Raw genomic sequence first — 70,663 nt, forward strand, 5'->3', positions numbered from 1 at the left:
CACTGTTCACGCGGCTACTGTTCACTAAGGCATTTTTAAGAGAAAGGGTCTCAAATTTTAGTTTAGGGTTTTATCATGTTTTGGGGAGGGCATTTAAAGGATGTAACCAGCCATTTCAAGGCGGACATTTTATTTCAAATTTTAATTGTGAGTGAGTTTTCTCCTCTTGTTCTTAATTGAACTCTTAAACTTATCAAAGGTAAATCACAACCTTTGTGGCGTTCCTCCTTGTAATCTGGGTTCTTGAGATGGGTTCTTCAACGGGTCTAGATTTTAATATAATTTAGGTTCTTGAAACGAGATCTCATCGAGTCTAAATTCCTCCATCCATAAACTTGAATCTGGCTTTCTTGGATTTGTTTTCCAATATTGTTGTTGGGTCTCAAAGCGAGTCGATTAGGGTTCACATCATTTGGTATTTAGAGTAAGGTTTCCAATCAGGTCTAATTCTATCTTTTATTTATCGCATCTTTAAATTCTAGTGCTTCATTGTTCTAGGGTTACTGAAAGGAAAATTAAAAAAAAAAAAAAAAAGAGCAAAAATTCGTTTTTCCTAGGGCTGCCAAATTATTCTATCATTTGAATTTCATGTTCATCATCATAGGGTGACTAAATTCCTTGTTTGGGGGCTGCCTAAATTTGCACAATCTAGGCTTTGAAATTTCTAGGGTTTCATTGATTCCTTTTTATTTTCCTTGTCAATTTTTTATGTGATTGAATTCAATTATTTGATTATCACAATTGAATATTTCTGTTTGTGGTTGAATTGCTGAGAAAAGAAAAGAAAAGAAAAGAACGGAAAAGAAAAAAAAAATCGTCCAAAACAAGAAAAGAAGAAGTGCAGAAAAATCCAAAATAATTTTCTTGAGCCTTTCATCATAGGGGTTGTGCATCCTTCGTTATAGTTGGTATCTTGTGTTATAGTCCCTCTTCCATTCGTATAATTTCTATGATTCTCGTGTCGTTTCTTTCCTTCCATGTTTCTCTTGTTCTTGTTTCTTGGATCTAATTGCTAGTTGGGATTAAACAAGATTGTTTTGTCTTGATTGAGTTCAATTAGTTCTTAAAGAACTTGAGTGGGAAAACTCGAGGTAAAAGGCAAGAGAGTGTGAGATTATTATCGAAAAAAAAAAAAAAAACCAATTCAAAGTGAAACACGAGTGGAGTGCCATCATATGAGTATAAACACATAAGGGAGCGTGTGAGGTCCTTTCTTTTTCTGCTAAGATTTTCTTTTTGCTGCACATTACAATGTGTCACCGCAATGGCTCATCACCCAAGGGGATAGCAGATAACTCATTTGTGTTGCAAGCCATGCAACAACAGTTTAAGCGGATGAACATGCTATTGGGACAAATGGAGGATAGGATGAATCAACAACAAGCAGAGATTAGAAATTTGCAAGATGGGAGAAATCGGAGGCGACGTGAGCCTAGGGTTGAAAATGCATATGAGAATGAAGGAGATGATGAGGATTAGGAAGACCTAACATTTGAAATGGGGTTGGGTAGACATAGAGGAGTTAGGCGTGAAAGAGAATTTAAGGGGAACCTAGGGGGTCGGGATGGTGTCGATAGAGACTTGGGGAGCATCAAAATGACAATACTATCTTTCCAAGGTAGAATTGACCCAGAGGTTTATCTAGAGTGGGAGAAAAAAATAGATTTGGTATTTAATTGTCATAATTACTCTGAGGAGAAGAAAGTAAAGTTGGCAGCAATTGAATTCACTGATTATGCTATTATTTGGTGGGATCAATTAGTGACCACTAGGAGGAGGAATCATGAGAGGCCTGTAGAGACATGGGGAGAGTTGAAAGCTCTCATGAGGCGGAGATTTATACCTTGTCACTACTATAGGGACCTTTATCAAAAGCTCCAAAATCTTACACAGGGATCTAGGAGTGTAGAGGATTACCATAAGGAGATGGAGGTGGCTATGATTCGAACTAATGTAGAGGAGGACCGGGAGGCCACCATGGGTAGAATTTTGAGTGGTTTGAATAGAGATATAGCCAATGTGGTTGAATTGCAACATTATGTAGAGATAGAGGATATGGTGCACATGGCTATGAAGGTGGAGAGGCAATTAAAGAGAAAAGGGACAGCAAGGTACACTTCGGTTTCTAGCACTACTTGGAAATCAAAGTGGGATAGGAATGATCCTACTGAAGCAAAGAGAAAGATCGAACCACCTAAGGGCAAAGATGAGGGACCTAGCAGCAAAGCAAAGATAGAATCTCAATCTTCAAGGAATAGAGATATTAAATGCTTTAAGTGTTTGGGTTCAGGGCACATTGCTTCTCAATGTCCAAATAGGCGAGTGATGATTATGCGTGATAATGGGAAGGTGATGACTGAGAGTGAGGATGATCGTGATGGAGTGCCCGAGTTGGTTGATGCTAGAATGACGAAGGAGTGATATACGCTGTGAGTGGTCTCTTGTTGCTAAGCGTGCTCTCAACACACACATTAAGGTGGATGATGTCGAGCAACAGAGAGAGAACATTTTTCATACTAGATGCCACGTCAACAGCAAAGTATGTAGTATGATCATTGATGGAGACAGTTGTACTAATGTGGCTAGCACTACTTTGGTTGAGAAATTGAATTTACCAACCTTAAAACACTCTAGACCATACAAATTGCAATGGTTGAATGATTGTGGGGAAGTTAAGGTGGATAGACAAGTGTTAGTTCCTTTTTCAATTGGGAGGTATCAGGATGAGGTGTTTTGTGATGTTGTGTCTATGCATGCTGGCCATATTTTGTTGGGGAGACCGCGGCAATATGATAGGAGGGTGACACATGACGGGTTCAAAAACATGTACAGCTTTGTAAAGGAGGGCAAAACAATCAAGCTTGCTCCTTTAACTCTAAGCCAGGTCTATGAAGACCAATTGAAACTGAAAAGTGAGGTTGCTCAGAAAAGAAAGAGTGAAAATGAGAGTGATCAAAAAAGAAAGAGTGAAAATGAGAGTGATAAAAAAAGAATGAGTAAAAAAGAGATTGGGCATAAAAGAAAGAGTGATAGTGAAAATGAGCACAACAAAGTGAGTGAAAATGAAAGTAGAGATGTGGCTAAGAGTAGAGAAAAAAGAGTAGAGCCACGAGAGAAAAAAGAAAGGGAGTCTGCAGAAAGGAAATGAAAGACAAAAGTGAGTTTCTATGCCAGAGAGAGTGAGGTTAAGAGGGCTTTCTTAACGACGAAGGAGTGATATACGCTGTGAGTGGTCTCTTGTTGCTAAGCGTGCTCTCAACACACACATTAAGGTGGATGATGTCGAGCAACAGAGAGAGAACATTTTTCATACTAGATGCCACGTCAACAGCAAAGTATGTAGTATGATCATTGATGGAGGGAGTTGTACTAATGTGGCTAGCACTACTTTGGTTGAGAAATTGAATTTACCAACCTTAAAACACTCTAGACCATACAAATTGCAATGGTTGAATGATTGTGGGGAAGTTAGGGTGGATAGACAAGTGTTAGTTCCTTTTTCAATTGGGAGGTATCAGGATGAGGTGCTTTGTGATGTTGTGTCTATGCATGCTGGCCATATTTTGTTGGGGAGACCGTGGCAATATGATAGGAGGGTGACACATGATGGGTTCAAAAACATGTACAGCTTTGTAAAGGAGGGCAAAACAATCAAGCTTGCTCCTTTAACTCCAAGCCAGGTCTATGAAGACCAACTGAAACTGAAAAGTGAGGTTGCTCAGAAAAGAAAGAGTGAAAATGAGAGTGATCAAAAAAGAAAGAGTGATAGTGAAAATGAGCACAACAAAGTGAGTGAAAATGAAAGTAGAGATGTGGCTGAGAGTAGAGAAAAAAGAGTAGAGCCACGAGAGAAAAAAGAAAGGGAGTCTGCAGAAAGGAAAGGAAAGACAAAAGTGAGTTTCTATGCCAGAGAGAGTGAGGTTAAGAGGGCTTTCTTCGCAGATCGCCCTATGATTTTTTTTGTCTATAAAGAGTCTTATCTTACTCTTGATGACACTCACCAGTCTCTTCCTAGTTTGGCTATTTCCTTGTTGCAGGAGTTTGATGATGTATTCCCAGAGGAGCTGCCTAATGAGTTGCCACCCATTAGAGGCATTGAGCATCAGATTGATTTTGTACCTGGAGCTGCTATTCCAAACCGACCAGCCTATAGGAGTAATCCAGAGGAGACAAAGGAGCTTCAGAGGCAAGTTGAGGACTTGATGAGTAAGGAGTACGTGAGGGAGAGCATGAGCCCATGTGTAGTACTAATGCTATTAGTGCCAAAGAAGGATGGGACGTGGAGAATGTGTGTTGATTGCAGGGTGGTCAACAATATTAAGGTAAAGTATCGGCATCTCATTTCTAGATTAGATGATATGCTTGATGAATTGCATGGCTCATGTATTTTTAGTAAAATTGATCTTAAAAGTGGGTACCATCAAATTCGAATGAAAGAGGGTGATGAATAGAAAACTGCTTTTAAGACTAAGTATGGCCTTTATGAATGGTTGGTTATGCCATTTGGACTTACAAATGCTCCCAGTATTTTCGTGAGATTGATGAACCATGTCCTACGTGCATTCATTGGCAAGTTTGCGGTTGTGTATTTTGATGATATCCTAGTGTACAACAAGGACTTAAATGAGCATATTGAGCATTTGAGATATGTGCTTGATATGTTGAGATGTGAAAAGTTGTATGCTAATTTTAAGAAATGTACCTTTTGCATGGAAAGAGTTGTTTTTCTTGGATATGTTGTTAGTACAAAGCGTATTGAGGTGGATGAAGAGAAAGTCAAGGCCATCAAGGAGTAGCCAACGCCGAAGAGCATCACTGAGGTAAGAAGCTTTCATGGCTTAGCTAGCTTTTATCGGCGTTTTGTTAAAGACTTTAGCACCATTGCTGTACCACTCACTGAAGTCATTAAAAAGAATGTTGGGTTTCATTGGGGGGCTACTTAAGAGAATGCTTTTGCCACCATTAAAGAATAGTTGTGCTCTGCACCTGTGCTAGCATTACCTGATTTTAACAAAGATTTTGAGATTGAATGTGATGCCTCAGGTATAGGGATTGGAGTTGTTTTGATGCAGGATAGGTGGCCCATAGCCTTCTTCAGTGAAAAGTTAAGTGGGGCCTCACTCAAGTACCCTACTTATGACAAAGAGTTTTATGCTCTTGTTCGTGCATTGGAGACTTGGCAGCACTACCTATGGCCTAGGGAATTTGTGATCCACACCGATCATGAATCATTGAAGCATCTCAAGGGTCAAGGTAAGTTGAATAAAAGGCATGCTCGTTGGATGGAATACATTGAGACATTTCCAAATGTCATCCATTACAAGCAAGGTAAGGAGCACATTGTTGCTGATGCTTTATCTCGAAGGAGTCGCTTGGATGGACAAAAGAAAGCGGAGTTGGTGAAATCACTTCATGAGAGGGTACGGCTTCAAATTACCCAAAAGAATGAAAGGGTTGCTTCCCAAGCCAATAAAGGGCGAACGCGGAGATTGGGTTTGGGTTCACATGCGCAAAGAAAGATTCTCAGTCCATCGGAGAACTAAGTTGCATCCTCGAGGAGATGGACCTTTCCAAATCCTTGAGAAAATTAATGGCAATGCCTATAAAGGGGATCTCCTAGGTGAGTATAATGTGTCTGCTACCTTCAATGTTTCTGATCTTTCTCCTTTTAATGTAGGTGAAGATTCGAGGTCGAATCCTTTTGAGGAGAGGGGGAATGATGGGAACCAAGGCTGGCCTACTCTTAAAGATCCTTTGCAAGTTCCATATGGGCCAATTACAAGATCGAGAGCCAAGAAGATCAAGGAAGCAATGCAAGGATTAGTACAAACCACTTGGGAAGAAGCTAGCAAGAGCCCAACACTCAAGATGGGCTTGAAAGAAAAAAATCCGTCTTTGATCCACTTGATCCAAGCTATGGAAGACTTGACTTAGACATATGGCCTTTAGATATTAAGGCTTTAAATTTGTTTAAAGGATTTTTATTATTAGTTATGAATAAGTGGGGTTGAGGATGCTTAACTCATATATGTCTTATTTATTTGAATTAGGGTTTAGAAGTACTGTAGCATGACACTGTTCACGCTACAGTACCGCGGCTACTGTTCACTAAGGGTATTTTTGAGAGAAAGGGTCTCAAATTTTAGTCTAGAGTTTTATCATGTTTTGGGGAGGGCATTTAAAGGATGTAACTAGCCATTTCAAGGCGGACATTTTATTTCAAATTTTAATTATGAGTGAGTTTTCTCCTCTTGTTCTTAATTGAACTCTTGAACTTATCAGAGGTAAATCACAACCTTTGTGGCGTTCCTCCTCATAATTTGGGTTCTTGAAACGGGATTTCAACGGGTCTAGATTTTGATATAATCTAGGTTCTTGAAACGAGTTCTCAACGGGTCTAAATTCTTCATCCATAGACTTGAGTTTGGCGTTCTTGGGTGAGTTTTCAAATTGATTGTGGGTTCAATGGATTCTCTTCCCATGGGTTCATATCAAGTTGGATTGAAAAAGTCAAAAGTATTGGATCCGGTTGATTGAATACCAAAGCTTTACTTACCTCTTTATCCGTGCCCTAATCTCATTTTAATTATGTGCTTATCCTAGAATTAAATTTGAAAAAGTAGATGAACATAACATCACATCTTCCAATTAGAAATTTGGTGCTACAATTCTTAACAATGTATATAGTTGGATTGAAAAAGTCAGAGTATGGGATCTGGTTGGTTAAAGCCTGAAACTTTGCTTACCTCTTTATCTGTACCCTAATCTCATTTTAATTATGTGCTGTAGGTAGAATTTTCAAATTCTTGTCATATTGTTATTTAATCTTTTTTCTTAAACTTACATCTCATAGAATTTCTTCTGACTCCCTGTGGTTCAACATCCTGAGGGCTTGAACTATACTATAACATCGCGTAATAATTTGGGTGTAATCAAGCCCTTAGAGATCCTTTGCACCCAAGAGGATTTGAATCTTAAATCTGGAAGGAACATACCTCCAAGCACAAGGCTTTTACCACTTGAGCTAACCCCTAAGGGTTATGATACATTATTTGAGGTTTCCATTTTTTAAGGTAGGATTGGGCCAGCCATATGACTTTTAAATGAAGTTCAAATGAAATTATTGAACAACATACCAAAGTTTTGAATACCGTTCAAGTAATCGTTTCGGTCAAAGCACTAGAACGAAATATTTCGATACTGGTGCCGTTTCGAGATAGTCTATATATGAATAAATTAATTATATATATATATATAAACCATATATATAATTAATCTATAGACAAATTATTGAAGTGTTTCAAACATATCCTGATCAATCTACAGTTAGTGATTGCTTCAATATATTTACAACACTGCATAAATATTTACAACAAAAATAAACATTATCATCAAGATAACTAAACAACAAAAATATTTACCTACGGTTCACATGAAGAAGTATACACCCTTTCCCATAAAAATAAAAATAAAAAATAAAAAACAAAGGAAATACTAATTGAGTTAAAGACAGTAAGAGGATAGGTTTGGATAGTGAGATAAGAATTTTTTGTTTTAGATAATAGTTTAAATATTATTTTTGTTTTGAAATTTGAAAAAATTGAATTGAGATTTGAAAAGGTTGAATTGTTTATTATATTTTGTGTGAAATTTTAAAAAAGTTGTAATTATGATATAAAAATTTTGTGTCTCATCCCCACCCGCCAAGATAATAATTGAGTGTGAAATGCAACCATGAGGGACAACGCTAGTCAACTTTATCTTCTTTCTTTCATTTTTTACCTCGAAACCATCGTTTTTCATTCTGGACTAATTTTTGTATATAGGGCAAAATATCGAAACTTGGCTGGTATTGATCGAAACATATCAAAATGACCAAAATTTGATCTAGTATAAAACACCCATATCTATCGTGCCAGGCACTGTTCCGGCACCATAAATTTGGCCGTACCAGCTGATACAAAACGGTATTAAAACTTTGCAAGAGACCCATTTTATCGGTTATCTCAAAAACTATTATGAGAGGAATATTGATTTTATTGTGCCCAATAAGTTGGTTAAAAGCTCACTAATTTTATTGGGCAAATGAACACGAGAAAACCCTGACTCATGGGTCAAGCCCATAAAATGCACCCAACCGATTAGACCCAAGATCCAACCCATGTATATAAACTAAACCCGATATGCGGAACAATACCATCAGTCTTCAACCTAGAAATTGGGTTGATGCTGTTCTCTAGCACTCCTCCACACATCAATAATTGATTTTGATGTTTGTTGAGATATAAAGATTGTCAATCCTCAAGATTATTAGAATATTTTTGCATTTTAAACGATGTTTTGTAAAATGATATTACTTTTACAAGTTATCTTAAAATGCCTCCCATTTAAAAGTGTAGAGGGTGTAAAACAAATTCAACCCTTAAAGCAATAATTACCACCTGCAAGAAGCCATCGCATAAATTATCATCCAGAATTGTGCTCTATATATATTTTTCGTTAACAAGTTGGTAAGCTACATGGAAAAAAATCTACATTGACCACATTCATGTATGCAAGGATAAATAACTTAGTTGTTCTGACCAGTTGAAATATTAAGAATCGATGCGAAGAAAGACAAAGCGTGCAGCCCCAAAACCCCTTTGCCATCTTTCATCATGAACAACATTAGAGGTTCCAATTCCAATTTCAACCAGAAACAATGCTCTTTTTGCTTTTAATTCTCTACCCATTTTCACCCCTGGGAGATGGGCAATGATGTCAAGTACTTCACTAAACGTCACCGACCTTGCAGTTTATACACTCAAGAAAAAATACGGGTCTATTTACTTCAGAGTGCAACCTGCTTCACTACCTCTTCCCACCTCCAACTTTAATCACTAGCAGTATTGCTTTTTGTCATTGTATCTCCTCATAAACGTCTTCATGTTGATTTAGCAATGACGAGTTCCTCAAAGGTGGAGAGCTTAGTTGTCCCGTTCCATCAGCCAGTTTTGACCGAACAATCTGCAAATGCATTACCAATATCATTACCTAGTCTTTGCAAATAACAGCACATGAGATTCTGATAATGAGGCAAAATGGAAATAGCAAGTTCTCATTATATCATCAAGTGGGTCTCTATCCTTTTCCTCTCTGGGAGAGATGCATGCACATAGACGTTTGTTAATTATAACATCACCCTGCTATTATGGACCATCAAATTTCTTTACTCATCAAAAAACAGATTATAGGTCTTTTAACTATTAATACGCTATGTTCATTTTGATTCTTTCTGTAGAATATTATGGTAGACTGGTAGACATAGGTATATAACTTTATCAATTAAATACGAAAGAGTCCAAGCCACCGAATACAAATTTCACTGTAGCTGTTGGTGAAAGCACCAGGTGCACCAAAGCGCAAATCATGCCCAGAGTCTGATTGAAGCAAAAGTGCATATCTATAAACAATAACGTATAATGCCAAAATATTAAGAGAATACACACAAGGTTTAAAGAAAGCAGGACAGTAATAAATTTAGCCTTGTAATTCGAGCTGTTAGAATATCATGCAACAATCAAGTGATCATTAATTAATAAAATTTAAAAATATCATTTAGATAAATATCGTGCTTTACAAAGTATATACAACCATGGTATTTGATAGCTATAATCAAAATAAAGTTCATAGTTGAATCAATACATCCCAGGGGCCAATGACCAAAAAAGTTACTATGATAGGTTTTTTTTTTGGTATATATATATATAGGAAAAAGTTACTATGATAGATGGCAAACGCATTTTCAAAAATGGAAATTTATAATGGTGGGAGAATACTCCCTCCTATTTTCTGTTAATTTAATATATCTTCTACTTATTGTCATACACAAGCCCTTGGAATGCAATTTAGTATACTTTTAATTTTATTATGCTTGATTTTCTTATTTGTTTATTTTAATTGAAACAATATCGTAGCTCAGCCACTTATGGAATCCTTTTATTTTTCATTTTAAATAACCAATGAAATTTAATTGAATGCGCAGAGGGGATCAACCTTAGTAGAAGTATATAAGAGATTACACCCATCTATCTGCAAGCAAACAAAAAAAAAGAGCAAAATTCTTTGAAATCTAGAAAGCTAGAGAACTTGGAACTATTGTCGGTAGCCATCCAATCATAAAGAGTCAAACAATGTGGCTTTTATTTCTATCGTTTTCCTCTCGCGGTCTTCAAAAGTTCAGGCATTACATTCTTGCTAGATGCACCACATTAAGCACAGAAGGACATCTTCCAAACTTCTATATTTCTATGGGTTCCACAAGGACTCCTCCAGCATGCCAACATCCCCATCCCTCATTGCGGCTTGACCCACTCAATCCTTAGAAGTGTCAAATATTGCTACACATAATTCACCAGCCACCCCGCAATGTAACAAGAGGTGATACTTTTCCAGTTATGCTTGCAAAGAGAGCAGCAATCCATTATAAATATGTGCATTTTTTCTCAAGTTGTCTGTTGTGAGGATATATAGACTGCATGTGATCCAATGTATTTTATCCTCACCTCCGCTTCACCAAAAAGACTGCTACTTGTCAACAAACAAAGAGAATAACTCCATCTCCTAATTGTGGGCTGATATTATAAAGTTAACATTCCAGTGAAGTATATATTATCAGAAATCTGCATGTGTTCTGCAATGAAAGCTTCCTTGCATTGGTATAGATGGAAAAGTTCCAAGAAATAGTCTTCGAAGGTTGTTCCCAACACCACACATCGTGCAAAAGCCTGATTTTAGACTCATCATCCACCTCATAGCTAATGAAACGAGAGAAGTTGCATACCCTCTCCTGATGTTTTTCCACACACCAACCCATAAGATCCACCTATCTCATGTGAACACCATCCACCACACATGCCACCACATTTTGTATCCACCACCAAGCACCATAAAGCAACCCTCACTATCGCATAACAGCATATTGAATAAAAGCAAACTTCTAATCTCCGAACAGCCAAATGAGGTTTGGGCAAAAAAAATTGTCCACTTGATTGGATGAAGCTTGAATTCATTGCCAATTATTTTGTAGCTTTTTAAGACACTGACCTACACAACCAATGATGGGAACCTACACAACCAAGGCGTACCTACTCTTAAAAATCCTTTGCAAATTCCAAATGCGCAAATTACAAGATCAAGAGCCAAGAAGATCAAAGAAGCAATGCAAGGATTAGTACAAGCCACTTGGAAAGAAGCTAGCAAGAGCCCAACACTCAAGATGGGCTTGAAAGAAGAAGAACCAGCTTTGATCCACTTGATCCAAGCTGTGGAAGACCTGACTTAGAAATTCAGTCTTTAGATATTAAGACTTTCAATTTGTTTAAAGGATTTTTATTATTAGTTATGAATAAGTGGGCTTGGGGATGCTTAGCCCACATATTTCTTGTTTATTTGAACTAGGGTTTAGAAGTATTGTAGCACGACACTATTTATGCTACAGTACCCATAGCTACTTTTCACTAAGGGCATTTTTGAGAGAAAGGGTCTCAAATTTTAGTCTAGGGTTTTATCATGTTTTTGGGAGGGTATTTAAAGGATGCAACCAGTTATTCCAAGACAGACATTTTATTTCGAATTTTAATTGAGTTAGTTTTCTCCTCTTGTTCTTAATTGAACTATTGAACTTATCAAAGGTAAATCACAACCTTCGTGGCGTTCCTCCTTGTAATTTGAGTTCTTGAGACGGGATTTCAACTGGTCTAGATTTGATATAATCTAGGTTCTTGAAACGAGTTCTCAACGGGTTTAAATTCTCTATCCATAGACTTGAGTTTGGCGTTCTTAGGTGAGTTTTCAAATTGAATGTAGGTTCAAGGAATTCTCTTCCCACGGGTTCATATCATTTGGTATCAAAAACATGTACAGTTTTGTAAAGGAGGACAAAACAATCAAGCTTGCTCCTTTAACTCCAAGCCAGGTCTATGAGGACCAACTAAAACTAAAAAGTGAGGTTACTCATACAAGAAAGAGTGAAAATAAGAGTGATAAAAAAAGAAAGTGAAAATGAGAGTGATAAAAAAAGAATAAGTGAAAAAGAGATTGAGCAGAAAAGAAAAAGCGATAGTGAAAATGAGCACAACAAAATGAGTGAAAAAGAAAGTAGAGATGTGGCTGAGAGTAGAGAAAAAAGAGTCTGCAGAGAGAAAAGGAAAGACAAAAGTGAATTTCTATGCAAGAGAGAGTGAGGTTAAGAGGGCTTTCTTCTCATATCGCCCTATGATTCTTCTTGTCTAGAAAGAGTCTTATCTTACTCTTGATGACACTCACTAGTCTTCCTAGTTTGGCTATTTCCTTGTTGCAGGAGTTTGATGATGTATTCCCAGAGGAGATGCCTAATGAGTTGCCACCCATTAGAGACATTGAGCATCAGATTGATTTTGTACCTGGAGCTGCTATTCCAAACCGACCAGCCTATAGGAGTAATCCAGAGGAGACAAAGGAGCTTCAGAGGCAAGTTGAGGACTTAATGAGCAAGGGGTACGTGAGGGAGAGCATAAGCCTATGTGCAGTACCAGTGCTATTAGTGCCAAAGAAGGATGGGACGTGGAGAATGTGTTGATTGCAAGGCGGTCAACAATATTACGGTAAAGTATCGGCATCCCGTTCCTAACTTAGATGATATGCTTGATGAATTGCATGGCTCATGTATTTTTAGTAAAATTGATCTTAAAAGTGGGTACCATCAAATTAGAATGAAAAAGGGTGATGAATGGAAAACTGCTTTTAAGACTAAGTACGGGTTTTATGAATGGTTGGTTATGCCATTTAGACTTACAAATGCACCCAGTACTTTCATGAGATTGATGAACCATGTCCTATGTGCATTCATTGGCAAGTTTGTGGTTGTGTATTTTGATGATATCCTAGTGTATAGCAAGGACTTAAATGAGCATATTGAACATTTGAGATATGTGTTTGATATGTTGAGATGTGAAAAGTTGTATGCTAATTTCAAGATATGTACCTTTTGCATGGAAAGAGTTGTTTTTCTTGGATATGTTGTTAGTACAAAAGGTATTGAGGTGGATGAAGAGAAACTCAAGGCCATCAAGCAGTGGCCAACGCCAAAGAGCATCACTGAGGTAAGAAGCTTTCATGGCTTAGCTAGCTTTTATCGGCGTTTTGTTAAAGACTTTAGCACCATTGCTGCACCACTCATTGAAGTCATTAAAAAGAATGTTGGGTTTCATTGGGGGGCTACTCAAGAGAATGTTTTTGCCACTATTAAAGAAAGGTGCTCTGCACCTGTGCTAGCATTACCTGATTTTAACAAAACTTTTGAGATTGAATGTGATGCCTCAGGTATAGGGATTGGAGCCGTTTTGATGCAGGATAGGTGGCCCATAGCCTTCTTTAGTGCAAAGTTAAGTGGGGCCTCACTCAAGTACCCTACTTATGACAAAGAGCTTTATATTCTTGTTCGTGCATTAGAGACTTGGTAGCATTACCTATGGCCTAGAGAATTTGTGATCCACACCGATCATGAATCATTGAAGCATCTCAAGGGTCAAGATAAGTTGAATAAAAGGCATGCTCGTTGGATGGAATACATTGATACATTTCCATATGTCATCCGTTACAAGCAAGATAAAGAGAATATTGTTGCTAATGCTTTATCTCGAAGGTATGTACTTCTTACTTCTATGAGTGCTAAGATGCTTGGGTTTGAATATGTGAAAGACCTATATGCCGATGAAGCTGACTTCTCTAATGTGTACATGGCATGAGATAAGGCAGCATTTGATAAGTTTTACAAGCATGAGGGTTACTTGTTTAAAGAAAACAAACTTTGTGTGTCAAGTTCTATGCGTGAATTACTAGTGCGTGAGGCACATGGTGGGGGATTAATGGGACACTTTGGCGTCAAGAAGGCTTTGGATATTTTGCATGAACATTTCTTTTGGCCTAAGATGAAGAGAGATGTCCCTCGCATTTGTGCCAGGTGCATTATAGGAAGGCCAAATCTAAAGTGTTGCCACATGGGTTGTATACACCCTTACCCGTTCCTAGTGAGCAATGGGTCGACATATCTATGGACTTTGTTTTGGGGCTACCTAGGACAAAAAGGGGTAGAGATTCTATTTTTGTGGTTGTGGATAGATTTAGTAAGATGGCACATTTCACTCCATGCCATAAAACAGATGATGCCGCAAACATAGCTGACTTGTTTTTTAGGGAGATAGTGGGACTCCATGGTGTTCCCAGAAGTATTGTTTCTTATAGGGATGTTAAATTCCTTAGCTACTTGTGTTGTGGGGGAAATTGGGTACCAAGCTCTTATTTTCCACTACTTGTCATCCGCAGACTGATGGTCAGACTGAAGTAGTTAATAGAACCTTAACTCAGCTTTTACGCACTGTTGTTCATAAAAATTTAAAAACTTAGGAGAATTGTTTGTCATTCATAAAATTTGCATATAATAGGACCATGCACACTACTTCATATTCTCCTTTTGAAATTGTTTATGGATTCAATCCGCTTACCCCTTTAGATTTGATGCTTTTACTGGTTGATGGCAGGAGTAGCTTGGATGGACAAAAGAAGGTGGAATTGGTGAAGTCACTCCATGAGAGGGTACGGCTTCAAGTTGCCCAAAAGAATGAAAGGGTTGCTTCCCAAGCCAATAAAGGGCGAAGGCGTGTAATCTTCGAACCCGAAGATTGGGTTTGGGTTCACATGCGCAAAGAAAGATTCCCAGCTCATCAAAGGACTAAGTTGCATCCTCGAGGAGATGGACCTTTCCAAATCCTTGAGAAAATTAATGACAATGCCTATAAAGTGGATCTTCCAGGTGAGTATAATGTGTCTGCTACCTTCAATGTTTCTGATCTTTCTCCTTTTGATGTAGGTAAAGATTCGAGGTCGAATCCTTTTGAGAGGGGGAATGATGGGAACCAAGACGTACCTACTCTTAAAGATCTTTTGCAAGTTCCAAATGGGCCAGTTACAAGATTAAGAGCCAAGAAGATCAAGGAAGCAATGCAAGGATTAGTACAAGCCACTTGGGAAGAAGCTAGCAAGAGCCCAACACTCAAGATGAGCTTGAAAGAAGAAGAATCAATTTTGATCCACTTGATCCAAGCTGTGGAAGACTTGACTTAGAATTGGGCCTTTAGACATTAAAGCTTTCAATTTGTTTAAAGGATTTTTATTATTAGTTATGAACAAGTGGACTTGGGATGCTTAGCCCACATGTCCTGTTTATTTGAATTAGGGTTTAGAAGTACTGTAGCACGAAACTGTTTATGCTATAGTACCCACAGCTACTGTTCACTAAGGGCATTTTCTAGAGAAAGGGTATCAAATTTTAGTCTAGGGTTTTATCATGTTTTGGGGAGAGTATTTAAAGGATGTAACCAGTCATTCCAAATCAAACATTTTATTTCGAATTTTAATTGTGAGTGAGTTTTCTCCTCTTGTTCTTAATTGAACTCTTGAACTTATCAAAGGTAAATCACAACTTTTGTGGTGTTCCTCCTTGTAATTTGGGTTCTTGAGACGGGATTTCAATGGGTCTAGATTTTGATATAATCTAGGTTCTTGAAACGAGTTCTCAATGGGTCTAAATTCTCCATCCATAGACTTGAGTTTAGCATTCTTGGGTGAATTTTCAAATTAATTGTGGGTTCAAGGGATTCTCTTCCCGCGAGTTCATATCAACCAAAGAGGGGAAAAAGAGAGAAATAAGTTGGTAAATTAGAGAGGGTACTTCTGATCAAAGCAAACCCCAATCCGAATAAATATAGCCACGTCCATCCAGCTAAAAGGTGTTCAATCTTTTCCAAGACTCCATTCCAAATTGATTTTTCCTTAAAAGAAGCCCCCAATGGAAGACCTAGATACTTCAAGGTGTTGACCCGCCAATAACTTCAGTTCGATGCCAACCCTTAGACCATTGATCAACTAACCTCCTCACCAGTACAACACCTGTCGACAGAACTCCCTTCCATTCAATGTACAAAATTCTTGTCTAAGCTTGTGGCTTCAATTAGTAGCGCTAGAGAACTCTTTTACAACTTTTTTACAATTTTGTTTTAAATGGATAGCATTTTTATAGAGTCCCGCTACGGAGATAAAGGGTTCCCACAAACTGATTTGGCACTGTGCCACATTTTTTTTTTTTTTTTCGGGATCTCATTTGGGCGAAAGCTGTCCTGTTCCTTACCCACTTCAGTCCCCAAAACCCAGCCCGTCGTTTGAGCTTCATCATCCCATTCTTTTCCTAGTGTTTTCCCATTCCTTTGAGCTTCGTTATGCCCTTTCGTCAACCAGTAAGTTACCTCTCTCTCTCTCTCTCTCTCTCTCTCTCTCTCTCTCTCTCTCTCTCTGCTGTTTTTCCACTTCCATCAACTGCTTTTCCCCGTTCTTTTCCTCTTAGCATTTGTTGCCTTTGTTATTTTTGTTGTTTGTACTCATCGTCGGCATCGCCCTTGACGCCGTCGCTCTCCACCATAACCCTTGAATCCCAATCCCATTTTGCTATTATCACAGCTTAAGTAGTAATAATAATAATAATAATGGCTAAAACGAAAGTGACCCATCAAGCCAAAGACCACAAAAAAGCAGCCCCTCAACCCCAAGACAGAAGCCAAAACTAACGAGCCAAACCTATGGATGACCCTTCAGAGAAGCTCCAGAGCCTCAAGTCCCTCAACTCTCTCCTCAAAGAAATCTTTGAGCGCAGACATGGAGGCCGAGTTGACACTATCTGCAATGGAAAAGAAGGTTCTGGAGGCCAAGTTGATTTAGGCAACTTTGGGAAGTGTTGGGATGGAGTTGGAGAAGTGTGTGGTATGTACCTTTTAGGAGACCCAAATGGGTGTTGGGTATGATGGGTTGCTGAGAAAGAAGGGAGAGGTTGAGAAAATGAGCCATGAGAGAGTCTGAGATTGGGTTTTTGAAGAAAGTGTTTGGTGGCCTAAGTCTATCTGGGCTACTTGAAAGGGGAGAGAGAGAGAGAGAGAGAGAGAGAGAGAGAGACCTAGCGAGAGAGGGCTGTCGGCAACGGTTGTGGCGATGGGAACTGACTCTAGTCTGGGTGGCTTTGGGAAGGGAAGGGGGGAGAGGGATGGGCATGGGGGAATAGAAAAAAAAAAAATTAACTGACGTGGCAAGTGTGCCATGTCAATTTGTGGGATTCTTTATGTCTCTATTGTTTTCGTTTTACAAAATAATAATGCTTTCATGAGTCTGTTGCGCTCCACTTAAAATAGAGTTACAAACTAGTTGTAAAATATGGTTGTCTTTATCATTTTTGGCTTAGATTGGGATGGTGGGAGCCCAATTTTCTGGCACAGATCAAGCTGAGAGAGGCAGCAGGGATGAAGATTTGCCTTTGGAGGCACCTTCTTATGCAAGCTTGACAGCATCCTGTATGTCAGGCAACAAAGTACTCAGAAAGTAGGAAGCTCAGCTAGGGTGTTGTCAGGGATCTCGAAGAAGTATGTGCAAGCTAGGCAGAGTATGGGGATAGAAAACATTAGGGGCCAATGCTTATCCATGGAGAAACGACCTAGTGAGCAGCTTAGCGAGTTGAAAGATTCAACCCTCATGTGAACCACTCTGTTGCAGCCCTTTAGCTTTGATGGAAGTCTGTTTTGCCTATTCTAGGATCTTCGGAGCGGATTTTAGATATATTAAAATGTTTCTATAATTATGTGTAAGTGGCTTCGAAAGGGGCTTCACGTGTGATTTTGTTAAAGTGGTATAGAAGGGTGGTGGAAAAAGTTGATGAATATGTGGGAGATTTCTCTGTTGATTGCAGGGTCTTATGGCTGTAATAATGATGCTACCAGAAGGCTCGTTGGATGAATTGGTGGGATTAATTAGTTGGTGGAACCTTTCATGGTGTATTGGGGGTAATTTTAATGTTATTCACTATCCAATTGAGAGATATATGGAGACTCACTATTCCCAAGAATTACAGAGCATACACACATGGTATAATAATAATGATAATAATGAATGATCACAAAATTACAGAGCTGTACAAACGATTTGAAAAATATCTGACACTTGAGGGAAAAAGATGAGTAAAGCCTGTTGTTGGGTGACAATGAGTATTAGAAAAGAGTGTTTATTTGCATGAAATAATAATAGTTCAAATAAGATTCAACAAAGAGTATTAAAGGCATATGCATCCTCACCTTTTCTATTTCATCATGAAGAATAGGATTGTCTTTCAAGTACTGTAATGCTCTGTCTCTCCCCTGTCCCAACCTTTTTCACAAGCATAAGACGGCAATAAGCCAGACTCATCTATATTCATAGACCAAGAATAAAGTTTAACTTGTCTGAACAGACGGATAAGAAGAATTGATTGGTGATCAATCATGATCATTCTACAAAACATGGGGCAGTATTGTATACAAATTAAAAGTTAACTCCAATCATATGCAGAAATTTAAAATAATAGGTTTTTTTCATATCTCTAAGCTCCAAGGGTAATATAGTGAGAAAAAAAAAATCTTTAGCACAGAACAAGAGGTAAGGAGAAAACTAAACTTAAAGAAAATAAAGGATTTATATAATTTTCAAAGTAATTTCATTTACTTCCATTGAGCCACCTCAAAATTTTCTAAATCATTGCCATTTGCAACCAATTTATTTTTTTCATTTCAATTTATCTACCCTAAGAATCCAAAGATTTATAAGTTTCGGAGATACTTCTCTCTCCGTACACTTTTACAATGGAATATTGCTCTGGTGACCTTTGCTGGAACTATACTCCATAAATTTCTACTGGTTTTAACTGTTATTTGTTTAAGATGGAATTTATAGAACGCCTTTTGATAGAGACAAAGGTGTTTGTATTATCACTAGAGGGGGGAAGCTGGTTTTGTATTACAGAGAGGAGTGGAAAGACTGCCAAAGAGATGATTTTATCTCAAAGCAGTGCCCATTGGCTGGCCAATGCAGTGGAGGAATGCACCTTATTGGAGGGAAGCAAGAACTTCTACAAGCCATATCGGGATGGTACGAAGGCTTTGTTTGTACATCTTCATTCGAATGACTTCGGGTGGTACTTCGAAGTAACTGAATACGGCAGCAGTGGGTGTAGTGGTCCTCCGGCAATCTCGGAAGGTACAGAAGGTGGGGTTGGCAATACCTCTCCAGGGAAATGAAACATGCTCTGTATATGCATGTTCTGGTAAATAAGAAGTCGATGTCGGCAGCACCCATGGACAGAGTAGCAGACAAAGGAAAGGGGTTGGGGAGGCAGGAAATCTTGTATGCAGAAGCGGCAAGGGTCGGCGCTGGGAAACAGCCGGCTATAATGGGTGGTTCAGGTCACTCCTTGGCATTGCTGCAACAAGTAAGAAAAAAGGAGGAAGGAAGAAGGGGGGGGTGGTTGTGTGTTAGAGAATGGTTGAGGGTCTATACTTGAAAGGGGTGGTGGCAGCTTGTCCCACGCTGCCTCAATGGAGAGGGAGATACAGGGAATCCTTAATGGTTTGAAAGAATAAATTATTTTATTGATGAAGGCTGTAGAAACTCTTTCAACTAAAATGGAGTTGGGCCAGGCCCTGGGCGTGGAATTAGGCCAACAGACAGCTGGTGGGACTTCTTAGTTAGTGGGAGTTACCAAGTTGCATAGAGGGTGACTTTCATGTCTCTCGTTTCTCGAGTGAGAGATCAGATATGTCCCACATCCCACTTGCTATTAGGGATTTTTCTGACTTCATTTCAGAATGGGCATTTATGGATATTCCGCTAATGGGAGGTTCGTATAGTTGGTCTAACACTTGTGAACTCCCATCCTGGTAGAGAATTGATAGATTTTTGCTAACTCCATAATGGTAGTTACATTTTCTGAAGGTAACTCAGAGAAGATTACCTAGGGTATGCTCAGACCACTTCTCCATCCTTTTATAGACTGTGGAGGCATACAAGGAGGCAAAAGGTATTTTAAATTTCAAAAATATGTGGCTTAAGATTGACGATTTTGTAGACAGGGTACAACAGCGGTGGTCTTCTGATGATTTCCAAGGCTATCCAAGCTTCATAATGGCAAAAAAGCTAAAAGTGCTAAAACAAGATTTGAAGCAATAAAATGAACAAGTTTTTGGCAACATAGGTCTACAGTGACGCTCCCTTCTAGAGGAACTACAGGGTTTGGAGGGTGAGGAGGAGGCTAAAACTCTTTATGAATCCAAAACAACTTGCAAGAGTCAGATAGTTACAGAACTTGAATGAGTCATATTGATGGAAGAGATCTCTTGGAGATAGAAATCAAGGGCACTATGGCTCAAGGAGGGAGACAAGTGTGCACAAAGTTCTTCCATAGGGTGGCTAATTCGCATTGGAGGAACACGTTAATGATATGCTAATGATAGATGGAGTAGTATCTTCAGATCAATAACCACAAGGGGTTGGCCCAAGTGGTGAAAGCCTTGATCTTGGGGTATCACTCCCTTTAAAGTCCAAGATTCAACACCTCATGGGTGTAAACAATCCTTTGGGGCCACAACCCCTGGTGATAAGCTAGCAATTTAACTAGTTCCGAATAGGGAAACTTCCAAGGGTGCGGTGCAAGGGATTGGAGTTCACTTTGCAAGGGTGGGTCCAAAGGGTCCTACCTTGGAGAGGTTCCCCGACATCAAAAACAAAAAAAGTATCTTCAAATCAGTCAATCATCAAGAACCACATTGCACGTTATTATGAACGTCTACTAGTCAAACAACCACCATGGAGACAATTAGTAGGTGGTTTGACTTTTTCTGTACTAGATCCACAGTGTGCAGGGTGGCTTGAGAGGCCTTTGAAGAGGAAGAAGTACGCAAAGTCGTTGGAGGTATGGCTAGTGACAAGGTCCCAGGCCCAAATGGTTTCACAATGGGCATTTTCCAAACCTGTTGGGAAGTGTTAAAGGGCAACCTTATGAAGGTATTTCAAGAATTCCATAGTAATGCTAGTTTTGAAAGAAGTCTGAATGCTACCTTTTAAGCGCTTATTCCCAAAAAAGCGGGATCAGTGGATTTTCAAGACTATCGTCCCATTAGCCTCTTGAATGGGGTTTATAAGATTCTATTCAAGGTGCTAGCAAACTGATTGAATACAGTGATGAAAAAATTAATCTCGAAGCCGCAAAATGCATTTTTCAAAGGCAAACAAATCCTAGATTCAGTTTTAATTGCTAATGAAGTGTTGGATGGACGATTCAAATCTTGAAAGCCGAGATTACTTTGCAAACTAGATATGGAAAAAGCCTATGATCATGTAAACTGGAAGTTCTTACTTTATCTACTTACAAGATGTGGTTTTGGTGGGAAATGGCTTAATTGGTAGAATTTTCCATCTGAACAGTTTGCTTTTCTATCTTGGTTAATGGGTAACCAGTGGGTTTTTTTGACTTCTCACATGACTTGAGATAGGGGGATCCGCTCTCTCCCTTACTCTTTTTATTTGTCATGGAAGCCCTAAGTCAGATGATTGTGGACCTCATGGAAGGTGGGTTTCTTTATGTTTTTTCTTGATGTTTCTCATCTCTTGTTTGCAGATGATACTCTCATCTTCTGAGGAGCAAATCTCGGGCATATCCAATCTATAAGGGCTCTACTTCTCTGCTTCAAAGCTGTCTCAGGTTTGAAATTTAATCTCTCAAAGTCTAAATTGGTACCGGAGGGGGACTGTTCACAAAGCGGCAACTCTAGCCTCCCTCTTAGGATATAAGGTATCTTCTCCACCCCTTTGGGTGCTCCCTTGAAATCAGAGTAGATTTGGAATGTAGTGATTGAGAAAGTGGTATGCAGACTAGCATCTTGGAAGAGGTTGTATTTGTCCAAAGATTGTAGGCTCACCTTAATTAAAAACACTCTTTCCAACTTACACACCTATTTTTTGTCCTTCCTCCCACTACCAGCAAAGGTTGCCAACCATATTGAGAAGCTACAATGCGACTTTTTGTGGAGTGGTTTGGGGGATGGGTTCAAGGTCCATTTGGTTAACTGGTCAATGGTTTATACTCCAATTCCTGAGGGTGGACTGGGGATTCGCAACTTGATGAAGTTCAACCAAGCTCTATTAGGTAAATGGTTGTGATAACATTTATCAAAAAAAAAAAAGGTAAATGGTTGTGATGGTATCAGCACGTAAACAGGGCCTTGTGGAATACTGTTATAGATTCACAAGTTTGGGAGGCATGGGATGGATGGTGTTTAAATGAGGTACATGGCCCATATGGGGTGGGTCTATGGAAATACATAAAGGAAAAGTTAGGAGTTCTTCTGGAGACATAAGACATTGTTATGGGTGACGGCTTGTGTCAGATTTTGATATGACAACTGGTGTGGTGAATGAAGTCTTCAAGACACTTTCCTTGCCATATTTGGGCTTCCACGACTAAAGGATATAGCGATAGCAAACCACTTGCTTTTTTCTAGGGGTGGTAATACGTTACACGACCCGTTAACCCAACACAAACACTACACGATAATAGCAGGTTAGAATTTAGTCTTAACAGGTTCGGGTCAAAATGGGTTAACCCGTTAAGACACGATTGCTTAACGGGTTGATAACAGCTCAACCCATTTTTACCCATTATAACCCATTATGACACGTTAAAAAAATTAAAGTTACAATTATACCCTTATACCTAAAATAAAATTGTTATAATTTCAATTTCAATATTTTTCTTATTTGGATTGTAATTTTGGACTTGTAGTTAGTTTTATAATTTTTATAGATATTGTGATTTTAACATTTATATAAAATTATGCTAAATTTAATCAGGCTAAACGGGTTAATTTCAGGCATATTCAACCCATTTACATAAACAGTTTGAAACGGGTCGTATTGTGTCGTGTTAACCTATTTCGTAATATTCACTAATGGGTCCAAACGAGTTGACACGACATGACCTGTTATGTTAATGGGTCATGTTAGGGTTTGAGATTTTGACACGATAAGTTTGACGAGTCAAGTTAGGGTTGACTTATATAGTATAATATACATGCTCTGACACGACACGAACATGACCCGTTATCACGATCTGACACCCCTACTTTTTTCTAGTGGCTATCCTTAATAGAATATTGATTTCATTAGGGCAGCTCAAGACTAGAGTTGGAGGAGATCACAAAGTTCTATGCAGAACTATATTCCGTGCATATGATAGAGGGCACCATGGATCGGATGATTTGGAGCCCTTCCACGAAAGGTAAATTCACTGTCAAATCACTCCACAGAGTTTTAACGAGTCCAGGTATGCCCACATTTCTATCGAAGAGCATTTGGCAGACGAAAGCTCCTTCCAAAGCTGCCTTTTTCGTTTGGACAGCAGCATTGAGCAATATTCTCACCATAGATAACTTAAGGAAACATCGGATAATGGTGTTGGATTGGTGTTACATGCGTAAGAAAGAGGCTGAACCAGTAGACCATATGTTTCTACACTGCAAGGTGGTGAAGACCTTGTGGGACTATTTTTTTTTACAAGACTTGGCGTATCGTGGGTGATGCCTTTTAGATTGGTGGATTTTCTAGCTAGCTGGAGAGGTCTCCGAGGGAATTCACAAGTCACAACAATCTGGAAAATGGTCCCTATTTGCATGTGTTGGTGTATATGGCGGGAACAAAATGATAGAAGCTTCAAAAATTGCGAGAAGGCAATGGAGGAGCAGAAAATCTTTTTCTTTAAAACATTGTTCTCATGGGTAGGGGCCATTGTTTGTAACGGACCAAGTGTCCATGACTTTTTACTATCAGTTGTAAACTCTAGTTAGGTATTTATCATGTATACTCCCTGTATACTTGGATTTTGCCTACTTTTATGAATAAAATACTTTGATTACCAATCAAAAAATAAATTTATCTACCCCTAGTTCCTCATTAGATGTATTTTCTTGTATATGTCCTGAGTACTTGAGTTATGCCTGTTTTTCATATTAATAAAATCTGTTTTATTTATAAAAAGAGAAATAGTGACACTCAATCCCAACACTTTTTAACTTTTCACTTCTTAAAGAAATAAATACTCAACCCCACCAAGTTCCCAGAGAATATAATCTGCGTTCCATATTACACTTCAAAACTAACCCAAATGTCTTTTTGTATTTCACCTGAAAATACTTCATCTCTCATTGCAATTTAGGGCTTATATGATTTGAGTATAGGTTGGATTTTGTAATGCAGTCAAAAAGTTATGCTTTAATTCCAGCAAATTTAAAGGCTCGTTTGGACACATAGAATATCTTTAAATATCTATGAATAGTAGTGAAGTGGTTTGTGAATAGTGGTGAAATTGTTTGAGTTAAGATGTTTTATTGGGTTTCAAGAAATAAGAGAGAAAAAGTTAAAAAAAATATATTATAAAGTTAAAATATTGTTTGAATATTATTTTTTTTTAGAAATTCAAAAAAGGTTTATTGTTTTTTGTGTTTTATTTGGAAGTTTTTTTATAAGTAAAAATTGAAGATTTGAAATTGAAAAGTGTTTTGTGTTCAAGTGTTTTGTGCTCAAGGCACTTTTTATAATTTCACCAAACTTACTGTTTTTTCTTCAAAAGAACTTTTACTCATGATTCAAGCTCTCAAACTCAAAACCAAACAAGTACTAAAAAGGGAACCATAAAAAGTGGTCGAAAGTAATGACCACTAGGAGCTGCAAAAAGAAGTCCAGAGGCAAACCTGTGGTCCCCATAGCTATACCAAGAGCCCTTCTTCACCACAATATCCATCATCTCAGCACAATCCAAAATGCAACCCTGCAAGAGAAATCAATGTCAAGAGTGTAATTTCAACTCTCGGGGGGCAACAAAGTTCAATGTTGTGTTACCGACCAATTTGCCCACTCCCTCTCCGAAGATGATTTCAAATTCGGCTTGCTTGTATGGCCTTGACACCTACACCAATTAGTGAAATGAGAATCTTTTTAAACATGAGTAGATATCAATCAAAAGCACCCAACTATGATATATCAAACAAATTAAAAAAATATAGATACGAGCTTGTTCAATAAAATATGTAAATGTCAGCAAAGCTTGTGAAGTAGCCACAGAAACAGAATAACTGCAGGCACCTTCAAGTACATGGCCAAGTATCAAGGAAAGTATTAGTCAACTTAAAAAGGTGCAATCCGTTTAGATAAGATCTTTGTAGGATTTTTTTTATAAGCAATATTTTTAAAGAATGATTAAACTTTCAAGAGAGCAATAGCTTTGCTTAGCAGGCCCTGGCTTCAGAAAGACATTTAAAGCAATCTAGCCAAAATATGATATAAATATTGGCCACCAAAACTGTCATCCAATTCTTCCATATTATAGGTCTTTTCAATATAGCAGTGTAAATTTAAGTACAAAGAACTTCAAGAAATAGAATATGGTTGATAAAAAGTAAAAAATTATTCATCATCTTATGTAACGGCAGCAATCCATATAACTTATAAAAGAACAAAAAAGGAGCAACAATCCATTATTATAATTCAAGTGATCTCTCTCTCTCTCTCTCTCTCTCAACAAGACAAGTGAACCTCAGAAACATTATTATTATTATTATTATTATTATTATTATTATTATTATTATTATTATTATTTTATCGGTAACCTCAGAAACATTATACAGTATTTTCTTCTTCTTTTTTCATTCTAGCTGGATACAAAATCCTCATACAATTTTGAGTCCGATCTACTTTACCTTGCTCTTTTGCACTCTTACACGAACCCGAAGCCCAATTTCTTCATCTCCTTTAACCTAAAGCAGAAAAAACGGATGCATGTTGAATGCTCCCTAAAGATGAAGTTTGAAGAAATGATCTCATCACATAGCAATCATTAAGGAGTCGTTGCTTACAGACTTTATCTTCCCAGTAGGACGTATCTCAAGCCGAAGAGAGGCAAAGAACTTTAATGCTATTCCTCCACTTGTCACTTCTGGGTTCCCATAGTAAACACCAATCTTACAAATCCCAAAAGAACAATTTATTATTCTCTGGAAGGAGAAATAATTTGACTTCAACAAAAAAATATTGTAGCAGAAAACTAAAGGTCCAATGTAAATTAATACATGAGCAATAGCTGAGACACAATTCAGTCAATTGGAGTTAGGCCTGCTAATGAAATAACAAAATAATCTACCATATATAGAGGCTAAAAAGGAAAACTTTTAAATTATAACTAAACAATAGAAGTACCTTATGTCTTATTTGATTCAAAAAAATAAGAGTACAACCAGCTTTCGAGGCATTTCCTGACATCTTACGCAAAGCTTGGCTCATAAGACGTGCTTGCAAACCCATTTGCTGCATCCCAATCTCCCCCTATTTGATGAAGAATACAAGTCAGACATGGCCAACCTTGTCAGATAAAAGCCTAAAAGAACAGAAAGAGATGATAGCCTACTTCAATCTCTGCCCGTGGAGTGAGAGCCGAGACAGAATCAACACAGATAAGATCTATGGCACCAGATCTGCACATACGATCTGCAACTGAGATGAGAAACTCGAGAAGTCAAGCATCTATATCAGGCACAAGTGTAATGAATTCTATTAACATTACTGGTTCAATATTTTTTTTTTTATAAGTAACATTATTGGTTCCATATTGAAGAGTGCCAGAATGATCGGATCGATTATCAAACCACATAGACACAGAATATATTACTCTCAAGTGCCATCTCGCCATGATCAGGTTGACAGACAATCAAATTCTCTACATCCACTCCCAAAGCTTTAGAATATGCTGGATCAAAAGCATGCTCCGCATCAACAAGCATTGCATTTCCTCCCAGGTTCTGCATATTTTGGAAATGAAAAGCTATGTACTGGACTCATCTCATTATCACAAACAATATTTAATATGAAGTGCCTCATATGCCAAATGAAATAAAAATTCAGAAGTGAAGTTCAGAAAGAAACAATACCTGCACTTCTGCAATTGCATGGAGTGCCAAAGTGGTTTTTCCACTACTTTCAGGACCATATATCTGGAAAGAAATATGGCAGATTATCCAAGTTATCCAATCTCTTAAGGACCCACCACAAATCATGATAGGAGTAGAGCAAATTAAGTAGCACACTCAATTTTGTTTTGTTTTGTTTCCTTCTCTTTTGCATATCCCAACCAGATTCAGCTGCTCATATAACTTTCGTATGGTCTGTAGAATATTGTATTGTACAAGATTCTGTTGATTCAAGAGTAGTCTGCGAATCATAGCCTGAATCTAAAAAGACTAACACACAGGTACAGTATAACAACTCAGACCGTGAAGATGTTGGTATTTTTGGATAGTGAGAAGTGTTGAGAAGAGTGGTGAATAGTAGTGAAAAAGTAATAATAGAATATTGAATAATAATGAATAGTAGTAAAAAGTAGGTGAAAAGTAATAATAAAGTAATAAATAGTAGTGGAGTATTTTGAGAAACCTGAGGTATTCTTAGTACCCAAACCTAGCCTTAACCTATCTTATGTATTGTGAAAGAAGAATTATTAAATATACAAACTTTCTTCATAAGTCATGCCTATCTTTATCACATACAAGTTGATACTTTGAGAAATGCATTCCGATATACTGCGCCTAAAAGTTAAAAAAACATGTGCTACTTTTTACCACAAATACTCCTATAACATATGGGTTCTAATTTAGGGACTAGATTATTATTACTATAATTATTAGTATCTCTATTATTATTGAAAAATTTATTAATTAGATGGTGATTTTATTTGAGTGGGATTCTCCTCCCTCACACCTCTATTCTCTCAAGGAAAGATTTTCCCTAACTGAAGTTTCCTAATGGTTACACGGCTAAACCCTCTTATATTCCCTCTGTTTCCTAAACCTTCCCAATAAGAGCCGCAGCCAAAACTCTCACAGCCAAACCCATTCTCACAGCAAACCCAAAAGTACAGCAACCCTCTCTTTTCTTTCATCCTCAACCAGCGGTAAACATCAAACAAGAGCCACTGTAGCATTTCTTCAGAAAGCCAAGAAGCCCATCCAGCTGGAAACCTTCACTGGGACCATCACAGAGCACGCCGACGGGAAAGGCGGAACACCACTCGGTAGCCACAGAAACTGCCAACCCAGCCACTGAGTTCAGACACACGACCTTCTCTCGTGTTTACAATTTGCTCCTCCCCCCTCGAAACTCCGCCACTATGGTTCTCGCCTCGGCTTAGATTATGTTATGCAATGCTTATGCTTTGTTATGTTACGTAAAACTTATGTCAATATGCCATTTTTAATCATATGCCATGCATATGAGTACGACATGTCATGAAAGTCATGAAGTCAACATGTTCACACACATTATAAAGATAAATAAGAAGTCATGTGAACGATAAGTAAGCTTTAAAATTGGCCTTATGTTATGGGTGGATGTGCACAAGGATCTTTAGGGGAAGTTGTGGCGTACAATAAATAAGGAACAAAACGGGAAATTTTGGAAATAGAGATGTTGAGGAATCTGGAGAAAGAGTCTCATTAGTTGTATTTCATTCTCATGCATTTACTTATTTAAGTTAAATATCTGTCATTCCATATCCTCATGAGCATGGTCTCAGGGTTAACTTGCCGAAATTTTATAATTTCACTATGGTAGTCTCACACTAAGGCACCAATCATCAAAACCATAGATTTTGCAAACCAGTTTGATAAGGGAGGGTTTGAGCAAGACGTCCAGCCGCATGAGGATGAGTGATGAGGGTGCCATGGTCATTAGCTAGTGGACCACTTATTAGTCATTTACTTTCTTGTTTTATTTACCTCGATGGGTAGAACAATTATTTAAATTTCTGATTGATTCCATGGACAGGTAATGATACATGGTACTTATGGATGTAATTGTGACTTGTGGAGATGTTACTGAAACGGTATTATAAGGTTTAAAATTATTCTCTGGTGCTAAGTTTCTTAGACATTTTACTTATCCACTGCAAACTGTTCATACCATTAGCAACATGCTGATACATGCATATTACTGTCATGATCCTATGGGGTGTGTAACCCAATGTTACATAACCTGACATCTTGACTACACATCAAAACACAAGCAGAAGGTCAGAAGCATCACACTTGAGCCTCCCTTGGGGGCATTTAAATTATATTAATAAGAATAGGCTTAGCCTAGGTACACAAGGGGTGTACGGGAGTTATAACTTCATATCCTTTCTTTATTACTAATTCAGTTGCAAAGAGATTAGGAAAACTTCAGTTGTGTAGTGGAAGCATGGGCAACTTAAGTATCGTTTGAGGGATGGTGTGGTTTCATGTTCAAATTGGAGGATCAGTAACCAAGGGCACTAATAATGATACAGGATAAAAATAAAAATAAATAAAAAAGATACATGGAAATATCTTAAAAAACTAGAATACAACATTAGAGAATATTTTTTTCTTGATAAGATACAACATCACGAGAATATTAATGAAGCAACATATAAATATATAATTTACGAAACTATTAAATGGACTAATTGAACAAAAATAATGGCATAACCATCATGGAGTAATTTTATACGAATGCAACCCATCTTGTCGATTATCCAATTGTTTACAATTTTCATTTCGACCATATAGATTTTAATGGCTAATTCTGCAAGTTCATTTTCTTAATAAATAATGAAATTTTATAATTAATGATAAATAATTTCAATATACATATGCTTATTTTTTATTATATGATATATAAAAAAAACCAAAAAAAATATAAGAGATGTATAAACAATAGAACTTATTTAGAATGTATAAATCAAATTTAACATTTGTTTTACATAATTGCAACAAAAGCATGATAATACCATCACTCAACCAAGGAAGGAAAGAGGAGGGGGATGGGGAAAGTGGCAGGGAGAAGGGAGCAATATAGTAATAGAGTGTCCTCATGGTTGAGTTTTGTGGAAGATAATTAGGAATAGATGGGACTCTTTCCTGCACTGCATATCCTTTAAAGTAGGTGATAAGGGTAAGGATTTAGTTTGGTGGGACCTGTGGTATGTTAGTGTTCAAATAGGATAAATTGTTCTACAGCTAAAAAAGAAAGGTCCCACAAAGTAAACATAAAACAAGATTGAGTATTCAAGTAGTCAAGTAGCTTGTCAATATAGGGGAGAGAAGAAAAAAGAAAAAGCAGCTGTCCTTATAAAGAAGTCTGTCAACATAATATGTGCACCGTATTGGCAACTGTTCTCTCTCAAAAAGGATTAAATTATCCAAATACATTATTGCAGTTGAAGAATAGTCTCTTACCACCCTGTTCAACAGGCATGCGGGATATTGTATTAAACAAATCAAAGAAACATCTAAACAGACAAGAAGCAAGGCATGTTTAAACAAACCAGTTTCTTATTGGAAGCAAAGCATGTTTGACCCATGCAAATGTGAAGAAGAAATTAGGGAGGAAGCATGAGTAATGCAAAGAGGTAATACCTCTACAATTCTCCCTTTTGGAAGGCCGCCCCCTAAGGCAAAGTCTAAAGTCAAACAGCCACTGGGAAATGTTTCACTGCAATGAACAAACATTACAGAGCTCATACGGTCAAAATCCTACAAGTGGACCTGGTGCAGCCACAAAGCTACTTCCAGAAATTTAACCCCACTAAAACAAAAAAAAAAAAAACAAAAAACAAATAAGTGCCAAAGAAAGGAGCTAAACTAAATTTTAGTGGCAGGAGAAATACATACACCAATGCGCCACCAGCACTGCCTAATCTTGTAACACTTCCTTTTCCAAATGAGTTATTTATATCATTCATCGCTGCTTCCAGTGCTTTTTGCTGGGGAAAAAAGTAACAATGTTAGATCTACCCTATTTATGGCCAAGTGAATCATGATGCTGTTTAGCATCCTAAAAGTAATTTCTGGTTCATGGTCAAAGTCCTCAACTACAAAGGTTGTGTTAAGGATAACAAGGCTCAAATCAGAACACATTCCATGATAAAACATAAACCAAAGCAAGAAATAGATTTCAAAATCCCTAAATGCAGAGCATAAATTCTAAATATGGGAAATAAACATATTCTAATTTCAGCATAGCAGTCCTATAATACTCAGACTTGTAAACGTTAGGTGCAGGTACCTCTGCAAGTGTGGGATTCAATTGTGTTCTCAAAATTATTTGCCACACAGTTGCAAGTGTCTGCCAGCCAAATCTTCATGTTGTCCCTTTTTTTTTTTTTTTTGATAATTAATAAGAGTTTTATTACCATAAATAGACATAGGCCAAGTACATAGGACGTATACAAGAGGAAATACCTAAATATAGCAACTAAAAAGCTAGAAAAAAGAAAAACTCCAACACATCATCACCATTCATAACATTAGCCTTGGGCCAAAGACAGAGTATTAAAGAAAAATTCCCTAATTTCATCCGACGATCGTTCTTTGTCTTCAAAACATCTCCCATTCCTTTCTAGCCATAGACACCACATCAAGCACAAAGAAATCATGTTCCAAATGGCTGCAAAAGGTTGACTCCACCCAGCATACCTCCAACAAGCTAGTAAATTCACCACATGCTTTGGCATCACCCAAGAAATACCCATCCTACCAAAAATGACATTCCACAAACTTTTAGCCACCTCACAATGGAGGAACAAGTGATTAACTGATTCGCCATCTTTCTTGCACATAGAACACCAGTCAACGACACAAAGACCACACTTTCTTAGATTCTCAGTGTTACGAGTTAATTACGGAGAGAATTATGGGATTAGTTTTGTGGTTGTAAATTAGGTAGAATTAGTCGTAAATTAGGTAGCCAACTGCTGTAAATAGTTGACATACGTGAGCATCCTATGTATATATAATTTCTATACAAATGAAAGAAATCCGAGAGAAAGGGTATTGAGACCAAAACTGACACTCAGTAGTCAGAATTTTATTATGAGACACCAGCCAACAGGAGAATGATACCTTAATTGGCACTTTAACTTTCCAAAAACCTTTCCAGGGGAAATCACATACACCTTGGCAGTTTAAAGCATTATAAAAGGAATGAACTGAGAAGCTGAAATTTTTTTCATGAATCCACAACAATCTGTCAGCACTTCCTTGGACAATTTTCAACTCATATAATCTGCTGAAAAAATCCGATATTACATAAACTTCCCAATCGTTTATATTTCTCACAAAGTCAACAGTCCATTGAATTCTATTATTCAAAAAGAGAATGAATCAGCCACAGTTGCATCTTGCTGCCTTGCAAACAGAAAAAGTGAAGGAAATTCATCCTTGAGAGTTAACTCTCCAAACCAATTATCATGCCAAAAGTGTATTCTTGATTCATCCCCCACCTTAAATTTGATATGTTTAACATACTCCCCCCAGCCCATTTGAATTGACTCCCATAAGCTCCTTTAACTTCATTTGAACAACAACTACCCCGCATACCCCATATTTAACATCTATTACATTTCTCCATGATGCATCTCTTTTCAAGATGATATCTCCATAACCATTTCCCACAAAGAGCTTTATCACAAAGCCTCAAGTTGCGCACGCCCAAACCACCATTTGAAATCGGTTGACAGACCTTATCCCAATTCATCAAATGAAATTTATATTCCTCTCCTTACCTCCCCACAAGAAATTCATATAGATCTTTTCAATTTTCATAGAAACCCCAACTGGTAGGGGAAAGAGAAAGGAAATAGGTTGGAAGATTGGACAGTGTACTCCTAATTAAAGTGATTCTACCCCCTTTAGACAAATATAATTTTTTCCAGTTGGCTAACCTCCTCTCAATCTTCTCAATCACACCTTCTCAAATTGAAACAGATTTATGCAAGGACTCAAGGGAAGACCAAGATACGTCATAGGCAGAGACGATATTTTACACCCCAAAATATTAGCCAAATCTGAAATATTTGACACCGAGCCCACCGGAACAATTTCAGACTTGGATAAGTTAATTCTCAATCCTAACACAGCTTCAAAACATAGCAAAAAGAGCTCTTAAGGACCAAAGTTGTTCTTGATTTGCTTCACTGAAAATTGAAGTGTCATTGGCAAAAAGAAGATGAGAAATAATCACACTACTCCGACAATAACAGCTTACTTCAAAGCCTGACAAAAAACTGCCTCCCACCGCCACTTCAATCATTCTACTCAATGCATCCATGACAAGAATAAAGAGGAAATGAGATATCGGATCTCCTTGTCTCAAACCACGTGAACTATTGAAGAAACTGTTGGAAAATAGATAATTGATTCCCTCAATTTTTGGTACGTTAGGAAACCTATATATTTGTATCTTCAACTTCCCTAGGATTAGGGGATAACCATTAAGGAATCCTACTGATATAGAAACCTGTTTTAGGAAGGAAAGTTTCATATTTTATTTTCCTTGTAATTAGCTCTGTAGATCAGCCATATAATCGAATATATATAGTCTGTGTAAAGGCTACAATCAGAATAATACAATTGATTCATTTTTCCCACAGAAACCAACCGGGTTACCATGTTGTATCTTGTTGTGCCTTGTCAAGGTGAAGTGCAGGATCCAAGCAGAATAGTTAATCTTTAGAGGTTTTAAAATATAAGACCTTTACAGTGACAAACTTATTCATTCTTGAATGCATAACCATGTAACCCATCTTTCATCCATCAAACGACAAGCACACCAAGCCCCAATTTGTCTAAAAGATAGTCTATGTCTTGATTCTGTCCTCGTATTATCTGCTCTAATCAAATGAAAGGTTCACAAATACAAATTTTTGGACATGCGAGAATATGAATCAAGCTTGTTAAATGTCCTAACCACCAACATAAAAAAGAGAAAGAAATCCAATCATCTATTGATATCGAGTTTTACACTTGTACTAATGCAAACCGCAAAGTCAAAACCATGCTTTAGGCACTAATAACTACAAAACTAGAAGATAAAAAGTAAGCCATGTAAGAATTATAGGAACTGCCTTCCATGATATTGCAGGATGAGAAGTAAAGAAGATCAAGATCATAGGGCCATAACAAAACTAGTATTGAGCAAATCTATTTTATAACTTGGTTTAGTACTCATAATATCACGACAGTTAATCCTACAATGCGGCAGAGAGGTGTCAGAAGGCCATCAACTATTATGAACTTACTTTTTGTCTTGAAGAAAATCAATGAACCATGAACTCGCCAGAACTAATATTTACCATAATGCATACTTAAATCTTCCTCTGGCATACTTCATATGTATTTACGTCACACAATTTTCATTTTTCAATGGCATTTTTTATTACTTAAAAGAGACTTTACTTGCTGCCTGCTTTCTATATATCTGGTCTGAGGATAGCTCAAAATCAAAATGCTTAGAAGCAAAACTAGCATCCTTCAAGAAATAATAGCAACCAATGAAACATGTAGGGCTGTGTAAAACCTCCAGCAGCTCAGACTCCGGCCAATATCTGCTCCATCACCAACTCCGACGGAGTCAGTGTAGTTGGAATCAGAGTGAATCCAAAATTTAATGTCTGAGTCAAAATCAGAGCAGACGTCAGCTTTGACATCCGAACTCTGACTCTTGACAGAATTTTTTTTTCTTGCATTGGAACTCCTCTCCTGCACTGTACTGTTGATTCTTTATGCTGCATCAGAGATGTCTTTTGTCTTTTGGCATTCTGAAAACACAGTGGAGAGATGCATTTTGTCTTTTCCTTGATTTTCATTTATTGCTTTAATTTTATAGGGCTGCTGCTTTAGCCTTTAGTTTTATTTTATTAATACTAAACAGTTTTATTGATATATACTTGAAACTTGAAGTCTCTTTCTTTCTTTTATCTTCACTCTCTTGCAGACCTCTCTCCACTCTCATTAAACTACTTTCTGTTCCATCCCCTTCATTTTCTTCATTGACAGAGGAATACCGAATACCTGCACGCACACTCAAAGCAGAACCCCAGACCCACTCCTTCAGACACATACATCACTCCCACTCTCTCTGCCATACCATACCCGGTACCAATCTCCACCACTCACTCCTATTCATCAACGGCTTTATTTTTTCATTTTCAACTGATTTCATTTTTTTCATTAATTCCTTCCATTAATTACTTTTTGGGACAGATCTCTCAGTGTTCACCTCATCTCTTCAGCACTAACTCTCCTCCTTTTTCAGTTTTCATTTTCTGTTTCTGTCGACCCATCTTCCAAACAGACAAATGCATGGTGGAAAGTCTCCCGCACACAAGGAGATGCTGCTGATAGATGTCCACCAACAGAAACGCGCCAACTAATCCATCTCTCTCTCTCTCTCTCTCTCTCTCTCTCTCTCTCTCTCTCTCTCTCTGTGTGGCTCCAACCCTCTGACTCTGGCAACTCCCATCAGAGTAGGAGGTGGACTTACCCCAAGGAACATGGTATACTAGTAACCCAGTGTAATAAAATTTTCCAATTCATGCATTAAGTGGGTTTGTTTCTTGTGTTGCAGATCGGCTCAAATTGCAATATCTAATTCCAGCAAAGACTATGCCATTGTAGAACAGAACCAATATCTAATTTCGCAAGGTTCTCTTTGAATATCTTAAATATCATAGCAGAGTCATAAACCTAATAAGCGTCAAGGAATGAAGAAAAAAAATAAAAAGGTTCAGCCCAGCTTGTTCATTTTTTGTCTGATAGGAAATAGAATAATGGTGAACCCCTAAGAAACATTGCTTTATGAGGTGTTCTTTACTCCCTTGACAGCCTAATTGGGATATGTCAGGTATGATGATAGTCAAAAGCTTGACTATCAGATTAGGTGCAGCACCAGATCCAATGACAATAAGAATCAATGGACCACAGCCTATGAGTAAGTTTTAGTCTTTAAAAAAAAAATCTCCAGTGCATGAGTCAAGGTGGAAATGTTTTTTGCAGTGCAGCTAGATTCACAGGGAAATTATGATTATGAATATCACATCAACAGAAAGACCTAAGCATCTCTAACTCCACCAAAAAGCAGTTTTGATCTATATGATACACAAATCAGGCAAACTTTAATATAAATCTGGCATGCACAACATATAAAATGCCAATTGCATACTGTGAGCTATGCAATCCCGGAGTTCACCTCTTCCTCAAAAGGCTATCATCAAGGTCTCCATTCTAGCCATATAAAACCGCCTTTTTGAAGTGACTCAATATATTTTGATAGGTGATTTCTACGTAATAGTGCAAAATCTTAGCCCGAGTATACAAGAGAAACGGCTCACTAGAAACGGGAAGTCATACGATTAAAAAAGTGCTCCGTAAAATAGCGATCCCAAAAAGTTATTGGACATTAACAAGAAAGATTGACAATCAACGTACAACACGCGCACACATACAACACAGCACCGATGTATCCGCACTGATAGAATGAAGCACGTAAATAAATATTTCTACTCCGTCAGCCAACAATTCCACTGAAAAGTAGGGAAAAACATATTAACGTGCAAAAAAATAGTAAAAATCGTAACTTTTCAGCTCCAAAAACAAAACAAAAGTTTGCTAATGCTGTTTCGATAGGGTCAGGAGACATAAATAATAAAGTTAAGAGTGTTAGAGATAAATTTATTTAATTTCTATTACAAAGAACAACAACAAAAAGGGTCCAACTAAATCAAAAGCTTCGACAGAAGAAAGCATGGAACGAGATATAATTGCACTGAAGAGCTTGAAGAAGGAGACGAAAGAGAAGCAGACCCGGTCGATGAAGCGGGGGTCGAAGTCGGCAGAGAGAGCACCATTTGCTTTTCCATCGAACTCACTACGAATTCTGAGTTGCTTAAGCTTGGAGGCAGGAGTTAAAATGCGTGTAGACCAGGATTTAAAGCTGCTCTGAGGGAAAGGATAGAAGAGGAGTAATGTTGATGATGGCCAACGGCATGCTTTTAAAGGGAGAGCGTTGGCATTTAGATATTGAAAGAATAATGAATCCATTATCGTCACAACGACGACTATTGCTGTGATTGCAGCGTTATGCTCTCTCTCGTCATCTGCTAAATCCGCAGATTTTCTTTAGTTTTCGTTTGTTCACGAGTTGCCTGTCTGTTTAAACCCTTGTCTGTAGATGTGGATATTCTCTGTTTCTTCTTTTCCTGGTATAGTTTGCTCTTCTTTGTGGGCAAATCTGTGTCGGCCCAAAAGGAGATATTGGGTTATGCTGGGCCGCTATCGATCCTCGCGCTTGATGAACTTTTTTCTTTTTTTGTCGTCATATATGTCTTTGATGAGGTGATTTAACGGGCTTAGTAGTTTTTTTGTTTTTTTTAAAGGAAAATTACACTTCATTAAAATTCAGAAAAGAGGTATATATGACAAATTGTATGAACAAACAACCAAAGCAACAACATTCTCTAGTATCACTATTATTGTTTTGGCAAGATTATGAGTATAAACATCGTCTAATCTTTTAAAATGTGAAATCTACCACCTAACTAAAGAGGAAGGTCTTGTTTTGGAATCATTAAGAATCATTCTCACTCTATACTATCTAACTAGTTGTTGTTCTAATCCTTTGACAATTGTTAGAAAACCACCATCTATTATGACATATATGTATCCCAGTTCACTAGCCATTTTTGCAACATATAAAGCACCTTAGGCTCCAGCAAGTAAAGGATCAATTAGACTTGGTCTTGAGAGTTTTTTGGTAGCCAACACTCTCCCTTCATGATCACAAGCCACTAGGCCAAAGCCTACTCTTCCTCTTCCTTCACTCAAACTTACATCCCAATTGATTTTGATAACGCCTAAAGGTGGAGGATACTATCTGTCAATCACCTCTGATACCCCTTGAGCAGATACTTTAGATTTTTGTTGGGCAGCTTTATATTCTTCAAGAGATTTCTTTGTTGTCTTGGCCAAAGCAGTAGAGTGAGAAAAGGAGTTTTCACAACATTCATGTGATATAAGGGATTTGCAAGACTACTGAAAATCCACATATCATATATATATATATCCTTTTTGAAAACACTATTGGTTACCATCAGGAGAGAATATTATGACATTAATAGCTCATTTGAATATTTAAAATATCTCAAAATATGTCAATAGTAATAAAATAGTTTGTAAATAGTAGTTAAATAGTTTAAATTAAAATATTTTATTAGATTTTAGAAAATGAGTGTTAAAATAGAGATGGTTTTGATGAATCATACAATTGTAATTTCTATGTATTCAAAACAATACAAAGTAGACCTATATATAGTTTAATATGACCAAAGTAAATAAGTAAATATAATGAAGACCGAAATATTCTAACCTAGCATAATTACAGGAAACTAAGAATATTATAATAATATTCTAAGAATATTAGGTATAATCTAAGATATATTTATATACACTAACATCACCCCTCAAACTCTTGGCGGTGAAGTCAACTGGAGTTTGGAAACAAAATCTTCGAGCTGACCAGGTGGATGTGATTTCATAAAAATGTCAGCAAGATTATCTAGACAAGTGTAACAGGAGGACACCGTGCTGAAGATGATGGTGGATGAAGTAACAATCAATCTTAATATATTTAGTACGCTCGTGGAACACATTATGGTGCGCAATTTGGATGGCACTACAATTTTCACAGTGAATATGAGAACTTATCGATTGAGGAACACACATATCTTTTAGAACCTAGCATAACCACAAAAGTTCAGATGTCATATCAGTGAAGGCACAATACTCAGCCTCAATGCTAGAATGGGCAACAACGAACTATTTCTTACTACGCTATGAAATCAAAGAAGTACCAAGTAAGAAACAATAACCTATGGTGAAGTGATGATTAGTGAGATCACTAGCTCAATCTGCTCAGAATAGGCCTGTAGCTCAATAGATGAGTGTGATGAGAAGTGTAGACCATGAAACAGAGTGCCCTTGATATAGCGTAAAACTCGAAGAACATCAGTAAAATGGGTAGATCAAGGCTCACTCATAAATTGACTAACCAGATGAATAAAATATGAAATGTCACGCCTAGTGACAGTAAGATAAATAAGACTGTCAACTAACTATTGATAAATTGTTGCATCTAAAAGTGGGGAACCATTAGTGGCAAAGAGTTTTGTATTATACTTAAGTGGACTAGGTGCTATCTTGCTATCTGTCAACCCAGCTTTGGAAAGTAAATTAGAGGCATATTTGGCTTGCGTGAGATAATAACCGTTCTAACTTGAGTAACTTCAAGGCCGAGGAAGTAGTTAAGGTGTCCCAAATCCTTCATCTCAAAATTCTAACTAAGAAAAGTTTGAAGATCTCGAATATCAGCAATATCATCACCAATAATTATCATATCATCCACATAGAGAAGAAGAATGATAGTACTTGCACCAGTAGTACAAAGACAAAGTGCAGAATCATAAGAGTTAGAAAGAAAGTTTTGTTGAGAAACCACTAACTAAAGTTTATTGAACCAAACCCAATGAGCTTGTTTAAGCTCATTAAGAGCTCGACGAAGACAACAAACTTTATGTGGAGGATGCTCATATCTAGGTGGAGGCTACATATAAACTTCTTAAATAAGATCACCATTGTGAAAAGCATTTTTAACCATATGAAAGAGTTCCTAACGTCGGATAGTAGCAACTGCATGTAAATATTTGACAGAGGTAAGTCTGGAAACAAAAGCAAAAGTCTCCTCATAGTCAATCATATACTCTTGGGTAAAACTCTTTGCAACAAGTCCAGCCTTGTAGCGTTCAACTGACCCATCTGCTTGAGTCTTGATTTTATAAATTCACTTGCATCCCACTATAGCTTTAACAAGAGGCAAGTTTACCAGATCTCAAGTATATGTTTTGACAAAAGCATCCAATTCATCAAATATAGTTTGTTGCCAAAGAGAGTTAGTACGAGACTCACGATAATTGTGAGGTTTGTAGAGGGTAGCAAGAATAGAGAAACAGTGATAATCACTCAAATGAGTAGGAGGAACTCTTACCCAACTAGAACGATGAGGTTTAGCGAGTTGAAAAGGCTCAGGAATGGACGGTGTTGCAAGTGGTCCATCAAACGCGTCAACTAGATTGGGAGTGGTGTTGGAAGAATGGTCTGAGGAGCTTAGAATCTCTACAGAAAGAGCAATAGGGGGATCAATGAGTATGAGTGAGTGGGTGGAGGAGGAATGAGAAAACGTATATAGGCTAGTAAATAGTTTGTATTCCCAAAACTCCACATGATGAGAGACTCAAAGACATTTGGTGATAGGGTCATAGTAGCGATAACCTTTTTAAGTTAAGTTATAACCAAGAAAACAACACAATAGAGAGTGGGGCTTTGACGAGAAGGAAGAGTAACAAAGCATGCACAACCAAAACTCGAAGTAAGGAGTAGTTAGGAACCATACCATAGAGAAGCTCATAAGGATGAATTTATTATATTTAGGATCCCTAGACCTAGAAAAAAATGTATGTGGTGCCACTGGCAGTCACATGGAAACTCCTAGAATGCCACTTGGTGTTGTGTCATGTTCCTCAGCAAAAGTCCTAACAAGGATCTTTTCCACAATTGTAGCAAATAGGTGGTGGAATTGGAGATTGGTGGTGGTCTCCCCTTAACAATATCCTTTTCATAGGAGTGGCAATATGTGACATGACATATGAACCCAACACAAACACAATACGAAATTAGCGGGTTTGGGTCAAAATGAATTGACCCGTTAAAATGCGATTTATAAACAGGTCAATAATAGGTTAACCTGTTAACACGAAATCAACCATTTTTGACCCGTTTAGAATTTACTTCAAAATTAAAATTTTATTATTGTTAAGTTGTAATATTAGTATTTCTAAGTATGCTTATGTTTTTATTATTTTTATTGTTGGGATTATAATTTTAAACCTATGCACATATTTGTTATTGTATGGTTTGTAATATTGGTTTTATTATATATTAAAATTTGAAAAATATTGATATATATTTTTTAAGATATTGTGGTTATTAATAAATATAATGTAACCAACCACTTATTTTTATCTTAATTGGTCACTAGTCTCAACTTTGCATTTTAAATCTTGAATTTGTGTTTTAAATTTAGCAGATGTTTTTAAAGCGAGTCGAGTATTTTAAAATCCTTGAAATATTTTAAAATTCCAAAATTGTTTTAATGGTGGAAATTTTAGTATTATTGAACAAAGCCTAATTTTCAAGTAATCCTCTTTATATTTTGGAGTCCCAAAAAATAATATAGTTTTAGAAAATCATTTTATTTAAATGATTTTAGTTCTTTAAGAGTATTATTTAAAATTCATTATTTTATTTTATGTTAAAAAATCTATTAACTTAGATGCTTTTATTTCACTTAAGAAATATTTATGAAAAACTCATCATTTTATTTTATGATGAAAAGTATTAGTTTTGGGTCAATATAACAAAGTTGTATGTTTACATTTAGTCTAATTCCCTTTCTTTTTTATTTTCTTTATGTCTTTTCTCCTATTTTTAAGTGTGTAATCACCACCATTGGATCTACGTCAAGAACCCCAAGATGTAGGGTTAGGATTAATTCCCCAAAAGCCGTATGTCTCTCCAATTAAAGTGCATCCCAAGAGTAGAAGGTATACAGTTATTGTATAGTGAGAGCCCTAAGGTTGAATTAACATGGATTAAGGCATTTTATGATCCAAAACTGTAATGTTATGAAACTGGAATGAAAGGGTGAATTATTTACTAAAGAAACTTCCATAGTGGCATGGAAGCAGCCAAGTGACAGATCATTAGCAATGGTTTTGAACCAGATTGCACAAGGGTTTCAAATTACGTATTCCAAATAGTATTTGGTTCTCTTTTTCTCAAAGAGGAATGAAACTGTAAAAATTGTATTTGATGCACATAAATGTAAGCTAATTAACTGAAAGAAATTTGAGAATCGGTTTTCACAGAAATTAGATAGAGAAATTAACGTTTAAGAGGTTTTTGGTTGAACACCTAAGCTTCGGGGCTCTTCTTCACAAAAAGGGTTCAAGGGAATTTAAAGATTTCATATGTTCCTTCAAATACTTTTTTAGTCAATAAAAAAGTATTTGGATGATGTATATGATGCATGCATTCACAAGGTAATTTCTGAATATTCTGAATAAACTTCATATCAAACCAAACACCAAACATTCAGTGTGCCACTTCGGATTAGGGTTCTACACATATCAAGCATCCACCATGCCTTTAATCAATGATGGACCAAGAAGGGGTAGAAAAACCTTGATCATATAGCATCGATTCACAATTGACATAAAACTACTAAGGCAACAAGTTAATAGAAAAGGAAATCGAAGAAAAACCCCATTAGACCCCATTGATCGAAGGATCCCCTTACTTAGGTTTATGGTTTACTCACACATGGTATAGAAACCAAAGATAACAAGAAAACAACCACAACATCCCAAAAAATGAAAGCAAAATAAATCCTAAAGAAATTGGAAGGAAAGAATCCCTTTAGAACTGTGCTTCCTGAAAACTTCTCTGAAATTCTCCTCTCTTTCATCTGTGTGTCTGTTGCCCTCTTATTGTCCTTCTACGAATCCTCTAATGTGCTTCCCACGGATTCCTTCGTAGATTCATGGAGGTTAGTTATCCCCTCCTATTGCATGGTTTTAGAAGTTAAGGCTTAGAGGAGGAAAGTAGAGAGTTCGTTAACTAGAGGGAAAGGAAAAGGACTGTTTTGGGATGAAATCTACTTTGTGTAAGGTGTAAGCGTGTAACGTGTGTGAGGAAAGCACTTTAGTGTACAGTGATCAAATGCACATTTTATTTTCATTTGGTTATGTGTTAACCTCTTCTTTTATTATAATGTATAAATGAGCATGTATATTGTGTTTTTTTAATATGAACTACCCAAGTTCCATGCTTATTTAATACATTATTTCAACTTCATCAATTTAATTCTCCCTCATTTTCCTCTCTTCTCTCTCTTCCCCTTCTCCATGCGCAACCCCCCCCCTAGCCCGTGCCCGTGCACCCTTTCTCAGGACCCAGCCACCCTACCATTGGCAGCGCCACATCCACCACCACACTTCACCGACGACGAACCCCTATCCCTCTCAGCTTCATCTTTAGACCCCCCTTCTTCCTTCGGCTTCTCTCTCCTGATTTCATCTTCTCCCTCATGGTTTCTTTTCTCCTTGCGCCGTTGCAAAATCCCCTTAAGTTGCCATGGTCTAACCTTTGTGAGCCATCGAAAGCCACCCACTTGAGACTCCAAGCACCAAGCATCTACCAAAAGCCTCAATACCCCTCGGTCTCTCCCTCATCTCTCTATTCCTCTCATCTCACGGCTTCCGCCACCGTCCACGAAAATAGGCCCTACTTTGGATCCTAGCACAACGCCTCCCTTAGCCCTCTGTTTTCACAGCCCTAAGCCAACCCTCACTGCACCACCACAGGTCAGGGCCCACTACTTAACCCACCTCAGACCACCAAGAGCCCTTAACATAAGGCAAATCATGAGCAACAACAACACGTATCTATGGTTGCACAATTGTGAGCCACCACTACCTAGCTCAGCCCTCAGTTTGTGGTATAAATAGCTATCTCATTATTCAAAGGAAAATTATGTTTATGTGATTGAATGGCATTATGTTTGTATAATTAGACATATTCGTATATATTCACTGCGTTGATTATGGTAGACTTAGAAAGAAGTGGGGTGTGGTTGGGATTGAAATGAAGTTGTAAGAAAAGTTTGGAAATTTTGAATTATGGGGATTGTGTTGGTTGTTCTAGGTGGAGTTAGTTGGACTTTGAATTGAGTATATGTGTTGCATGTATTGATAAGAAGCTTATTGGTTGAATATATTAATTGTGAAGGTTGGGTTTGTGTGTAGCCATGAATGAAGCATATTAATCTTTGTATATTGTAATTGCGTTGGATTTATATAGGTGGGCAGCAAGTATGTTAGTATGTTTTATAAATTTAAGTTGTGTATATGGAAAATTGGAGTGGGATGATGTGAATTGGTACTAATTATTGAAATGACATATATGGTGGTGGTTTCGTGGAACCATGATTTGTAACTTATAAAGTTTTGTGATTTTGTGTTGTGTAGATGTATAAATAGTTGACAGATTTTATGTATTGAATGTGTAGGTTTCAATAGACTATGAAAAATTTATGTGGTGATTGGAAACTTGTTATGGAGTATGTGTGATTATTTGGGTTTGTTGTATATTGAATTTAAATGGACGATGAATAGAATTTGTGTATTGTATTCATTGTTAATAGGCTTATTAATTGAGAATAGTGTTTGTGAAGGTTGGGATATCGGGGAGCCATGTGATTGTGTTGTTTGTGGTTTATTGGGTTTAAATGGATAATGGGTTTAAGTGATGTGTGTACATTAATTTAGTTGAAGAGTTCACTGGATTTTACTTGAATGTAATGTATGGATTTGAATTACATGAGGACCATGAGGTTGAAGAATTTGACAAATTTTAATGTTTAAATTTTAATTTCATTTGTAGTTGATGATTGAGTATAGAAATGGGTTGTGTTGGATGATTATGCTTGTTTTTAGAAAATGCTACCTAATTGATTGTATTGAGATGTTGGCTACTAATGTATGAAGTTTGGGTATCTCGGTTATCTTGAAGTGATGCAATTAAGTGCATAGTTGTGTTGTGATGTTGGACGTCATGGATCAAGGGAGGCCATGGTTGAGATTTTGAAGCTATGTGATTGCAATTATGTTAGTTTGTTGTATGTTGAGTTTAAGTGTATTATGGATTTAGTAGTAGTATGTACATGGGTTTCAAGAGTATTTTCAGATCTGTATCATAGTTATGTAATGGACCGATTTAATATTTATTTCTTGGTTACCCTAGTATTGGATGTTTGAGCATAGGAATGGCTTGTAATTGCATAATTATCCTTGACTTTGGGCTATGCTACATAAATGCATTGTATTGAGATGTTTGGTGTTGATGTATGAAGTTTGGATTAAGATGACATGTCTTGAAGTGTTGGCATTAAATGAAGTTGTAGTGAAGTTTGAAAAGCATGATAATGTTGTTGGTTTTTAATTGGACAGATTTTGTATATTTGATGTGTTGACTATGATAAATTATAAAGATTGATGTATTTGGGTTGACTAAAGAAGCTTGTATTGAATATGTGGTATGTGTATGAAGCTTGTAAGATTTGTGAATGTGTGATGTTCGTGTATAAATGGTATGGGTAGATTTCATGTGGTGTGTTGGTTTGGATTGCAAGGAAGAGAATGGTATGTGTTAACGTCGTGGTTCGCATACCTTTGGGTTAGGCTCTCAACAATTCAAGTTTTCAATCTTGGGCTTATGGACACAAAGAAAACATCGTGAGACCAGGGCCGTGGCGACAGCCAGGGGGTCTTCTATGCCTAAGTCAGTATCGTCTTATAGCAGAGTGTAAATAAGTAGAGAGTTCAAAGAGTATAGAGAGCGTTCTTGATACCTGGAAGTTGTCTTTTATACCTGATCCCTGAGATTAGACGCCCATGCCCTGTGTCAGAGGGAGATGTCCCTTTCGTAGTTCCTTCTGCCATGCTCTTTTATTGCAGCATGGCTCTATAGGGGGTGCATTTAATATGGCGTGACTCTTTGGGGGATGTATTTGATGTGGCGTGGCTCTCTACCTTGTTTTGCTAGGGGATGCACGCCGTTTGGCTCTTCCTTCTCCTCCCATCAAAAGATCAAGAGTTCCCCGCGATCTACGCTCATATGTCCACTCAAGGTTATCTAGGAATCAGTTCCATCGAGGTGGCGTGCTCCTCCCTCCTTCATGCCAAGGTGGACTTCCTACGCTTCCAAGGTTGTATACCAACTTTTGCTCTAGGGCTAGGAATCCTATAATTGGTGTGACGCCCGCAAATTCCATTTGGGATTGGACGGACATTTGAAGCGACGAGACATGCAACACAAGGTTACTTGCCCCCGTTCATGACATATAAGATGCAATGTTTCTAACATGTATCTAACATTATACAATATTCGCAGCGGATAAATTATTGTCTTTAGCAATACTATGCACCAAACTGAAAATATCCCAAATGCTTAAAACATACTTCATATATATAGACCCATTGAACAACTAAGATCACAACACTAGTCCAAAATCCTTATGATCCAAAAAGTACTGGAGATGCAACTCCATAGTACAAGTAGTAATTTATGTTAACTACTATATTAAAATTGATGTCGCATCGTCGCTCAGTCAACTGTATCTAATTGGTCAGCTCCTGATTCTCCTTCAGGTCCTATAACAAGATCTACCATTCAGGAATAATGGTAGTTGGGACTACCACAGTGAGATTTGATTACAAATCTCAGCAAGTTAACAAAAAACTTCCGCACAGGCTAATGATGCATGGATGACAGTAAAAACATAAACACATAATCAAATTCATAAGTAATTAAAGCATAACTTGACGTACAACATAGCATAATTGACATAACATGAACATAATATGAAACTTGACTTATCATAAACTTGTTCTGAAACTTGACTTCACATGAACTTGATCTGAAACTTGACTTAGCATGAACTTGACTTAACATGAAAAATACATACTCCACAGTTATTGTGGCCCCATGTATTCTACGTGTAAATACATATTCCACAGTTGTTGTGGCCCCATGTATTCTACACAAACTTGACTTAACATGAAAAATACATACTCCACAGTTGTTGTGGCCCTATGTATTCTACGTGTAAATACATACTCCACAGTTGTTGTGGCCCCATGTATTCTACACGTCACAATTGTTGTGTCTCATGTAATGTATGCGTCACAATTGCTATGACCCCATACTTTGTGTGCCACAGTTGTTGTGGACCCCACGAAACTGAATGTAACTCAAGATGAAACGTGACTGGAATATGAAAGGACTGAAATCCTGACGTAACATAACGTGACTTGAACATAACTTGAAATACTTGACCAACTTGAGATAGAAACATTTCGTAACATGACATAACATATAATAGACAACATATTTAACATGACATACTTGCAACAGTGAATATTACATGACTTGGCATACATGTAATAGATGACATACTTAGCATGACGTACTTGTAATGTACAACAATACATGACAGAACATATTATGTAACAGATAAAATCTGATGATAGAATAAATTCTGTATAATAGACAATTACGTGATAACTTGGCATGGCAAGACATATATGATAACACACATACATACATTGTAGTTCCTTTACTTAGCACACATACACAGTAGACTGCTAGTAAGTTAAAAGCTAACTTACCTCGATCTCCGCGTTTCTTATAAAAATTTAAGTGCGATCACGAGGAACTGTAATTAGTGATTCTAAAAGTTAGCATTAAATCACTAATAAATTGAAATATGAAAAATACTAACTTAAAGAGTAAAATTTCCATTTTACTCTCTACATGTAGGAAAATGATCGTTTTACCCATAACTTAAGGATTTTGCATACTAACTCCAAAAGTCACCAAAATTTATATACCTCATGTAAATTTTATCCTCAATTCAAATATCAATTTAGAAAAATTTAAAACTAATCACAACTATTAAAACTCCATAGGGCCGAAATTCTCATATGCTATTTTTATTAATTTTTGTTTTCAACTTGTTTTGATCAACCTTTTGATCTATGACTTATAAATATGTGATCTTCAAACCAAACCATCACATGGTTTAAAAAGATGTCCTAAAACATATATAAGCTTCTAATTCAAGATCACATGGTTAGAAATTAACCAAAACATAAATTTAGCCAAGAACATCCACACTTTGGCTTATTTGAATATCTCTTTATATAAAATTTCATATCTTTGAAACTAACATCAAATATTTTCAAAATAATAATATAACATGTATATAAGATACTTAGGATCCTCCAATAAAATTATCAAAGTCATTGGAATAGGTTTAGACCACCAAAGAGTTAAACTTTCTCAAAACAGAAACGGTTTTTCCTCTTCTAGTTTCTAAGTTTCTAAATCTAAGAAAATATTTCATCAGAACCTTTAATCATGAAAAAATCCTTAACCACTAATCATATACACATGTTAAAATAACTCCATAAAAATTTCGGACCAATATCTATCCATTAGCTTAGTCAAAAACTCCAAACTATAATATATTCTCCAGTTTATCTCCCAGAATGACCTTTCTATAGTTTACATAATATTTGATTGACCAAATGATCTTCAAATAGGACAAATAAGATATCCACATAAACTAGACTCAAAACGAAACAACTTATATGAAGGAGATTTTATGATAAAACACTTACAAAACTTTGAAATTGGCATGCAAAAGAACACCTAAAAGCTGTCCGAGAGAGAGTGTTTGGTATTCTTTCAATGGAAAGTGTAAATGAAGATAATTTCGTGGGGAGGGGTGGATGGAGATACTTATGGATGAGATATGGAAGAGATGAGGCTGGAGTGAGAGTTAAGTGTAGGACTCTCTTACCCAAAGTGAGAGTTAAGTGTAGGACTCTCTTACCCGGAGTGAGAGTTAAGTGTAAGACTTTCTTACCCAATAATATCCACGAAATTAGCTTAAAATATTTTTATCTAATAATATCCACAAAATTAGCTTAAAATATTTTTATCCAAAAATATCTACAAAAATTAGCTCAAGATATTTTTATCCAATAATATCTACAGTTTTGAACAGACGTTTCGTCCGAAAATATGAAAAAGTGTTATTACGCTATAAGACCTTAATTAACCCTCCAAGTCTAATGGCACAGACCATAATACATTTAGACACTTCTAACTATCTCCAATAATCAAAAAAACACTTCTGATACCATAACGAGTAATAACACTAACTATGTAGTTAGACTAAAACTTATATGATTAATAGATTCGTGAAAGCTTATAGAGTCTTCACGAGATTCCTAAAGTCAATAGAAATTCCACAATTTAATTTCTAGCGGGCTATTACAATCTCCCCTCCTAAAAAAAAGATTTCGTCCTCGAAATCGAAGTAATTAAGAAATAACAAGTTAAGGAATAGGTGTTGCTTACCAACCTGCTGTCTATCCCGTATATATCTACCTTTGAGATGATGCCATTTTTTTTTTAACTCTCTTGCTTTAACCAACAATTATATTATACTTCTTTCTACAAGATTGGCCAAGTTATATCGACACACTCTCCAAACCTAAAAATTCAAGCAATTAATCTTCCGAAACTCTTCTTTAGAAAAACATAGGCGATATACTTTAAGTGTTCTTGTAAATACCAAAGTTAGTAAAGAATTCATCAAAATTAAGCCGTTATTCTCTCTCTCTCTCTCTATTTTTTTTTAAAAATCGGTGGCCCTCTGTTTTAGACCAGACAACTCTGATCCGCATGATTTTTATAGGTCTTCTGTACCTGTCAGGCACCAGATAGCTATGACACTACTTTGCTCTTCTGTAGTTGTCAGGCGCCGCAGCTATGATACTACATTGCTCTTCTGTAGTTGTCAGGCACCGTATAGCTATGACACTACTTTGTTCTTCTGTAGTTGTCAGGCACCGCAGCTATGATACTACATTGCTCTTTTCTTTTGTAGAGAAATGCTTCACGAGAGATGATTCGTCATAATTTTCCATATAAAAGAATTATTCAGTTTATCTTCTTTCGCATCTCATCTTTTTTACTTTTCTGAAATTAGTCTGCATTCTTACTCTGCAATCTCTTTCTGCTTTCTCACTTTGCAATGGTTCAGTAATCATCTCATTACCAATACATGAGGTATTATGCACCTCGTTCACCAGTTGTTTCTGCTTCTTCCGTAGGTGCTATAATGCAATCCAATAATGATCTGACTAATAAGTCAAATAATGAACTTATCTACGAGCTTGTGAGTCTCGGTACCCGATACTCATCAGCCATTGTCGCATATTCTCAGCGACTACATTCCAGGACTGGTGGGGTTGACAAACTCCACGAGAATATTGCTATCCTTCAACGGCTTCTTCTGGAGTCCAACATGAAGATAGAAGCACTAAAGCGAGATAACAGAGATTTAAAATCCTTACTTAAATCTTCTTTTTGAGTGGCTACTCCTTGAGATAGGAAAGGCATACAGATTTTTGAAGAGCAAGAGCGTTTAAGGATTAAGGCAAAGAGCCTCAAATTTCTGTAATTTTGCTTTGAGATAATAACATAATGCTTCACAAATATTCATATTTGTGTTTCTATCTTTTGGTAGATGTTTTATGTGCTCCATTTTATTTCTTTAAGAGATTTTCATATATATGACATGATCTAATGACTCATATAAATATGCATTTAATCATGCATATCCAAACTCTCGGTAATCTTCAAGTTAATAAAAACCTCAAGGAGTTCTATTGGTCTAGGACTAACTTACTTCTTTATAATTGCAACAATTAGTCCTCTTCCTAGGTGGTACTTCGATAACTGACTAGTTAATAATTTAAACTTGAAACTTTCTCTCTTATGATTATCATAACTCTTCTATCTATCATGAGTTATCACTTATTCTAACTCTAAATGATTTATTCCTAATGTTCACATAAATCCTCAAGACTAAGATTTTACTCCCCATATAATAATCTCCAAAAAGAAGATCAATCTATGTATCCATAAAGATAGTGCTTTGCCAGAGATCATTTACTGGCGGCGTGGTAAAACTATTATCATAAATGAATCCTACTATGGCTAAAGCTTCTCCTAATCAAATTACTCTTCCAAATACAATTTCCATCGTATTCTCAAAATCAAAACAATTTTTCAAATATGTAGAATACCATTCATCAACCCTAAATATCCTTTCTCATATTATTAAAAGGTATTCTATATCTACATTGGTATGAACAATAATACTTCTAATGAGAATTGTTACTCTTACCACTAGGGTAACAATTCAGCTTCCAAACTGAATTCTCAAGCACTACTTCAATTAATAGAAACAAGGACTCGTTTGAATCAAACAATGTACAATTTACCAATCCCAATGACTTGACATACTCCAAAATAACCATAATGCAATACTACCATCAATTGTAATCACATCAACTTTAACTATGTTTAACCACACATAGGTCATAGTAAAAAAGCAGTGACGATACCAGCTCCTGTAGTTCCTGGGGCGCCAGCATCTACGTCTCTCTGAGTGACAGCATATACTCTAATGAGTATGTAAATTTGCCGTAGTTGTGGATGTCTAAACATGTTGGTCAGCAAACTTACCACCTCAGCTAATCCTTCATCCATCGGGGAATTCTGATCCTCTTGATTGTTATCTCCCTTAGGATTCTGAGGTATTCTACCACGAGTCATGTGTCCCTTCTTAAAGCACACGAGTATATGTATTAAAACCACATACTATCTTTCATACCTTAAGAAATTCAAGCCTACTGACGACTAAAATTTCAAACCTAATGTTTGGTGCATTTCCTAAGGACATGTGGATTTACTGTCCAGAGACGTATTGCTCTGATACCACCCTGTGACGCCCCCAAATTCCGTTTGGGATTGGACGAACATTTGAAGCGTCGAGACATGCAACACAAGGTTACTTGCCCCCGTTCATGACATATAAGATGCAATGTTTCTAACATGTATCTAACATTGTGCAACATTCGCAGCGGATAAATTATTGTCTTTAGTAATACTATGCACCAAACTGAAAAATATCTCAAATGTTTAAAACATATTTCATATATATAGACCCATTGAACAACTAAGATCACAACACTAGTCTAAAATCCTTATGATCCAAAAAGTACTGGAGATGCAACTCCATAGTACAAGTAGTAATTTATGTTAACTACTATATTAAAATTGACGTCGCATCATCGCTCAGTCAACTGTATCTAGTTGGTCAGCTCCTGATTCTCCTTCAGGTCCTGTAACAAGATCTACCATTTGGAAAAAATGGTAGTTGGGACTACCACAGTGAGATTTGATTACAAATCTCAGAAAGTTAACAGAAAACTTCCACACAGGCTAATGATGCATGGATGACAGTAAAAACATAAATATATAATCAAATTCATAAGTAATTAAAGCATAACTTGGCGTACAACATAGCATAATTGACATAACATGAACATGATATGAAGCTTGACTTATCATGAACTTGTTTTGAAACTTAACTTGAGATGAACTTGATCTGAAACTTGACTTAGCATGAACTTGCTTTGAAACTTGACTTAACATGAAAAATACATACTCCACAGTTGTTGTGGCCCCATGTATTCTATGTGTAAATACATATTCCACAGTTGTTGTGGCCCCATGTATTCTACACAAACTTGACTTAACATAAAAAATACATACTCCACAGTTGTTGTGGCCCCATGTATTCTACGTGTAAATACATACTCCACAGTTGTTGTGGCTCCATGTATTCTACACATCACAATGCAGTTAAATACATACTCCACAGTTGTTGTGGCCCCATGTATTCTACATGTCACAATTGTTGTGTCTCATGTAGTGTATGCATCACAATTGCTATGACCCCATACTTTGTGTGCCACAGTTGTTGTGGACCCCACGAAACTGAATGTAACTCAAGATGAAACGTGACTGAAATACGAAAAGACTGAAACCCTGACGTAACATAACGTGACTTGAACATAACTTGAAATACAGGACCAACTTGAGATAGAAACATCTCGTAACATGGCATAACATATAATAGACAACATATTTAACATGATATACTTGCAACAATGAATATTACATGACTTGACATACATATAATAGATGACATACTTAGCATGACTTACTTGTAATGTACAAAAATACATGACAGAACATATTACGTAACAGACAAAATCTGATGATAGAATAAATTCTGTATAATAGACAATTACGTGATAACTTGGCATGGCAAGACATATATGATAACACACATACATACACTGTAGTTCCTTTACTTAGCACACATACACAGTAGACTGCTAGTAAGTTAAAAGCTAACTTATCTCGATCTCCGCGTTTCTTATAAAACCTTAAGCGCGATCACGAGGAACTGTAATTAGTGATTCTAAAAGTTAGCATTAAATCACTAATAAATTGAAATATGAAAAATACTAACTTAAAGAGTAAAATTTTCATTTTACTCTCTGCATGTAGGAAAATGACCGTTTTACCCATAACTTAAGGATTTTGCATACTAACTCTAAAAGTCACCAAAATTTATATACCTCATGTAAATTTTATCCTCAATTCAAATATCAATTTAGAAAAATTTAAAACTAATCACAACTATTAAAACTCCATAGGGCCGAAATTCCCATATGCTATTTCTATTGATTTTTGTTTCCGACTTGTTTTGATCAACCTTTTGATCTATGACTTATAAATATGTGATCTTCAAACCAAACCATCACATGGTTTAGAAAGATGTCCTAAAACATATATAAGCTTCTAATTCAAGATCACATGGTTAGAAATTAACCAAAACATAAATTTAGCCAAGAACATCCACACTTTGGCTTATTTGAATATCTCTTTACATAAAATTTCATATCTTTGAAACTAATATCAAATATTTTCAAAATAATAATATAACATGTATATAAGATGCTTAGGATCCTCCAATAAAATTATCAAATTCACTGGAATAGGTTTAGACCACCAAAGTGTTAAACTTTCTCAAAACAGAAACTGTTTTTCCTCTTCCAGTTTCTAAGTTTCTAAATCTAAGAAAATATTTCATCAAAACCTTTAATCATGCCAAAATCCTCAACCAATAATCATATACACATGTTAACAATACTCCATAAAAATTTCGGACCAATATCTATCCATTAGCTTGGTCAAAAACTCCAAACTATAATATATTATCCAGTTTATCTCCCAAAATGACCTTTTTATAGTTTACACAATATTTGACTAACCAAATGATCTTCAAACGGGACAAATAAGATATCCACGTAAACTAGACTCAAAAAGGAACAACTTATATGAAGGAATATGATAAAACAGTTAAAAAAACTTTGAAATGGGCATGCAAAAGAACACCTAAAAGCTGTCTAAGAGAGAGTGTTTGGTATTCTTTCAATAGAAAGTGTAAATGAAGATAATTTCGTGGGGAGAGGTGGCTGGAGATACTTATGGATGAGATATGGAAGATATGAGGCTGGATGAGAGTTAAGTGTAGGACTCTCTTACCCAAAGTGAGAGTCAAGTGTAGGACTCTCTTACCCGAAGTGAGAGTTAAGTGTAGGAATCTTTTACCCGGAGTGAGAGTTAAGTGTAGGACTCTCTTACCCAATAATATCCACGAAATTAGCTTAAAATATTTTTATCCAATAATATCCACAAAATTAGCTTAAAATATTTTTATCCAAAAATATCTACAAAAATTAGCTCAAGATATTTTTATCCAATAATATCTACAATTTTGAACAGACGTTTCGTCCGAAAATACGAAAAAGTGTTATTACGCCATAATACCTTAATTAACCCTCCGAGTCTAATGGCACAAACCATAATACATTTAGACACTTCTAACTATCTCCAATAATAAAAAAAAATACTTTGATACCATAATGAGTAATAACACTAACTATGTAGTTAGACTAAAACTTATATGATTAATGGATTCGTGAAAGCTTATAGAGTCTTCACGAGGTTCCTAAAGTCAATAGAAATTTCACAATTGAATTTCTAGTGGGCTGTTACAATTGGGCCGATGATTGTTCAGTCAGCCTGGGTCTCTCATGGTATTGGGCCCAGCCTCTAGCCTTTTGCCTGGGGAAAAAGCCCCCTAACAATTACCCCACCAATTTCTATCGGGCTGGTCCAATGGGAATTTCTTCTTTCCTGTCATGCCTTTGCGTGTTTGTTGTCGCTTGGAATTCTTCCCTATCCGAGCGGGATTGCCTATTTGCCTTCCAATTCCTCCACCTGTGGGGCCCTTGGGTTCCCTTTTGTCGTTTGATGAGACATGTAGTGCCTCACTTTCTGATTTTACAAGCATGTCTCCCAACGGTTGGATTTTGGTACTCGATGGCGGCCATTTTGTCCCTTCCGCATTAATGGCTATCAGGCGATTTCTTTAATGCTTGCATGATTCTAACCTCTCCACTTCTCACGTTCAGTTTGTGGAAGTTGGGAGGCCAACCATTGCTCCTTTATATAAGCTTCGTCTCGTCCTTGCCGTTCTTTCCTCATTCCATTTGCCCTCTCTATGCGTCTTTGTTCCTTCTTTTGTCTCCTTCTTCATCCTTACTTTCAGTGGCTGCTAAGAAGTCCGATGAGCCCACGGTCTCTGATGGGAAAGACTTACTTGAGGTTCGTACTTCGGAGATAGGTTACGCTAGTCACCACTGGCGCTGGAGGCATCCCACGAATTTTTGTTGTCCTTGATTTCTACCGTGTCCCAAACATTGTGCTCTTTAAGATTCCTAGGCCACGGGAGGCCGCAGTCAATGCCCATGGTTTAGCATTGTGTGTTGCCCTCTTTCCTAGCATGTTCTCCTATAGATTGAGGTTGCCCTTCCCTTGCTCTATTCCCAAGGTTTTGGACCTTCTTGGACTGGCTCCCTCCCAACTTCATCTGAATCGCTTGACAGATTCTAATATGCTATTGTATCCTGTGGTGGTGCACACTATTGAAATCTGACCCAAAGCATGCCAACTTGACCTACCGTGAATTCTTCTTGACCCACAATGTTAAAAGGGGCACCGGGGATATTTGTAGCTTCAAGGCGATAAATGCCATTGTCGTATTGGAGCCATGATATCGTAAAATTAAAGACTGAACCAATAAGTTCTTCTTTGTGTCTGGCTAGGGGTGGTAATTTCCCATTGGGCAAATTAATCATGTTGAGTTCCCCGTCAGGACCCAGTGGGGCGTTGTTCCCAGTGACAAGGCAGTGCAATCGACGGCCACTCCCTAGGAGCGTCGTATAGCCATTGTCAAGGAGTGGGTGGAAAAGCACCCCCTCACTGTCTACTTAGAAGCCCTCATGGGGGAGGAAGATGTCGCAGTGCATCTTCCTCCTATTAGTCTCACCATTCATGCTAGCCTTGGCATTTCTATCGGCCGCCAGCCTCCTTAGCAAGGAAGCGCTCCCCCAACTTTATTGCGAAGGCACGAGGAAGAAATCTCCCGTAGAAGAGGCTAAGGCCAACAGCGACGCCGAGCCCCCTCCAGGTCAATCATCGAAGGTGGTTGACGTGCAACAGTCAAAATCCGCAACACCTGTTCAGTGCCCAACCTCTCGAGTGTCTCCTGCAAGCCTTGCGCTTAGGCCGGGGAGGAGGGATCCCCACCGGCTCTGATGCGTTAGCTATTCCCTTTTCTGCATTAGCTTTAGTTGTGGAGCATGTGTCGATCACCTACCAAGAGGTGCTCGTCACGCCCACAAGGCTACGTGACCTGTCTCATAGGGTTAACATGCTCCAAATGCATTCCTAGGGAGCCATTCTAGAGGAGGCCCTTTGTTGGTAGACCTTGGTCGTGCCCCCTCCCTAGGCTGATGTTGAGATGACTCATTCTTCTACCTCCACTGCTCATTCCATGGCTGGGGACCAAGTCTCCTAGGGTGCTTCTCGGTACTTTACAGAGGAGTCCAGCTCTTTCGAGGGGAGTACGCCTTCACATGGGCCACTCCCACGGAGAAGCTCTTGTAGGCGATGTCGGGCCCACGGAGGTTGAGCCAGAAGGCACTGGCCCTAAAAGCACTGGGCAGCTGGTCCCGAAGGCGCTGTGGCTCACCCCACCAGGCACATAGCAGACCTGGATGCTCCAAAGGTGGGCTTTGTCGAGTCTGAAGATGACCCTGACGCCTCCCTTGTCTGATTTGTTTTTTTTTTTTTTTAATTTCCTTCACTATTGGCTTGTTGTAATGCAATTTTCCTATTTCATTCTTTCACTTTGTACACACTCTGATTATTGATAGACCAGTATAATTCTTTGTCACATTGCCACATGTTCAACTTTGTGGTTGTTTTGTCATTCTTCTTTGGGCATGTGACAAATGGGCTCGATCAAGTAAGGTGGGAGTGCGAAACTCGGCTAGGGTTGGAGACGGGCTTGACCACGTTTGGTACGAGTGCGAAGTTGGCTGAGCAGACTTGCTCGGCTACTCAGGCACTTGGGAGGTCGGGTAAGTCGTTGACCTTTTCTTAGGTGCCGTTTGGATAATGAATTGAGATGAAAGTTGAAAGTATAAAATATTGTTAGAATATTATTTTTTAATATTATTATCATTTTGGGATTTGGAAAAATTGAATTTTTTATTATATTTTGTATAGAAATTTGAAAAAGTTATAATGATAAAATGGGATGAGATGAAATACTATCACTATCCAAATGGAGCCTGTTGACTTTTCAGAGGAGGTTGAGTAACATGTTCAGGCTGAACTCACCTCGTTTACCCTTGTGCTTGGCAAGCGGGGTCGAGCGGCACGTTAAGGCTGAGCTCACCAGGAGTTTTCAGTGGAGGTTAAGCAACGCGTTCAGACTGAACTCACCTCGTTGACCCTTTTACTTGGCTAGGGGTGCCAAGTGGCACGTGACCCTTACACTTGGCAAGCGGGGCTGATGAAGTGTTAGAAATGCGTAATTAAGTTGTTTTAGTGAGTGATTTATTACATCAAAGAATGGTTGAACACTTAATTATGCATCAAAATTTTAACACTTAATGGAAAATTTATTGATGCTAATATTTTGCACATCAAAGTCTCATATTTACTCTTGAAATACTTAAACTATAATATCATTTCATTTATATATCATAGGGCATTTATGGAAGGAAAGAAAGAATGGGACCTATAAAGAAATAAAAGATTTGATTATGGTCAAGTAGGAATCTCATCTATGAGGCAGCACGTGGAGACCCTTGGACGGTTGGAGCAAAAAACTTACACATGCAGCAGACCAGCCTTCGGACAGCACTCATTCGAAATGCACACATGCAGAAAAATGCACACATGTAGGAGCACATCACACATGCAGAAAAGTGACACAGCCGGACTCACACATGCACATATGCAAACCAAACTCACATGGACAGCACACAACCTGGACGTTGCAGACGTTGTGCAGCAGCAGAAAGAAACTCATTCGGACACAGCACGTGACAGCAACTCACACATGCAATAAACCTGCAGCAAGGAAACTCACTCGGACATGCAGCAATTGGACGTGCAGGAGATCAGTTATGTGCTGCTGGAAGCTTTTGGCATGTGAAGCTGAGAGATGGAAGCATGTTGAAGACAACAGGATGCTGGAACTCACGGATGGAAGGGAAACAAATCAACAAACACAGCAGACAGCACGCAAGAAAGCAACGAAATCATGTGCTGGACCAAAAACCGAACCATGCACATGCACGTTGCAGGAGAAGAATGGGAAGCAGCAGCAGCAGGAGATCACATGGGATCATGGAAGACAATTGAACGTGCAGCAGCAGAGATTTTATTCTTCTTCTTTCTTTCATTTAAGCGGGAGCAGCAGGGGATCAGCTATTTATTTAGCTGGAAGCAGCAGCACCGGAGGGGTGGAGTAGCTTAGTTTTTGAGTTGTTAGTTTTCTGATTAGGTCTTAGCTTTTTCTTTCTTTCTTTTCGTAGAGTAGTCATTTATTGTATTGTTTTCTTGTTTTATTTTCTGTTTAGAAGCTAGTAGCAGCATCACGTAAAGTTTTAGTTTTTGTTTACTTGTTTCACTTTCATTTTTGTTTACTTGTTTACTTGTTTTACTTCTCATATTTAGTTCTTATTCTTTCGGTTGTAGCATTAAGTCTTTCTTTTTCTGTTCTCTCGTTTGTGTTCATCGTTTGGAGTTTGCAAGTTTAATTTTCTTCATGCTCTTTTATTTTTCCTTTCACCTTTAATTTCTGTCTATTTAAATTACTGTCATTTATTTTTCCTTGCACCTTGAATTCCTCTATTTAAATTAATGTCATTTATTTTTCTTTCTCCTTTAAATTTCAGTCTATTAATTTCAGCAATTTTAATTTACGTTCTTGCATTTTAATTCCTTACATTTCATCGCTGCACTTAAATCCAACAAACAAACATGAATCTGGTTCACGACCAGTAAATTTTGATTTTCATTGCACTTCTCCATCCTTTGTACATATCATCCTCTTGTTTTCTCTTTGTGAAGTTTTTCACATTTTTCAACAAGTTTAATTTTAAGTAACCTTTCCCTGTGGATTCGATCTTGTAAGATACTACAACGCCTGTATACTTGCAGGTAAAACTGCACTTAAATTTTGATTCATTAATTTGAGTCAAAGTTTAGTCGCAACAAGTTTTTGCTTAGCTTAGATTTTTATTTTCTTTCATTTGCTTTCTTTTTCGTTTAAGCTAGGAGTTGAGTAGCTTAGCTTGTATTTTTTTTTACTTTCTTTTGTTTTAGACGCTGGGCAGCCAGTTTATGTTTCTTGCTGTTTCTTTCATTTTCATTCGGCTACAGCAGTAGCTTAGCTTGGATTTTTTTTTTCTTCCTTCCATTTTCAAAAGTGCAGTAGCTTAGCTTGGAGTTTATTTCTTCCTTTCATTTTCATTCGGTGCAATAGCTTAGCTTGGAGTTTATTACTTTCTTTCATTTTCATTCGGTGTTGCAGCAGTTTTATTTTTATTTCATTTTCGTTTCAGACAGTATCTTTATTTTTATTCGGCTGCTTCTTCGTTTTATTTTTCTGGGTTGCTCTTCACTCTATTTTCTGCAATTTACGTTTCAGTTTTTATTTTAGTGTTTGTTCTCCTGCGGGCAGTGGCAACATTTTTAGGATTTATCTCATTCAGATATTTTCTCAGATTTTGTCATGACTCAACTTAGATTTATTTTTATCACTAGAAACATCATGTGTAGCTAATTTTAGAAACTTGGGTTGTGGAATGAGATTTAATTTATTTTAGGTTCTAGTTTAATGCAATATTTTGTGATTGATTGTTGATTTCACTATATTACTAGTCAGATTTAAATTGAAAATAGATTGCGGCTCTTGCTTTTGTTTTGTTGTTGACGTAAGGCACAACAAAAGCTTGAAAATTATCAAGGCTTCTCTCGATTGTTTGTTAATGTGTGTTTGGCTAGTAAAGTAGAGAATCCCTTAGAAAAAAAATATTGAAAAACTTGAGCATAACTTTTTATCTTCCATTTATCAATGCCTTGATTGGATTGTTAATCGAAAAAATTATCTAGAATCCGAAATAAAGAGAGTCTCATACCCAACCCAAGTGTTCGTTAATTTGTTGTTTTTTTTAGAAACTCTAATTTCAACTTCGATTATCTTTTTGCATTGCATTTGAATTTTATTTTCATCTCTCATACTTGATTAATTTGTTACTCACAAATCTCTTATACGCTTTGATAACCCATTGTCCCTATGGAATACGATCCTGGACTTATCCTTAATACAACTTGATACTTCTACACTTGGAAGCACATTCGAAACCGAGTCAGGGGCTGAGTGGCACATTAAGGCTAGACTCGCCCTGAGTCTTCAGTGGAGGTTGAGTAGCACGTTCAGGCTGAACTTGCCTTGCTGGCCCTTGCACTTAGCAAGGGGGCCGAGCGATACGTTAAGATTAGGCCCGCCTTGAGTTTTCAGTGGAGGCCAAGCAACGCGTTTAGGCTGAACTCGCCTCGTTGACCCTTGCGCTTGGCAAAAGGGGCTGAGCAGCACATTAAGGCTAGACTCGCCCTGAGTCTTCAATGGAGGTCAAGCAACGCGTTTAGCCTGAACTCACCTCATTGACCCTTTTGCTTGGCAATGGGAGCCGAGTGGCATGTGACCCTTGCACTTGGCAAGCTAGGCCGAGCGGCACGTTAAGGCTGGACTCATCCTGAGTCTTCAGTGGAGGTTGAGCAGCGCATTCAGGTTGAATTTGCCTCGTTGACTCTTGCACTTGGCAAAGGGGCTGATTATGCCCAAATAATAACGCGATAGCTATAGTACAACTTTGGGGTGTTGATTCCATAGGAAGACAAATTAAAATATTAGCAGAATGAACAAAATAATTAAAGAAAAATATTTAATGATTAATGGAAAAAAATTAATTTTAAATACAAATTAAAGTGAAGCAAATTAACTAATGGAAAAAGTACTCAAATTTGACAAACAGTAAAGCGTCGGAAATCCTTTGCACAAATCTAGTATTTTAATTATTTTTAATTCATTAAATAACTCAATTGACAACTCAATTCCCAAAAGTCTCAATTGGAAGGTATAGATTTATAAACCAAAATTAAACAAAATGTAATCATTTGAAAAATCATTCATCACTTTTAAAATACGTAAATTATTATCACTATTGAGAAAATTCAACGATAACAATATACTCAGGGAGCGATGTTGCAGAAAAAAACTAAATCAATATAGATAAATAATTGATCTAAACATAATCAAAGAACTAATCTATTCAATAGAAAAAGCATGACTAGATCTATAAATAGAATAAATTCTATGATTATTCGGATAAGAAATATCAACAATGAATTGAGAATAATAAAATAAAAGAGTTTTAGTAATTGAAAATCAAATATATAAATTAAAAATACCATCTAATGTGCAAGTTCATCCCTAACTCTACTTGAGAATTTAGTTATCTCTAAATATAATGGACAACAAAAATCTCCAGAGAAAAATAAGGTAAACGGCGGCCATGGAAATTAATTCTGTCTCCTTGTTCTTCAGTCCATCCTCTTGTGCCTTCCCTCATCCTCAATTTTGTGCTAATAATATATTTATATAGGGTAGGAAAGAAATCCTAATATTTTCATAATTCTTGTATAAAAAAATCGCCTAAATTTTAAGACTCATCTTGGTAGCCACATACGTTCTTCAGTAGTTCAAATTTGGAAATCCATATTAGAGAGAAATTTATAAATTTTTAAGATACCTTTCTAGAGCATTAAGAATCACATCAATCTGATATGTGACTGGAAAGTTACGATTAAAATACTATAATATGTTCAAACTGTTTCCTACTGAATTTCTGACTTAGAATTCTTGCATTTTTTTTTTTGTATTTTTTTCTTTTTTTTCTTTATCCAAATTACTCTCAAACCCCATGAAAGTCATCATTTGAATTTGACTGGGCTTTGACTTACTTTTTTATAAACTCTGAAATTAAATATAAAAATCTGCTTAGAAGTGTCTCACAGTAAATAGAAATTTAATTTAAGAATACACGTTAATTTCTATTAATATTTTAGCATTTTAATCAAATAATAAGGTATTTAGAATGCACGAGGCCAAGTGGCACGTGACCCTTGCGCTTAGCGAGGGGGGCCGAGCGGCACGTTAAGGCTGGACTTGCTCTGAGTCGGTCAAGCAACACGTTCAAACTGAACCCGCCTCGTTGACCCTTGCGCTTGGCAAAGGGGGCAGATAGACTAGGCCTAAACTTCACTGCTAGGCAAGCCCTGTTGCCCTAAGGTTGGATGGGCCCGTTGGTCCCTGACAGGAAGGTAGGCGGGAGTTGTGTGCTTGAGCTGCTAGAGTCAGTTTGGTCAATTTAAATAACCTTAGGAATTTTAAAAACTTGAGTTGTTCTGTTGAAGAGCAGCAAAGTCCCGTGTAAGACTGATCATCTGGGTTCCAACCTGGGAACTTGGGTATACTCGGATCGGAACTCGGGTTTCAAATCTAGGCCAAAATCCAGACTGGGTTAACCTGGGTTAAGACACAGGTTGGAACCCAGATGAATCCAGGTGTTCCAGGTTGAAACCGGTTTTTATTTATTTATTTATTTAAGTATTTGTTTAGAAGCATAATTTTTTTGATAAAAGCCTATATTGCATTTAAAATGTTGAAAAACATAATTCTTTTATATTTATTAAAAAAATATAAAAAAAAGTGTTGAAAATCATAATTTTTTATAAAAGCCAATATTTTATGAAAAGCTTTTTTGCGTCATCATTAAAAAACATAATACTAGCATTTTCCAGAATAATGAAAATATATAGAAATGAAAAACTAAAATGCATGCAATCCACTACATATTATAATATTTTGTTATTTACACATTACATTACATTGCACCATACAAAACTATATGATATGAATTACAAAATAATTCCGGCATGTAGCAACTTCCAAGTGATCTGACAGAGAGATCTTGCAAATTCTGTAAGCAAAAAAGGTTAGTACAAAATTACTAAAATGTGGCAAGGGGCTAATACAGAAGAAAAAAAAATACTAAAATGTGCAATGCAATTCCAAAATCACAAAATTAGTACAAAATTAAACAACTATGTATAACTTTAATTATTAGTATATTGAACAGAAATTAGCATCTATAGATTTCTGGGAATACCTTTATAAGTTGGATTCTGTAAAACTTCTATGCTTTACACATCTATAGAATTGGCTATTGCAAGATGGCTTGTCCCCTACTCAGAAAAGACAAACAGATATAAGCTATTGCTAGCCTGGCCTTAAACAACATTTCCAGTACACTTAGCTGCTGGTTCCCAAGTCACACATTTTCTTCTGAAGATCCACATTAAAGTTCAATGCAACTAGCTACTTTGAACTAAAACAAAAGGTTATGATCTAGCTAGCAAGGTTGCATTCCCATTTTCCTTCTCGAATGATAGAAAAAATACATTTGGATTCAAAGTGCTAGTTACTATCATATATATATATATACCATATATATATATATGCTATTTGCAATGATCTGAGTCTTGATCACCCTTATATTACAATCATAATCATGAAGATGGAAACAACAACAACAACAACTACTAATACTACTACTAGGAGTACTCTTGCTGCAATATATAAGAGAAGAAATTAATACACAAGTTTCATGAAGATTAGAAATAAACCCACGTTCACTGAACCGTGACAGGTGCCAAGCATAGAAATTAGACCAAGGCTAGTCACTAAGAATTTAGATCTAATTTACACAGAAAAGAAAAAAAGGAACAGAAAAAAAGGGAATGGTTTCGATCAGAAAGTAACATGGTTTACAACAGACCCAGAATAACGTAATGAACATTATACCAGAATAATAACATGTTTAATCTACCTGTTATCATAATCGACCCATCAATTGGACATAAAAAATCATCATCTTTAGTAAGAGTACTGTTAAGCATTGTTGGTGTAGATGCTAATCTACAAAAAGGCAAAGAAAAATACTTAAAGTTGATATAAATCAAAAACATGAGTTCTCATCCAACTAGTCAACATTTTTTGCTAGACTAGGTATGATCTACGTAAGTAGCACCACTCAAATGAACAAAAAAAATTGATCTTGGTAGATCCTAAAGCATCCACCAACAAGAGGATCAACACAAAAAAATATTGACCAACAAAAAATACATATGCTAGCATAGATTTGACCCATAAAATATTCCTCAAAGATTCTTACATTCAAACATTCTTATCAAAACAGACCCAAATTAACAAAGTAATAAAAGGAAAAAAACCCTAAAAGATCTAAAGAAGGATGCAACAGATCTGACTTGAACAAAAGCTACACAAGCTGTAACAAAGAACCAAAGCTACACAGACCCAAATTGGAATAAAATGGACCCAAATCATAGAGAACAAACATTGGGGTTCACAAGGATGACAGCGATGGCTAGGGTTTCAATGCTCAAAACACACACACACACACACACACACAAAGGTCTATTAGGGATGAAGACCTTCGAGCCTCGGAAGAAATAGGAAGAAGCACGACCATTGACTCACTCAAAAATGAGTAGCACTAAATCTATCCCAAGTGCAGGAGGATGTCGTGTAATAATTAGGAATAAATTCCTAGATCGTCTCATCAGGGAAAGTTACTTAGAAATCAAACTCGTTGAAAAAGGTGAAAAACTTCACAAAGAGAAAATAAAATTATGGTATGTGCAATGGATGGGAGAGGACACTAGTCTTGGACTAGATTCATATTTTTGGATTTTGATTGTTGGATCGGAATGTAAAGGACTAATAGATTAAACTCAGAAATTAATAAAACTAAATTAAGAATTAAACTAAATTAGGAAGTAATTGACAAAACATGCACTGAAAATTGAAAAGCCCCAAAATCAATGTTCTAGGGTTCATCATTGTATTCAAATCACAAATTCTCAAATTAAACCACCGTAATTATAATCACTATTAAAATGAAAGCTTAACGAAATGATAAAAATAAATAACATGAATTAAATGATTAAAAAATAAATTACTCAAACTTCTAAATCAAAATTCTCCAAAATAATTCAGAAACTCAAAACTGAAATGAAATAGTAAGTAGGAAATTGAAAAAATCAAGCCAATTTAATGGAGATGAAGATTCGAAGCGGTGGAGGAGGCTGAGCTGCAGTGGCAATTGGACCCCTCAAGGAGTTCTTCAATCTGCTGCAGTGTGAGTGAATGATCCAGTGGAAATTGTGTAGCTGCGTGAATGATCGATTGAATGAATCCTCCTCTCCGAATTTGAATGAAAATCAAAGAAAAAATGAATTCTAAGTGTTTCTCTACTCAAAACTGAGTTTTCCAGCCCAAGAGTCGTCCTAAGATGTAAAAAAAACATATATATATACTCTAACGGCGGAATAAACCCTGATCTGTAAAAATGCGATATTCACTCGAGTGGAGTGTCGAGCGAACATCGAGCGTTCGACTCTGCCTAAGTTCGCTCGAGTGGCATGTCGAGCGAACATCGAGCGTTCGACTCTGCCTGAATTCGCTCGAGCGGCCTGTCGAGCGAACATCGAGCGTTCTCTTTTCCCGCATCTCGCTCGAGCCCACTGTCGAGCGGAAGTCGAGCGTTTGAATCTGCCTGACTTCGCTCGAGCGGTCAGAAGCCGCCGCTCGAGCGATATGTACCATAAACCATATTAATCAACATTTGATAAAATTAGAGTAGAAATTCATGCTTTTAATCAATTAAAATTACAACTTTGATTTATTCATTTTTTCATATAAAACCAATGATAAAGTAATGAAAGAATTAATATATATTGGTTCCAAAAGTATTAAAAATGCAATAATTCAGCTCAATCGACCATCTTCTTCCCATATCTACTCTCCTCTCCATCAAGTAACTATCGAGATCATGAAGATTGTGAAAAACCCCAGAGACAGAGCGGCGACTACCATGGCTAGGTTTCGTGTGAGAGAGAGAGAGAGAGAGAGAGAGAGAGAGAGAGAGAGAGAGAGAGAGAGAGAGAGAGAGAGAGAGAGAGAGAGAGAGGTCAGGACTCGGGGGGAGACTGTAAGTAATTTTTTTTTTCATTTTATACAAACTTGGTTACACTAGGTTACTACTACGAAACCTAGGTTCCCAAGTCTGGACCGAATAAATCCAGTTTGTCTAATGCGAGTTCTGACCTGGATTTGATCTGGGCCGACAACCGTAACCAGAACTCCGGTTATCGGGTTTCGGGCCGGGCTAGGCCAAATTCGGCCTGGATGAGCAGTCCTATTCCCATGCATTTCGTTGAAGGAGATATTCTTTCTAGAGCTATGTCAGGTAGTCAAGGGACTAACCCGCACTTCACCGAGGAAGGGGTAGGGATGCCTTAGGTCATGCCCTCTCATTTTGTCTCCTGAGAAGGTAATCTGTTGAACGGCTAAGGAGCCAGCCCGCACTTCGCTACAATGGGGACTGGTTAAGTTGTTTGGGCAGCCGAGAGGCTGGATCCACTCTCCTTCATGGGGAGGTCAGATTGAGCTACAGGTTGGTTATTCCAATCGTCCTTCACCGGGGGGTAGGTGGTTTAGGTAGTTTGCGACTGTACCCGCTCCCATCTGTTGGCATCATGGGGAACGTAGGTGACGGTCAAGCTGGCGCTGATCCCACTCTTTGTTGCAGTAGAGGTCAGGGTAAGTTGTTGGGCAGCCGTAAAGGTGAGCCTGCTTTCCCCTGCAGGAGGGACGAAATGGCCTTTGGCTATCTCTTCCTTTGGAGCCCCGCAAGGAGGTAAATACTAATCAGTTTAGGACTGGACTTGCTCCTGCTTATTAATGCTTGCAAGGAAGGTAAGTTGTCGAGCAACTGAGGATTAGCCTGGACTTCATCGCAGGAGGGATCAAGCAACCTTAGGCATTACACCCATCCCTTTGGTATCTCACAGGGAAGGTAAATGTCGAACAATTGAACTACTGGTCCACACTTCACCGTGGAGGCAATTCATTACAGCTGCCAAGATGCCGGGCCCGCTCTCCTCCATGGGTAAGTTTGGGTCACTAGAGGGGCTAGACCCACTTGTTGACGTCACCTCATGAGAAAGTAGTCTGTTTAGGTAGTTTGTGATAGGGGTGCTACCCGCACCATACGGTGCGGGGTAGCCCCCTCCCCGCACCCCGCCCCGCACCATGCGGGGGTGGGATTTTCCTCCCCGCCACCCACCCCCGTATCCCCGGGGAGGGGTACCCCGCCCCGCTAGGCGGGGTGCGGGGCGGATACCCAATCCGCCCCGCCTTATTTTCACTTAAAATATTAACTATATTTTATTATTTTAAAAAATTATTTCTAGATCTAAAAGTGATAAAAAATATATTTTTATATCTAAATTGTAAATTTAAATTTTGTAAATATGACTATAATTTAAAAATGATGTAATTTTTAAATTTACTAATGCATATTTTGTGTAAGTTGTAGTGTAGTAGTTTTTAAACTATATAGTTTTTAAATTTGCTAATGCATAATTTGTGAACAAGTCTAACAAATTATAATATATATATTTATATATACACAATTTGTAAAATATAAATATATATTTATATATATAAACATATATTTATGTTTTTGTATATATAAATATTTATGTTTATATATATATAATATATATATAGGTGAGGGCTGGCCGGGGGAAATGCGGGGCGGGGTTGGGCCCTCCCTGCCCCCCGCCCCCGCTAGGGGGACTAGATGCGGGGCGGGGGCCCCCGCCCCGGCCGATGCGGGGCGGTGTACCCCGCCCCGTCGTGCGGGGGTTGGGCGAACGGGGGCGGGGTAGCGGGGTGCGGGGCCCCGCTGCCCACCCCTAGTTTGTGATTATACCAGCTTCCATTCGTTGACATCACATGAGAGGTAAGTGAGGGATAGGCTAACACTAATCCCCTCTTAATCGTGACAGAGGTTGGGGTAAGTTATCGAGTGGCTGAATGATCTGACCCCCTCTCCTACGAGAGGGATAAGATGGCCTTTAGCTTATTTTGCCCTTTGGAGCCCTGTGGGGAGGTAAGTACTGGGCAGTTTGAGATTGGACCTGCTTCTGCCTGTTGATGCTCACGAGTAAGGTAAGCTGTCGGATAGCCAAGGGTTGGCCCACACTCCTCCTCAGGAAGGGTAGAGCAGCACTTAGGCGTGGCCTACCCCCTTAGTGTCCCGTGGAGAGGTAGGTTGTTATTGAAGGTTCCGTAGGTGGAGACATATGTTGGTGAAGATTAACGCTAGTGGAGGAGTTCATTGGCAGAGATATTGATTTTACATGTTGAATTCCTGAAGAATTCACATTTTTCTTTAATGAAGTTTATACAAGTAGAAATGAAATTTACAAATTTAGAGGGCCCCCCCGGAAGGGAGTGTTGCTCCCTGTTTTTCTGGCTCTTTTCATACGCGCCTTCCTCTCCCCTTCCAGCTCGATTGGTGAGTCATCAATGAAAACTAGCATGGGCTTAATGAGAGGTGCATATCTAAACCTTCCCACTATTCTCCTCTTGCTCCAAGGCTTCCCCTTCTTTCATAGGTCAAGGGGCGCCCATTAAAGAAGGGGAAGCCTTGTACGTACCTCGCCAGTTCTGGGTTTTAGCTCTTGTAGGAAAGTTAGGAACTTCATTTTCAGATTATAGGTAGAGGTGATTGCCTTTAGGCTATTGAGGGTTTGTCGACCAATTATGGTGTTGTAAGATGATAAGGCTTTTACTACCAAAAAGTCAACCATGATAGAGGTCGTGCAAGGGGCACTGCCCACTAAGATGGATAAGGTGATGGTCCCGACAGGTTGAACTGTCTCCCCAGAGAAGCCCTTGAGTGGCATTGGGGTCGGTTGGAGTTAGGTGGCATCTATTCTCATCCTAGTGAATGCTTCCCAGAAGAGGATGTCCACTGAGCTGCTGTTGTCGATGAGGATCCTCCTTATAGTGAAATTGACAACCAACATGGTCACTACTAAAGCGTTGTCATGTGGGCTTTTTGTTCTTCTGGCCTATCGGCCCTATCGGTGTTTCTCTCCTGGGACCACCTCCTCCATACTTGTTCTGGTTGGCAGGCAAGGGGATATCTCATGCCAACTGATCTGACCTATCCCTTCCTCCTTTCAAGGAGTGGCAATCTTTTGTGTTATGGTGGTAGACTAGTGGTGGTGCAGTAACAATGAGCCAAATGATCATCTTTTTAGGCGGGCTGGTGTTGGTCATTTTGGACCGCGAGCACTACTGGTCTAACTGAAATCCCAAGCCCTTTGAGGGGGGGGGGGTTCTTCCCTCCTTCCGTTGCGTGGTCTCCTTTCTGTCTTCTTGGGAGCTTGGCCCCTAGTCGGGGCCTTCACCTTTTTGTCTGCTTGTTCTAGTTCCTTATTCCTTGGTTCAATTAAAGCTCAGAGAGTGTCCTAAGTGTTGATAAAGTTGTCAGCCTGGTCTATGAACTCCTGCAGGGTGGCGGGGGTTCTCCTGGCCAGCTCTGCCATGAATTGGGATCGGGCCGATACTCCTTCCAGGAATGCTGCCAAGGTGATCATTTCATCTTAATCATCCATCGTCATACACTCATTATTGAACTTGGTTAGGTATGACCTCAAGCTCTCATCTTTCCCTTGTTTGATGGTGAGGAGGTAGGTTGCGGGGTACTTTCTTCTCTTGCTTGCCATAAACTGTGTAAGAAACAGCCGGGGCTGCTCTCGAAAATTGTCTCTAGAATCGGGTGCTAGGGACCTAAACCACACTCTTGCCGGTCTCTTCAAAGTCAGTGGGAAGGCTCTACATGCCACCTCCCAAGGGAAACCATGTAGGGTTATGTGTGCTTTAAAGGTTTCAAAGTGCTCCAGTGGGTCTTTGGTTCTGTCATACATTTCTATGGGGGGACCCGAAACTTCGGCGTTAAGGGTACCACCATCACTTCCTCACTATACTGTAGGCCCATGCTGGTAAGTAGCTGGTTCACTAATGATGAGGTGCCCATCTTCCTGGCCATCTCCTCATTTTTCCCTTAAGGTTACGCAGCTTGTTCTGCATATTCCTCATCTCCTCGTCTACATCACCTTCTCCTTTAGCATTGTTGGACCCAACATGTTCGTTGTTGCTTGGTTCCGTATCATATCCCTGGTTGTTGGCTGTTTCCTTGAGTGACTCGTTCTCTTTCCAAAGGACGCCCACCAATTTGGTCAGTTTTTCGACAAGATTTTCCATTGCAGCTAACCTAACTTTCATGTTTATTGATGTTGCTTCTTCCTCCTCTCATACTGTTTGAGAACAGGTCCTGGTAGGCATGCGAAGGACACGTCAAGTCTATAGAGATCCCATAAACAATGCCACTGTTAACGTCATGTTTTGTATGCCTTTGGGCTGGGCTCTTAGCACTCGAGTCTTCAATCTTAGGCCTGTGGACACAAAGAAAACACTACAAAACAGGCATTGTGGTGGTGGCTGGGGAGTCTTTGATGCCCAAGTTAGTATCACCTTATAGCAGAGTGTAAATAAATAGAGAGTTCAGAGACTCTAGAGTGTTCCTGATACTTGGGAGTTGCCTTTTGTGATATCCCATTTTTACGTGTATTTTCACTGAAAGAGTATTTTAATTTAATTAAAATATTATTTAAATTATTATATTTTAATTAGATTTATTTAGTTGTGATATTTGTTTTGTAGAGTTTTCTTAATTTAAATTATC

General features: G+C 37.6%; 1 protein-coding gene across 3 annotated transcripts; it reads right to left on the minus strand.

The window, feature by feature from the left end:
• Window positions 1-8,463: 8,463 nt before the first annotated feature.
• LOC122281363 (DNA repair protein recA homolog 1, chloroplastic) lies at window positions 8,464-36,998 on the minus strand. Of its 3 annotated transcripts, none has more exons than XM_043092775.1 (13): window positions 36,624-36,997; window positions 30,654-30,745; window positions 30,399-30,474; window positions 26,895-26,957; window positions 26,636-26,765; window positions 26,375-26,460; window positions 26,167-26,292; window positions 25,827-25,931; window positions 25,671-25,727; window positions 24,818-24,880; window positions 24,666-24,742; window positions 18,186-18,258; window positions 8,464-9,006 (listed from the first exon to the last, which is right to left on the minus strand). In XM_043092775.1, exons 1-13 carry the CDS (start codon window positions 36,858-36,860, stop codon window positions 8,899-8,901), a joined length of 1,293 nt encoding a protein of 430 aa, XP_042948709.1. In that variant the 5' UTR covers window positions 36,861-36,997; the 3' UTR covers window positions 8,464-8,898. The 3 variants fall into 3 exon arrangements, 2 of the variants coding, with proteins under 2 accessions (XP_042948709.1, XP_042948710.1); XR_006230202.1 differs by having other exon boundaries at window positions 8,923-9,006; window positions 18,186-18,297; window positions 36,624-36,998; XM_043092776.1 differs by lacking the exon at window positions 18,186-18,258 and having other exon boundaries at window positions 36,624-36,998.
• Between the last annotated feature and the right edge of the window lie 33,665 nt (window positions 36,999-70,663).

The sequence above is a fragment of the Carya illinoinensis genome, chromosome 11 (genome assembly GCF_018687715.1).
Source record: "Carya illinoinensis cultivar Pawnee chromosome 11, C.illinoinensisPawnee_v1, whole genome shotgun sequence".
Taxonomy (NCBI): Eukaryota; Viridiplantae; Streptophyta; class Magnoliopsida; order Fagales; family Juglandaceae; genus Carya; species Carya illinoinensis.

What these genes read in the sequence shown, in the direction of transcription:
- LOC122281363 (XM_043092775.1), bottom strand. Translation starts at nt 36,860, where the DNA reads ATGGATTCATTATTCTTTCAATATCTAAATGCCAACGCTCTCCCTTTA. An exon ending in ATGCAATTGCAGAAGTGCAG is followed by an intron (nt 26,766 to 26,894) that starts GTATTGTTTCTT and finishes CAAAATATGCAG; the next exon opens with AACCTGGGAGGAAATGCAAT. An exon ending in TATAGCTATGGGGACCACAG is followed by an intron (nt 18,259 to 24,665) that starts GTTTGCCTCTGG and finishes CTTGTGAAAAAG; the next exon opens with GTTGGGACAGGGGAGAGACA.